Source organism: Helianthus annuus, chromosome 12 (genome assembly GCF_002127325.2).
Source record: "Helianthus annuus cultivar XRQ/B chromosome 12, HanXRQr2.0-SUNRISE, whole genome shotgun sequence".
Classification (NCBI taxonomy): domain Eukaryota; kingdom Viridiplantae; phylum Streptophyta; class Magnoliopsida; order Asterales; family Asteraceae; genus Helianthus; species Helianthus annuus.
Genome location: NC_035444.2, coordinates 76,481,675 through 76,553,763, shown reverse-complemented (window position 1 = coordinate 76,553,763; position 72,089 = coordinate 76,481,675). Strand labels below are relative to the sequence as shown.

Genomic DNA, 72,089 nt, shown 5'->3' with positions numbered 1-72,089 from the left:
CCATTCGATTGCGTAAATCCGTGTTAACAAGCTTCAATTTAGAAAAAAAATTCTTTCAACGGTTGCGGTTGCAACTGGTAAAACCAAAGCTAGCTTCACTACCCGATAAACCAAAGGACAAGAACAATGTGTTCCGGTTTCCACCATAAAACGAGCAAGATCTCTTATTCAATTATAATATTATTTGGGTCTTGGGCTAACTTTATTAATTATATTTAGGGCCTTCTTTCTATTTTATTATTGTTAATTCGGGCTTATTTTATCATTCGGGCTTAATTATTATACAAGTTTTCGGGTTGTAAAATGTTTGGGCTCATAAAAAATGAGATTTTAGTAATATCAAGTATCCTATTTTTTTTGTTAGGAGTATCCTCGCATTTTTAGGGGTATCCTTTGTATAAAACCCGAAAAAACACTACGTATACGGAGTTGAGCCGTAGAACGTGCTACGGCTCCTAACATTGTGGTTTCATCCCTGGCTACAACACACCTTTTACAACAGCAAATATCGACTCCTTGTAATTAGGTCTTATCGGAAATTCTTCCAAAAAACTTGTAACGCCCTGCGTTTTCATACTTTCTGTATTTGGAAACCCTTGCTTGAAATCCTATTTTTGGAAACTTTGTACTCTCGTATGCCGTCTTTCATTGCAATCGATGTATTATCCAACACTCTTGGCTCATTATTACACAATGAAACTCAGTGCTCGTTAAACTAATTAAAACTCTTAAAACAATGAAAGTCAAATCCTAATTCTTGAAACTTGGAAGTTTTGCGAATTGGTTAATTGTAGAAAAATCTTTATTCTTTAATGTTAATCCATTATAAATAAGATTATTTAGTTAATTAAATTAATTAATTTTACGATTTAAAAGTTTTATTTTTATAATAATTTAGTTAGTTTCGTTAGATTTTAAAGTTAGTAAATATAAACTAACTTAGTTAGTTTAAACTAAAAAGTTAGTTCCTTTAAAAAAGGTAAGAAATCTATAAATGGTCAATAATTTACATCGAGATAGTTGGTAAACGGGCAACAAGCTGCGCCGCTACCCCTTTTTGGATAGCAAAACTAAGCCTTTTAAAAACTACGTCCATAGATCTCGGGGTCATAACATTACTATGCATGACCCTTTGAACTCGACTAAGTAGGTCCACAGCCTCTGGCGCCAGAAAACCAAAAGTATCAAAAGCAAATGGGATAAACACGTGCTGGTTGTCAAGGCACGCTTTCTCATGCTTGATCACTTTACCCGAAGCAGCTTTTAAAGCAGCCTGACCCACTGTGAAAGCACTACTCCCTAAGCCCACTAGCGGGGAAACCCCTGTTAGATCCACACAGGCGTGTTTTCCTCCTACCCATCCAAAGACAAGAATGTCGGCTGGTCGAAGGGTAGATCTCCCTTCCAACGGGTCTGTTAAGAAATTAAGGGGTGCCTCTTTCTTAGTAGAAATACCAGCGCACCTGAATATGTCAAAAAGGACATCCCTAACCAAATCATGTCGGTATTTGAACCCCGGGAGCTCTCTACAATGAATTGCATGCTCACCAAAAGAATCCAAACACGCCTTATGACAAACTGGGCATACCTCGTCAACTGGGAATAAAGGAATCATGAGGCGATACTTGAGGATAGTACGGTACTCCACCGGCGACATATGCTGGCCTAACCCATCTATAGGTATAGCAAGAAGAAAATCTTGTGCATGTGGTGCTCGGAGACACTCAAAAACGGCTTTTTGTCTAACGGTCAAGTCAAACTGCACTTCGATTTCGTGGACAATTTTACTAAAAAGAGCACTCGCCAATGCATGTTGAGCTTTAGGGGGGGCGGTGTCCTTATTAGTGAAACCGCTGAAGTCAAAGCTTGGAATCGTATCACGAAGACAAGCCAAAGCACAAACATAATCAGAATCCATACCGCATATACCACTGTCTCTTAAGATGTGGTCCTGTAGCACCCACGATTGGGCCCTCGAGGCCACAAAAGCATAGGATGAAGCCTCTACAGCCGAATACAACCCCAAACCTCCAAACCTAATAGGTAAAGAAGCAAGTCGCCACTAGAGGTCTCCAAAGAAAGGACCTCCGCAAACCACCAATTCCTCAATCGCCTCACGCAAACCTTTGTCAAAGAACAACGCTGCATCTTCCATGTGTACAGGTTGGCATGTCCTCAAGCCAAAGAAAAGTTTGGCAATGCCCATACAGGATCGAAGCAAGAGTAGTTCACTCTGCGGGTCACCTAATTTCGGTAGAAGACGCATCAAATCTACTGCCTTAGCAGCTCTTAAAAAATAACATAACATGAGTTTTAATTAGAGTTTATATTAATTGCTGAAAGTTTAAGGTTATAAAAGAAACAAAAAATAAATAAATAAATAAATAAACAAAAACTGCTGACCACGGGACTCAAACCCGGGTCACTAGTTTCAGCAAATGCGCGCACAACCAGCTGAGCTGGTACTCCTCATTGAACAAAACCAGCCCCGTAAAACATATATCACCTCTTTAAAACGGCCTGATCTTCAACCAGCGCGACCAGACTCGTTTTGGGCGGGTTTTTTTGTGAGTTTTTGAGTTTTTAAACATGTTTTAACATTAAATACTCACCTAACAACTAACCCAACTCTTCCCTATATAAACCCATCATTCTCCAAGCATTATACACTTTTCTAACACCTCAGAATCACCCTCAAATCATCAAAAACGCAGCTGCAAATTGGTGTTCGAGCAGATTCATCATACTTCACGAAAATGAGCATAACTTCTTCATTTCTTGTCCGTTTTAGCTCATTCTTTTTCCTATGTGCTTGGATTGACCTTAGCTTCGATTCCATGGGTATTACACATAGAATAAGTCCTTGGAACTCCGGCAAATAGGCTCCAAAGTTCACTGTTTTCATTTATCTTTACTAATCCTTGTTCAAACTTGAGTTTAACTCACTCAAACTCACGTCCTTATGCTTATAACCACTTCTATGGTTAGTTAAGCTTAAAAACGAGGCTGAGACATACAAAATCAGAGGTTAATCCTCAAATACTTTCTGTTTTATTTAGGGTTTTTAACCCACAAGTCATGTTCAAGCTTCAAGCTTCAAGCTTGATGAAGGTGTGATTATGGAACAACTTCGGTTGTCCAACATAAAATCCCCACATAACTTGATGATTTCTCATAGTTTAGATTATTTACATTCTTGTATTACTTATAGTTCATGACCCTCCTTGAATGTTCTTACATCAAGTGTAGTGGTGAACACTTAGAGGTACCTAAATTGAAGCTTGTTCTTCCTACCTCCTACATGATTTCCATGATACTTAGAGGTGCCTAAATGAAGATCTTAATCTTCTACCTCATGCTTGAAATATTGAACTTAATAATATGTATATGATATATGTAATATATATAAACACATAATCCAAGTAATCGAATCTTAGATGATGAACTAGTGTTCATATGTCCAAGTACTAGATTATATCATCCTATAGTATGATAACTTGTTACGATTCTAATGGAACCTTGTTCCATGAAACCATACAAACTCCTTGGAGTACATAATGTCAAGAACAAGTATCATATGTATTAGATGATTATTTTCACATGTTATTCTCATTTGTTATTATCATGTTGTTTTAAATTCCGAATCTCGACTCTAAACATACTTGAACTTTAACCCTTACACATTCAACCTTCTAAACTCATCAACTTCGTCACATTGGATAATCGGAAAGCATATGCAAATTTTGTGAGTATACTCGACCCATTTACATTTTTAAACCACTTTTGGGTTGTAACATGTTACCATACAAAAACTACACTTACATACACTCAAACTTACTTTGTGAACTCAATCCGATATACATGCTACTTGTTATGCTAGATAATACATGCTTTATGCCATTACTATGTTATACCCTCGCTTAACAATTATAGCGCTATAGGAGTAGCACACCACCCGACGGGGGTTTGTTAAGTCAATATACTATACGGTCTCGTCACTTTTGTGGCGAGGGATGCTAAATACTAGTGGACACTTTGGGTTTAGACGTAATGATATGCATGCTAGTTACCTTGTATATAAATTTCCATGTGGATTCGAGTAAAATGCTTTATACTTATGCTATACTATTTCAACTTTGTGTACTCGCCTTTGCTTTTTCATTGAACTTTATTTTTAACATGTTATAGGTTAATGATGATGATGCTATGAAATGAAGTAGCATTGATGCCTAGATACACATATAGACGTTTAGGTTTAAATGTTGTATCAATTTTGATTATGTTGTTATGTATTTCTTTTGAACTTGTTGTTATTTGAATTCCTTGTATTGTAGACAATTTAGTTAATTAAATGAAATCGGTTTATTAAAGATTGACACAAATTGTGTTATGAAGTCTCTAGCAATCTTCACACTTCGTCTCATCCCGATGTTTCCGCCATTGGTTGGGGTGTGACAGATTGGTATCAGAGCCATAACAATATGGAATTAGGAAAATTGCCATGCTTTGACCTAGTCTATAGTGAAGCACCAAAATTCGACCATACTTGCTTCACATGCTACTTTTATGAAATACCTTTACATGTTATTCTTGAAATGTCTCTTACGTGTTATTTTCTTAAAATGATTTATGTGCTTATACTTGTTATTATTATTTTGATCATATGTCTTTTACTCGTTTATACTAAGAATCGAAACCACTCATAATACACAAACGAGATGACTTCACCAAAATAGGCGTGAAACCCACAATTTGGTGAATGACTCTCAATCCTTCTACTTTCTTTTCTTACACGAAATTCACCATCAAGTTAGGAGTGAAATTCTCACCTTGATGGAGAAATTCAAATTTTAAATTCTAGTAGACCCTCGTCAAGTGTTGAAATTAAATTTTGACCCGACGAGTACCAACCACATTTAGGATACTAAATCGCCAAGTTAGGGGTGAAACCCGCACCTTGTCGACTAGTTCCACTCCTTGATTTTCATAAATCCCGCCAAGTCTCGAAATTTCAATTGATTTGGGACATGTAGTAACCGGAAGGGTAAATACCGTTAACCGACTTGTCGGCGAGAGTATTCCACCTATTAGGCCAAAGCATGCTCCTTAAATTCAAAAGACTTTTCGACTACTTTGGTTAGTCAAAGTTCCATTTTGGAACCACCCCAACTTTGATCAAACATATGTTATATTGTTTATTTTATACAATGCAATCTTTCAAATTCGAATATACTTTCGATAATTCCTTTTCACACCCACAACGTATTGGATCTTTTCATATATTTATACATATGCATGACCTCATAAAAAATTTAAATTCATATCCCCTGTAACGACAAGTGGAGACATATCATCGAGATAGGAGTGATTTCCTTACCTTGACGATTAACTTCACTCCCCTTTTCTTAAAACGACCTCACCAACGAGCTAGGGGTGATTCCCTAACCTAGGTGATCGTTACCAAAACGTTCCTTCAAAATATCTTATTATGCAAACTCGATCATCTTTTATACCTAAATTGTTTATCATTATTCAAATTATCTACTTATACCGATTCCAAAATACATTATTTTTCAATCCTACAATCTATTATCACCTAACTCCTATACACGAAACTCTTAGTCATTGTCTTAAACGTTTTACTACACGAATTTCCAAAACTTACGAAATGCTATCTATCAATCCAATCGGTCCAATGAATCTCTTGCCCATGAACTTCATATTCGACGTAATCACTAAAACGCACTCATGTTATATCACGAAACTAAAGACTTTCATTCTCAATCGGAGATCAAACCAACCTTTCTCTTACACTTATAGAATCTAATGGATGTTAGATGATCATGTTACCAAATACTCTTTTCAACATCAACAAATCATTTGTTAAACTTTTAACGATCACTAAGTCCTTTTGTTAAAAATCTTTTCTAAGGATCCTCGTTTTCACAAAATTCATAATTTCTTATTTAAATGAAACGAACTTACTTTTTATCGAAAACCCTTTTTTTCTACACCAACTTACAAAACACGTGGGCAAGAAGACTCCATGGGGACCAACAATCTTCAACTTACGTAAACTATTTTAAAAGCGAAAGTAGCATTTCCATCCATCACTAAATACATTACACTTAACCAATGAGTACCGATATCCTTTTACATGTACAAACTATATTTTACCCTCCAACTAAACTCAATCTATCTGGATTCAATAAAATTTAACGTTGCTCAAACAACTATACATGCACATCATTTCACGTGTTCTAGTTTATACCTCACGACTACTTCACATGTACTACTCAGTTTTGTTTCTTTTTTTTACTCAAAACCTCTTGATCTTATACGTATTTAAATCCATATCATATATAAAATCATTAACTCATACACTAATACTCACGGTTTATACATTTTACATTCAAATTTATATTCATATTCTTAGAATTATACTTACACTCACGTTTACACTAATATTCACATTCATGCGTACAATCATACATCCTACTTATACTCATGTTTGTGCTCACACATATACCCATTTTTCATACACGTTATGCTTATACTCTTACTCATAACCATGACAATACATTTATGCTTATACTCATGTTCATATCATACTCATACGTCGCATGTTTATACATACATTCGCATGCGTATTCATAACTTACACTCATACTTATCTTTCATACATATTCATGATTCATACATTCGTACCCGTACGCGAAAGGAATCCGAGGGATTCGCTTACGTGGGTCCCATACTTAAGTATGTACTTGCTTATATACTATATTCTTATACGTACACATTCTTATTTTTTATGTATACCCTGATTCATACATAACTGGTACAAGCTATGCGGATCATGCGACTATCAAAATAATCACGGGTGCACACGGGATTATAGTGATAAGCGCATGAGAACCCTAGAGTGTACTACTGTGTATGGTAAGACACGGAATGTAACAAGACACCGAATACGAAACGGACATAATGTGGTCAAAACGTGGTGGATACACCTCTGGTACTTCCTATATATAAGTGTTTTCACCATGTTACCAAAATTTTGTAAAACGTGCCATGGGAAATTCAGTGCTTTGCAGACCTTTGGACCAAATTCAAACTTTAAACTACTCACAAACGCATTATATCCGATTATCCACGACGAGACTTCATTCTTAACACACTACTTCGTCTAACCAATACCTATGTCATTCTTATACTTGCATTCATTTATTTAAGGTCAAACGATCACTTTGATACTCCTATTATTCTCCATTATTCTCTTTCTTTTATACGAACCTCGTACACGATCAAGTCTGTTTAAACGTCTGAATCTTAACTTATCTCTTTACCTTTAAAACTATCTTTCTATTCTTTATTCTTGTGTAAACACACTTAGTAGACCGTTATCACTTTATTTACCAAACCCTCTCGTTCCTCTTAATAAACAACTTTTACAAATGTGCGATTTTATACCACCCTTAAAAAAACTTCCTATGCAAGCTACCCCATTTTCACCAAAATACAAACCGTTTCACACAAGTTTCCCCTTCCTAATACGACGCATTTTAAGGCATATCCAATTGAAATTTTCAAACTTGTTTGAAATCGCTTTAACCATATACGCACCCTTACGTTTTCAATTATGTTTGGTACCTCAAATCAATTTAGACAAACGAACTCCTTTACAAATTTATCTTGTCGTTCTTCGAAATTTCTTACTTTTTACGTTTCGAAATTTTCAAGCCTCTGTTTTGAATAATCACCTTTTTGCCAAAACTCTCCAAGTCTTCCTCTTGAATAAATTTCGGGACGAAATTTCCTAAATGAGGGGAGACTGTAACGCCCTGCGTTTTCATACTTTCTGTATTTGGAAACCCTTGCTTGAAATCCTATTTTTGGAAACTTTGTACTCTCGTATGCCGTCTTTCGTTGCAATCGATGTATTATCCAAGACTCTTGGCTCGTTATTACACAATGAAACTCAGTGCTCGTTGAACTAATTAAAACTCTTAAAACAATGAAAGTCAAATCCTAATTCTTGAAACTTGGAAGTTTCGCGAATTGGTTAATCGTAGAAAAAATCTTTATTCTTTAATGTTAATCCGTTGTAAATACGATTATTTAGTTAATTAAATTAATTAATTTTACGATTTAAAAGTTTTATTTTTATAATAATTTAGTTAGTTTCGTTAGATTTTAAGTTAGTAAATATAAACTAACTTAGTTAGTTTAAACTATAAAGTTAGTTCCTTTAAAAAATAACGTAACATGAGTTTCAATTAGAGTCAAGGGGTGTTTTAGTAATGTGCTGAAACTTTAAACTTACAGGGACTGTTTGTATTAATTGCTGAAAGTTTAAGGTTATAAAAGAAACAAAAAAAAATAAATAAACAAAAACTGCTGACCACGAGACTCGAACCCGGGTCACCAGCTTTAGCAAATGCGCGCACAACCAGCTGAGCTGGGACTCCTCATTGAACAAAACCAGCCCCGTAAAACATATATCATCTCTTTAAAACGGCCTGATCCGCAACCAGCGCGACCAGACTCGTTTTGGGCGGGTTTTTTGTGAGTTTTTGAGTTTTTAAACATGTTTTAACATTAAATACTCACCTAACAACTAACCCAACTCTTCCCTATATAAATCCATCATTCTCCAAGCATTATACACTTTTCTAACACCTCAAAATCACCCTCAAATCATCAAAAACGCAGCTGCAAATTGGCGTTCTAGCAGATTCATCATACTTCACGAAAATGAGCATACCTTCTTCATTTCTTGTCCGTTTTAGCTCATTCTTTTTCCTATGTGCTTGGATTGACCTTAGATTCGATTCCATGGGTATTTCACATAGAATAAGTCCCTGGAACTCTGGAAAATAGGCTCCAAAGTTCACTATTTTCATTTATCTTTACTAATCCTTGTTCAAACTTGAGTTTAACTCACTCAAACCCATGCCCTTATGCTTATAACCACTTCTGTGGTTAGTTAAGCTTAAAAACGAGGCTGAGACATACAAAATCAGAGGTTAATCCTCAAATACTTTCTGTTTTATTTAGGGTTTTTAACCCACAAGTCATGTTCAAGCTTCAAGCTTCAAGCTTGATGAAGGTGTGATTATGGAACAACTTCGGTTGTCCAACATAAAATCCCCACATGACTTGATGATTTCTCATAGATTAGATTATTTACATTCTTGTATTACTTATAGTTCATGACCCTCCTTGAATGTTCTTACATCAAGTGTAGTGGTGAACACTTAGAGGTACCTAAATTGAAGCTTGTTCTTCCTACCTCCTACATGATTTCCATGATACTTAGAGGTACCTAAATGAAGATCTTAATCTTCTACCTCATGCTTGAAATATTGAACTTAATAATATGTATATAATATATGTAATATATATAAACACATAATCCAAGTAATCGAATCTTAGATGATAAACTAGTGTTCATATGTCCAAGTACTAGATTATATCATCCTATAGTATGATAACTTGTTACGATTCTAATGGAACCTTGTTCCACGAAACCATACAAACTCCTTGGAGTACATAGTGTCAAGAACAAGTATCATATGTATTAGATGATTATTTTCACATGTTATTCTCATTTGTTATTATCATGTTGTTTTAAATTCCGAATCTCGACTCTAAACATACTTGAACTTTAACCCTTACACATTCAACCTTCTAAACTCATCAACTTCGTCACATTGGATAATTGGAAAGCATATGCAAAGTTTGTGAGTACACTCGACCCATTTACATTTTTAAACCACTTTTGGGTTGTAACATGTTACCATACAAAAATTACACTTACACACACTTAAACATACTTTGTGAACTCAATCCGATATACATGCTACTTGTTATGCTAGATAATACATGCTTTATGCCATTACTATGTTATACCCTCGCTTAACAATTATAGCGCTATAGGAGTAGCACACCACCCGACGGGGGTTTTTTAAGTCAATATACTATACGGTCTCGTCACTTTTGTGGCGAGGGATGCTAAATACTAGTGGAAACTTTGGGTTTAGACGTAATGATATGCATGCTAGTTACCTTGTATACAAATTGCTATGTGAATTCGAGTAAAATGCTTTATACTTATGCTATACTATTTAAACCTTGTGTACTCGCCTTTGCTTTTGTATTGAACTTTATTTTTAACATGTTACAGGTTGATGATGATGATGATGCTATGAAATGAAGTAGCATTGATGCCTAGATACACATATAGACGTTTAGGTTTAAATGTTGTATCAATTTTGATTATGTTGTTATGTATTTCTTTTGAACTTGTTGTTATTTGAATTCCTTGTATTGTAGACAATTTAGTTTATGAAATGAAATCGGTTTATTAAATATTGACACAAATAGTGTTATGAAGTCTCTAGCAATCTTCACACTTCGTCTCATCCCGATGTTTCCGCCATTGGTTGGGGTGTGACAAAACTGTTATTGATGAACAAAATTATATAATAATACTTAGGAATGACTGAAATAATTAAAATGAAGATGCGACAACAAAGATTAATAGTATTAAAATTTATTCATTTAGTCAACAATGGTAAATCAACAGTCGTTAGCATACACAATTGTTTCATAAGAAGGTTCGAATATATGACAACGGCATCATGCTTATACAAAGGTCTACAATTACAATTTCACATACTGTGCAACATCTAATCTAATGGACTAACAAACTCCCAACATCTGCTATTAGCCTAACCACTGTAACTATAAAAACCTTTTGTCGGCTCAACATATTTTAAATATCATCTATTGTTCTTTAACATCTGGTCTCCCATACAGACCTTTCCTTCTTCAATCTTTCATCATCAGCAGATGTTCTCTTTTACCACATTTTAACTACAACAGACCTTTTACAACTCCAAATATTGAATCTCTGTAATTTGTAGGAGCACAGATTCTTTAAAAAACTGCTATCAATGATTAAATTCTGAAAATTTGTTTTATCTTTGCACTCATCTGTTCACCATCAAACCAACCCTTGATACTATTAAACCTCTGTTGACTTACCAAACAGATGTTCAGAAACAATTCAACATCAACATAATCTAAATCAAACTCAAACACTAAATAAGTAAAACTAAAACGCAACATAGATTCATAAGATTAAAATTTATTCATGACAATAAAAGTCCAATAATTACATAACATACTGAACAACTAAACTTTCAAATCTAACAATAACAACAAGAATTAAGAAACTTTAGCTTCAACTCCATCGATTGCTGAACCTCTCGACGTATGTCCTTCAGCATCGCCATGAACTCCACGTCTCTATCACCGCACTCTATATTACTGACAACACAAAGCTCACGAACGGAAGTTGAAGACATCCGCATAAGATTTCTGGAAACCTGCTCTCTCGTGAACACGCCAACTTGCAATCCATCAAAACATCTCTTCAGCTCTTGAAGAGTAGCCTTATCTTCATACACCTGTTCCTCAATTTGCCTGACAAAACGCTGCTTTAAATCATCTGATTTTACAGAAGTGAATGACGCCATTTCAATAAACTATATTACTCGACTTTCCTGAAAGTATGATATCTTCGTAGGAAAACGTGATGAAATACTGAAATATACTGAAATATCTAACAGTGAAAGAAACCACACTTAAAGTGATTGTACATTCAATAATCTAATCAATCAAAACGTGTAGATTTAATATAAACATAGATGTATAATCCAAAACAGCAGTCTTTTAATGCAAAAACCTTTTCAAACCCCAACTTTTATGGGAAAACTGTAAAATTAAATACCAAGAAACCCAAGGGATAAATTTTCGAAGTTCAAAGAACAAAAGCAGATTATCATAATTACAATTAACCTCTTCATTTACCATGTAGACACGTTTTTAAACTCTATAAAAGACCGATGATTACTTTTGATTCAAAACTTCAACAAATTGTGCTACAAATCATTGTCTGTCAAAAATTGTTCCAAATCAGAAAAACCAACAAAAAATCTACATGGCAAACTTCAGCTTCTACCACTGGTCAGACACCAGCGATGTTAAAACGCAATTCTCGATGTGGTTACTCAAAGAAAAAAGAACAGACGAAGAACTAAACAGGAAAGTCAACATAATCAATGACACTAATTACAAGAAAACCTGGAACAGCATAGCATTGCTCGATGAAGTCCTCCACTCTCCTCCATTAGATTTCCAAAAGAATGCAGAAGAGTTTCTGACACAACTTCTAAAACATGATCAGAAAATATGCAACATGCTAACTGACCTGAAATTCAAAAGAGAGCATGAAATCACATGGAGAAAGGCCAGAGTCTACGAAATCCTAGCAAGTGTTAACTCTAGCGTGTAATAATTAATAAATATTTCATTAATTTTCTATTTTTCTATGTAGTAGTTCATTTTAATAATCTCAACATGCATCTTAACATATTCTAAAATGTCAGTGTCAATAAAAACTCTTAACATCATCAACACAGTTAATCAAAATAAGAAACAAACCTAAAATGCAAAGGTCTCCTCTCAATTGTTGTAGCACATCTAACTTTTCACGATATTGCACGAATCTATACTTTGTATAAAAGAAGAATATCTCACTGACATAAGAAAAGCTGACTTTCGATTTCACGAAAATCGAACAATGCAACTCTCCCATCAAAGAAGGTAGCACATGCAACTTTTCACGATGTTGCAACAATGATACTGCAACATCGATATTGAAAGGTTGATGTGTGAAGGGAAGCTTCATTGAAACGACGATGTTGGAACAATGATACTGGAACGATAACATGTAAACAGAATCAACAAACATTCGAACAAAGAAGTATAATCGGAGATTCGCCGGCTGAATCACGAGAAATATGCATTTGAGAGAGAGAGATACGCTCGCAGATATGAGCGAGAGAGATTTGAATGTGGAGCCAGATTCATATATCTTATTTATAGGAATAGAATATATGGTTTGAATTTTGAATTTTGAATCTGCAGCCAGAATTTTGAATTTGGACAGAGGTGTACTTTGGGAACAGAGGTTTGATTATAAGGTGAAGGGCAGAGGTTTGAATAGGATTTTAAATGATTTTATATATTAGGCTTTATGATGTAATAATGACATAAGAAAAGCTTTGTTGGAAAACCTCTCTAGCTGACACATCAGCTTTTCTTATGTCATTGTGATTTCTCCTTTTATAGAAAGTATAGATGTGTTCTACTGGTTTTATATAACGACTAACTCACAAATCCTTGAAATCCACTCTTAAAATCTATACTAATTTATATAATCTTAAACATGAATGTCGGTGACTTTTACATAAGTCACCTCCATTTTTTTTAGCTTTTACACAACTGATCCTTTACACAAGTTATTTCCTTTTTTTCAAGTTTTTACACAAATAGTCCTTTCTTTTTCCTACCAATCATACAAACCCTCAACTTTTGGTGACTTTTACACAAGTCACCCCTTCTTTTCAGCTTTTACACAAGTGTTCCTTTACACAAGGCACCTCCTTTTTCCAGCTTTTACACAAGTGGTCCTTTCTTTTTCACACCACCCGTGCAAACCCTCAACTTTTGACAAAAACAATTTTAAGCCCTACATTATAACTCCATTTTGCAATCCCTTCAACTTTTGAAAATTACAATTTTTACCATCTCTCAACTTTTAAAAGTTGCACTTTAACCCCTATACTATTACTCCATTTTACAACTTCATCAAATTTTGGTCTACATTTCGACTTAAACTTTCTTTTGGAGTAAATTACAAGTTTTGTCCTTTATGTTTGTCCCAAATTTCAGGCGTTGTCCTTTACCTTTAAAATTGATGAGTTTTGTCCTTAACGTTTCAAAATCCTGCACGTTATGTCCTTTAGGGCAAACCCAGTTAATTTTTTTTGTTAGATCTGATCATGTGCAAGGCACATGAGGGTGCAAGGCACATGAGGGCATTTGTGTAATTTCATTTTTATGGAAATTTATATAATTAACTTAAAATAAATACCACACCATCTTCAAAAGTTGCAGACCCACCACCTGCGGCCACCACCTCCCACCCTCACCTGTCGCCGACCACCACCACCTCCCACCCTCACCTGCCGCCGACCACCCACTATCTCCACCATCGCCTGACCCACCATCACCACTCCACTGTCTCCAACATCACCATCAATTACATCGCCTGAACCAGATTCAACAAAAAATCCCCAAATCCCTGACCAAACAAAAAATCCCCAAATCATCTGAACAAAAAATCCCCAAATTCAGGGTCAGAACACTTACTGGTGAATGGCTTATTGACATTCAGTAATCAGTAACAACATCAAAGCACCTTCAGATTGCCTTCAAATCTTCTCTGTTTGTCTCTGTAACATAGACTTCATACCTGTAACAAACAACTTCAATACCTAACTTCATCTTCAACCTAATTTCACCCCCTTTTCATAACCTACAACAAACAACTTCAATACCTGTAATAATCTGTTGCAGATCAAAAATCAACAAGTTGAGAGTCGGTGTCGGAGTGGAACTCGTGTCTACTGAAAAACTAAAACCCTCAATTACTTTAGGAAAACATTATTATTAAAACACCTTAATATCGCTAGACTGAAAAAGGTCATAACTCCCTATCCATAATAGATCCTCAATAGAAAGACTGAAATATACAAACTAGTTCCTCAATGTTTTATTTTATAAATTATAAATAATAATATTTTTAAATAACCGAATAGTATGAAAATTGAAATAAAATAATAAATCCACATGCTAGTCCGTTCTCAACTTGTACATCCAAGCAACGTAATAGTTGAAATACAATTTTTATATATCTAACAAATATATATTTTAGAAAGATATAAGTCAAAAGTCAAAGCCATTAAATTAAATTAATAACATAAAAAATGATATTGTGAGTATGAAGTCCAAAAAGAGCATGTATTATTTGGGGCCGTCGAACGCCGTATACGTCGCAACAAATTATGCAAATTAGCTGTTAACCGCGTACAATGATAGCAAGTTGGCAACATCATCCACACCGTCGATTCCACCACAATTAGACGCCATTGAAGATTTGTCAAAATGGACGGACAGGATGAGTTGTCTGAGCTGTACAAAGAAAGACACATGGAATTCCCGTGTATCTCGTCCTCCCTAATCACGGGTCCTACGCGGTCGCTTTAGTTTAGGAGTTCATTGCTTGTTACGTTATATTACATAAAAAGAAGTTATAAATGCAAATCCAATTTATTATTATTATTTTTATAACAAAAGATTATAAAAATCAATTTTTCAAATCTTTTTTTAGAGTTAACTTCCGTTTTACTCCCTATGATTTGGTCACTTTAACGGTTTTGCCCTAATTATCTAAAAACAGTCATTTTCCTTCTTGATGTTTCGATATTGTCGCCAGTTTGCTCCCCGGCTCTAACTCCATCCATATTGTTTGTTAACTGGAAGGGTATTTTGGTAATTTCAAGTATAACATAAGGGTACTTGGATATTGTATGTTAACTTGAAATTACAAAAATACTCTTTCAGTTAACATACAATATGGATGGAATTAGTGCCTAGGAGCAAACAGCCAACCAGATTGAAATATTAAGAAAAAAATGGCTATTTTTAAATGATTGGGGCAAAACTGTTAAAATGACCAAACCTTAGGGAACAAAACGAAAGTTAACACTTTTTTTATTTATTTTTTTTTTATTTTTCATACATTACATGTGTATGTGTATTTGGCCCAAATAGACAAACATATAATGACTCAAACAAATCAATGGTCTACACCCAAAACTTAAAGGATTATTGGCCAGTCCTTTTTTTCTTAAATCCATAAGTTACTAGGTCCTTTTTTTCTTGAGCACAATTATGCATCATCTACTGATGGGGGAGAAACTATGGGTAATAAATTGCTGCTAGGGCTGTAAACGAACGGAACGAACACGAACGAGGCCTTGTTCGTGTTCGCTCGTTAAAGAAATAAATGTGTTCACGAACGGTTCATGAACACTTACCGAACGAGATTTTATGTTCGTGTTCGTTCATTAAGGAAATGAGCGTGTTCACGAACGGTTCACGAACACAAGCAAACACAAATAAATTTGGCGAATGCGACGAAGGATAAAGATGGATGGCCCAAAGAGTAGCACTAGAACTTGAATCCCTTATTGTGGAACGGAGGTAGACATATTCCGTCGATGTAAATAATGAGAAAAGAAAGGGAAATGGTGCATAAACAAGGTGAAAGAGAGTTTCCTAGTTTAATTGTTAGGGTAATAATATAAATAAAAGTTTAATAGTATAAAAAGTATAGATAAAATATATGAAAATATAAAAATCTTTAATTAAAATACGAATATACGAACATAAACCAACGCAAATGAACGAATGTTCACGAACACCTTACCGAACGTTCACGAACACAATTGAACGAACGAGACCTTTGTTCATGTTCGTTCATTTAATTAACCGGACGGAATTTCTTATTCATGTTCGTTCGTTTATTAAACGAACGAACATAAACGAACTTCCCGCCGAACGGTTCACGAACTATTCGCTGAACGTTCGGTTCGTTTACAGCCCTAATTGCTGCTGATGATGCGATTTGCGATTGATCAGAAACCATAAAAAACAATTTTGTGATTTGATATTCGCTATTTTACAACTTGATATTGTGATTTGATATTGTCGTTTGATATTTTTTTTACGTTCAAGTCTCATAAAACCTCCGACTTTGTACTTCGCTTAGGACCTCCAAAAACGTTGGACCGATCCTGAGTGATTCACTTTCCGACAATAAGCTAAAATTTTGTTTGATGTTGGTGAGATCAGAAATGAGAAGTTTTCGGAATTGGTTTGTTTGTGTTGGCTGGTTAAAGGATTTTAGTGTTTTATTCGTTGTTGACGGCTAAGGGGATGTTTGGGGTTGAGTTTTGAAAGAATTTTTAGATTATTGAGTTTTGAAATCGTAAATAATCAGTTTTGAGTGTTTGGGTTAAAAAAATTAAAAAATTGATTATTTGCGTTTAGAAAGTTACAAAACGCAGTTTTCCAAAAGCAGTTCCCCCCCCCCCCCCCTACTGCAACAAAACGCAGTTTTCTAAAAATTGATTATTTGCGTTTAGAAAAGGATTTTCACTTGTTTATTTTTTTAAATATATATTTGCTAAACACTCAAATAGTTGATTATCTGATTATTATGATATCAAGCAACATAATCAAATCCAAACACTATCTTTTAAAATCACATTTTGTTACAGTTAATTATCTAATTCTGATTATTCAAAACTCATAACTATTTTCAAAACTCAACCCCAAACACCCTCTAAATAAAGGATTTAGGGTTTTGAGGTGTTTGCATAAAAGACAAAAAGGAGTATTAGGTGACGGTTCTTGAAAGGAACTTTAGGGCTTTCTTTATTGTTGGGTTAAAGGTTTTAAAAAATGAAATCTGGTTTGATTTCAAGATATAAATTGAGATTTAAAAAAAAGAGTTAATTACTGTTTTCGTCCTTATAGTTTGTCAAAAATCACTATTTCAGTCCATTAGTTTAAAAATTGCGATTTCAGTCCCTGTGGTATCACTTTCGTAACCATTTCAGTCCACCTCCGTTAACCCCATCCATTTATTCTGTTAAGTACACGTGAATTGACCATAATGCCCTTATTAATAAAAAACAAAAAGATATCTAAAATGAGTTCATTACTGTTTTCGTCCCTGTGGTTTGTCAAAAATCATTATTTCAGTCCATTAGTTTAAAAATTTGTGATTTCAGTCCCTGTGGTTTCACTTTCGTAACCATTTCAGTCCAGTCTCCTAACACCGTCTATTTTACCGTTAAGTTTTTAATAAAATGCCTAAATTACCCTTGTTTTAATCAAGGTTGGAGAACTCGCTAGTCGCTAGTCGGCCGGTGAAGTGGGGACTAGCGACTACTCGGGATTACTCGGGATTAATCAGGATTAATCGGATCGGGTTTTTTATATGTAATTTTCAGTTTTATGTATAAATATATACATTTTTATAGGTAAATATTTTAAGTAGCTAGGTTTTAAATCTTACTCAACTCATTTATTTAAGTATACATGATTAATTGTTGGAATTCAAATGATTTGGTTGGAAACTGACCGGAATTTAGAGGTTTTGGCCGGAATATACAGGTTTTTTGCTGGAATCGTCGACTTTTGGCTTGCCTAGTCGGACCTAGTCGTGCCTAGTCGGACCTAGTCGGGTAATAGACCGATTTAAGAAAAATTACTCAGTAACTGGACGACTAGCGATTAATCGCCGACTAATCGTCGCCTAGTCGCGATTTTTACAACACTGGTTTTAATTAAATAAAAAACCATGGAAATTTAAAAGATTGTATTCTAGGACCCACTTATTAAAACACAACCCCACGCTACCCCACCCTCCATCCCTTCTCTCATTTCCGGCAAAAGTTTCCGGTCATCTTTGTCCGGCGACCCATTACCCCACCCCAATTAATATCTTCCTAGTAGCATCAGTTAGGAGATTGGACTGAAATGGTTACGAAAGTAAAACCACAGTGACTGAAATCACAATTTTTAAACTAATGGACTGAAATAGTGATTTTTGACAAACCACAGGGACGAAAACAGTAATTAACTCATTTTAGATATCTTTTTGTTTTTTTTATTAATAAGGGCATTATGGTCAATTCACGTGTACTTAACAAAATAAATGGATGGGGTTAACGGAGGTGGACTGAAATGGTTACGTAAGTGAAACCACAGGGACTGAAATCGCAATTTTTAAAGTAATGGACAGAAATAGTGATTTTTGACAAACCACAGGGAAGAAAACAGTAATTAACTCTAAAAAACAAAAAGGATTAAATAAGAATATTATTTATAAATAAAATGGATTTAAATAAAACATATAAAAATGTGGTTTGGGGAAAAGGGAGGAAGGGAGAGCACACCGAGGAAACGGTGATAAAAGTGGAAGTGGAGAGTGACGTGACGTTAACGTAAATGATGAGGGAGATGGGGAAAGGAAAACACATTCCTAAGCCTTATCATTTTAACATTTATAATCTAGAGTTAAATGACATTTTAGTCCCTGTGGTTTGAGCAATTTTGCAAGTTTAATCCAAATGTTTCATTTTTAATCTGTGGGTTCAAAAAGGTTTCACAGTTGCCATTTTAGTCCACTGGGTTAACTTCATCCATTTTTTCTGTTAACTAGAAGGCCAATTCGGTCATTTTATATGGCTGAATTGCCCTTTTAGTTAACTGAATTACATACAAAATGACCGAATTGGCCTTCTCGTTAATAGAAAAAATGGATGAAGTTAACCAAATGGACTAAAATGGCAGCCGTGAAACCTTTTTGGACCCACAGGTTAAAAATGAAACCTTTGAATTAAACTGGCAAAATGGTCCAAACCACAAGGACTAAAATACCATTTAACTCTATAATCTATTATCTATTCTATTTCTTAATGAAGTGGTTTTTTTTAAGTTATATACTTAATAAATAACTAATCGACTGCATCACGTCTTACAATTAAGTGAGCCTGAGGATATTTTTTCTCACGTCTCTTATTTAACCCATTTTCATCTATTCGTATTCTGTTATCTTAATTTTAAAAAGTTCAATAAAAAAATAATAGTAATAAAACATAAAATATTTCTTAAAATGCTTATACATAATTTAATCGTATGTTATCTCAAAATAACGTTATATATATAATTCCTAACTTTCATTACTAACTTATTAATATTTCATTTATTCAATTCGTGTAGCATATGACTTTCTAACCCACAATCGGCTTTTTGTGAAACCCAAACACTCGGCCCAAACTAAAAACCTAACCCCGCCCCTTACACCTTTCGGCCCAAAACTCACCCCTCCTTTTACTTTTTTAATTGTTGCGGCCCATGATGACCCAAGTCACCTTTTAGGCTCTGGGCCCAAACCCAATGCCCCAAACCACCACCATGGCTCCTATGGGTTACGTATATGCATATTTGTGTGATTGACAGAAACCTCAAAACCCAACATCACACTTGCCTCCATCCCCGTCGCTACCCCCTCCCTCTCGGCTCTCTCTTTCTCCTTCTTTTGCGATCGGCGACTACTCAAAGAGACACCAAGGGCGTGGTTGACCACTCTAACCCGCAAACACTTATATCTTACTGAGCAATACTAAGGTGAGTTCACGGACCCTATATTTAAACGTTTTGAAACATAGGGAAAGGAAATACGAGCACATTACGGTAAGGTAATGCCTAAATGTTATAGTATTATAACGCCTTTAATTTAATAGCATGTTATATCGTTATGGTCACAAAGTAGCATTTATCACGTAAAGTCCTTGTAAACCTCGGACCTTTAGTATTGGGATATAACGAGGGAATTTTGAGTAGTACTACTGGGCCCGACAAGCCCCACCCGAGCTAGTCGCGCTAGCTAGACCGGTAATGGTCATCGGGTATAGAATTAGCCTAACATACCGCCATGGTCAGTGATAGACCTGACAAACAAAGGCAACAACAGTCAGCTTCGGTTCCAAACTCTTTCGTGACGTAATATGAGTTAGCTACCTACAAATATGACAATAATATATTAGATACTAATACGTACTGTTCTGTTTGAAACAGTGGAAACTTGTTAAAAAGAAATATTTTATAACTGTAAACAACATTTGTGAATTCACTCATCATAAATGATTGACAGCTGTTTCTTACATGTTTTCCTCAGGTCGCTAAGTTACTTGTTCACGGTTAGGTGCACAACATGGGTGTCAAAAACATTTTATTTCTTGACCTTGCATTATTACATTTACCTTCCGTTGGTTTGGGGGTTTGTTTTGACGCATGCTTTTACGTTACTTTTATTAGGCTTTCGCATTACTTTTATTCCGTTGGTTTTTTGGTTTAAAACATTTTCTCATATAGAGGTTATTCGATATGACTGGTGTCTTAGATCCTCGTTTGTCACGCGCCTCACGGTAAAACCCTGCAGATGGAATTTGAGGGTGTGACACGTCAAACCATGCTCGGGCCAATGCTAGTTCTTCGTTAGGCGTCCACCTCTCAACCATTTTGGGAGTATGTTCGACATTCATCCTTCTTACGCGTCCACCTCTTGAGGAAGTGGGTCGGGTTTCGGATATGTTTTGGGTTTCGGGTATGTATTGAGTTTTGGGTATGTTTCTGAGTTTCGGCTTTGTTTTGGATTTGTTGAAATATTGTTGGTCATTGATTTGATACGGAATAGTATCCAAAAAATCCGGGAAGTGGTGGTGGTGGTGGTGATGGTGGTGACGAATGAAGGGATGTTGGCATGGAAGGGGGTATCGGATAATACCCGACCTCACCCATTAGCGGGTCTCTTCGGTACCGATTTTCTTGCTTGTTGTTTGCGAAATTATCCCAAATCGGATTGTTGGGGTCCCACGCATTTTGGTAGTTGTTGGGGAACTTGTTGTGAGAAATGGGTGGTTTGAGATTGTATAAAAATAGAAGAGAAAATATTGTATAATATGTTGTGGCTTTGGTAAAAAATTTGAAGTATTTTTTTTGAAATATTACCGTTTTTCAACGGTATGATCTATCAGGCCCATAAAATTAGTTGTTAGCGCTTGCTAACAGGGCAACGAAATGCTTTTTGCCCCCCCCCCATCTATGAAATAGGAACAGGGACGCTATGGGGCGTAGTGATGGCAATGGGTCGGGTTTCGGATGGGTTTAGGTAATCCCAACCCCAAACCCGATTAGATAAGCTTGTCCCAAACCCGTCCCAAAACCCATCGGGTTTCTAGCGGGTAAATGCCCATCGGGTATACTCGCGGGTTTCGGGTAACCCAATAATTTTAAAAAGTTTACCTGTTGGGTATACCCGACCCAAAGCCCATCGGGTAACTACTAATCAGTTACATTTAGTATTATCACTAAAGAAATATATTAAATAACTATAATGTATATGAGATAAAATACCTATGTGTATAGAAAAAAGGATGTATTATATATTTACATATCAATACTATATAATAAAAGAAACCATTTTTGGGACATTTATTATCATATTAGACCATGTCTTATGGATAATTATTATTTAAGTTTAATCTCTTCTAATTAATTATAGATAATCCTCATACTAAAAATTATTTAGTTTAATTATTACTTTTATATTTATCTATTTACGTCAAATTGAAACTTAGTTATTTAATTTGATATTAGAGTAAATTACGATTTTGGCCCTTGTAGTTATATGACTTTTACCATTTTAGCCTAAAAAGGAAATTTTTAACATCTGAGCCCTCAACGTTTTTTTTTCTAACCCTTTTGGCCCATAAAAGTAAATGGATGGGGTTAGTGTTAGGGGCCAAAAGAGTTAAAAAAAGACGTTGAGGGCTCAGATGTTAAAAGATTCATTTTTTGGCTAAAAGGGTATTATCCATTAGTATATTGAAAGATATGACTTTTTATTATTGGTATATAAAATTAGATTTATTAAACCCGTGTAATACACGTGGTTTTTTTAAAGATATACATTTTTTATTATTTACTATACAAAATTATATTTATTCAACGCGTGTAATACATGAGGTTTTTTTAAGATATAACTTTTTATTATTTGATGTATAAAATTAGATTTATTCAATTCGTACAATACACGAGGTTTTTTTAAAGATATATATTTTTTATTATTTAGTATAGAAAATTACATTTATTCAACTCGCGTAATACACATATTTTTAAAGATGTAATTTGGTATATAACCCGTGTAATAAATGAGATTTTTTAAAGATGTATTATTTTATTATTTGGTAAACAATATCACATTTATTCAACCCGTGTAATACACGTGGTTTTAAAAATATAACTTTTATATTTCGTATATAAAATTATATTTATTCAACCCGTATAATATGGTTCTTATAGCTATAACTTTTTATTATTTAATATATAAAATTACATTTATTCAACCCGTGCAATAAAGGAGGTTTTAAAAGATATATTGCTTTATTATTATTTAGTATATAAAATTCATTTATTCGATTTTTGTAATACACGGGGTTATAACTTAGTTTAAAAGTATAAAAGAAATTATAGCGGGTATACAATTGGGTAAACGGGTTTACTTTATCGGGTAATTGGGTCGGGTAAACGGGTATATCCTAGATGTGTCGAGTTTCGGGTTTACCCATCGGGTTCGGGTTCGATTGCCATCCCTAATGGGGCGTTATTAGGGGTGAGATGACAGGAGCGTGAGACCACACCGCCTAATCTTATTGAGAAGCGTTTAGCTTATATAGATAATGTCCATAACTTAAAGAGACTCGGATTTGGTGGACAACTTAAAGAGACTCAGATTTGTTGTCCACCGCAAAAATAATTAAGAGGTAGAACCATAATCTCCATTTCATTCCTAGATGATTAGTTAAACAGACTCAGATTTGTTGTTTATAAACACAAACTAATTAATAATTATCAATAACTTAAACATTACCTTTTTTTAACAAACCAGGGAGCGCATATTATTGATCACCAAAACCCTTGTAGCAAGGAATTAGAAGGGCATAAACATACAACCAATTTTCAAAACAAATTGACATAAATAGAAAGTAGTCTCCTTGATCACAGATGATCTTAGGCCATGGGGTATAGGGCTTGGGTTGGGGGAAAACGCTTAAGGCACCACCTCGGGTGGGCTTGGGTTGGGGGTGTGGCCCTTGGGGCTTGGGTTTCAAGCCGGGCCGGGAGCAAGGTGACATGGCGGTTTGTGAATGGCCCATTCAAACTAGCCGTTGGGCTAGCCGTTGGAGGCTATTTAAAAAAAAATGTTTTTTCCTTTATAAATACTTACCACATTTAACATTTTTCTCACACAATATCAAACACATAAAACACAATATTGCCATGAGTTCTTCAAGTTATAGTGAATCGTCATCATCATCTGACGATGGTGCGGAAATATTTCTACAAACGATCGCCGCGGTGGTGAAAGCTATCGTGGAAGACGAAGACGATGAGGAAGAGATTCAACAACCTAAACGGAGGAGAAGGTACATCGCTCGTGAACGGCACACCGCTAACGATTTGTTGGTAAGCGATTACTTTTCAGCGGGACCTAAGTATGATGAAAAAATGTTTAGGCATCGTTTTCGTATGAGTAGAAACTTATTTTTAAGAATATCTAGAGATCTTGAGGAGAAATATGTTTATTTCCAACAAAAACCCGATGTAACCGGGCAATTAGGATTTAGTACGTGGCAAAAGGTCACGGCCGCACTTAGGCAGTTAGCGTACGGCAATAGTTCGGACATTGTGGATGACTATTTAAAAATGTCTGCACGGGTAGCTAGAGAAACTCTTCACAACTTTTGTTCGTGTATTCTAGAACTTTATAGGAAAAGATATTTGAGAAAACCCTCCTTCAGTGACATGCAACAAATATTGGAACATCACGCAGATTATCATGGGCTACCCGAGATGCTAGGTAGTTTAGATTGTATGAAATGGCCTTGGGAACTTTGTCCTACCCAATGGCAAGGCGCTCACACTAGTGGATTTCACGGGGTGCCAGCCATCATGCTTGAAGCAGTTGCGTCCCAAGATCTTTGGATATGGCATGCGTTCTTCGGTATGCCAGGTTCACATAATGATATTACCATCATAAACCACTCGCCTCTTTTCAATGATCGGGTAAATGGTATAGGACCCAAAGGAACTTTCTTTATAAACGAGGTTGAGTACGTGTACGGGTACTACCTAGTTGATGGGATTTACCCAGAGTGGGGGGTTTTTGTAAAATCGTTCACAAGACACGGTACCTCAAATCCAAAGAGATTAAAGTTTAACAGGGTCCAGATGGCTGCACGTAAAGATGTCGAGCGAGCATTCGGTGTTTTAAAGAAAAGGTGGCGAATATTGGCAATGCCTTGTCGACTATGGGACAAGAATCAAATTGAAAACGTGATGTACACATGTATCAAATTGGGCATGATGGGCATGAGATGATGAGAGAGAGATATGTATGGAATGGTTGCTTGACATGCATTGGAAATATTGTTTTCAAGAGAAAAGCCAACACCAAACAAATAATCATGGCTGCAAACACGTTGTTTTTTTTTTTCTTTTTTCTTTTTTTTTTTCTAATTCAAAGTAAATCTTTTTATATATTATTAGTGTTATTCTTTTAATATTAATAAATGTTTCATATTTTGGGTCATTTCAATATTGGTACTATGGTAATTCTGGCCGAACAACATAACTAACAATGTTGGTTCTATCGAAACCAATACCAATATTTATTTTTGTAGTTTCAATTGATTTAAAATACATAACATACTTAAATTTAAATTTCTCAACTGATATCAACCAAATTTCTGCCCTAACACGGGTTCATTTTGCTAGTAATGAACAAAGGAGGTATTGCTTGGCAAGCCGAATTGAACACGTTCATATATAAATGGTTTCATGTTTACTTAGGGTGTAAGAAGTGGTTAAACACTTGAGAGTGACAAACTAAAAAATCAACCAATGAGAGTGCGTCACGTCAATCAGTGAAAAGTGTTTCAACTTTTCTAAAAAGTGTTGGCAATGGTTTAGACACTTGCTGAAGTGATATTTTTTTTTTAAAAAAAAAGAAAAGGGTGTGACTGGTTGAGAGATTGCATGGACCCCACCCCACCACACACACACTCTTCACTGCATCGTCAACCCACCATCTATTTGGTTAAGTTTGAGTGGTAAACTAGTGTTGGTGGTGGTATTTACCGAGTGGTAAACTCATTTGCCGAATGTTGCCGATCTCCACACCGGACACCCTTACATAAGTACACAATGGGTCCCACATTTTTTTTTGTTTACATCCAAATGCAATATTTTGGTTAAAATATATTTGGTGTAAAAAAATATGTATAATCTTTTGTTTAAGATAAATTTGGTGTAAAAAGTATGTATAATCCTTCGTTTAAAATAAATTTAGTGTAAAAAAGTATGTATAATGCAATGTTAGTGGGTAGAGGTTAATGATATTTAAAATACGACTTGCTATACAATGTGCTATTCATGAAATTACATATAAAACATTATATGATGAAAGCGAAATTGGAGTTTTTGATCCCTCCATTTACTAGAAGACAAAGCATATGTATTTAAAAAAACTATAAAAGGTTTTAAAATAGAAGAACAAAATAAATAATAAGAAAAATAATGACACGTAACTTTACATTTTCGTGGTATTCGGTTGTTACAAAATTTATAAAAGGAAGAATAAGTTTCTTTTGTTAGTAAAATGTACCAAAATTTCAATACTAAAATTAGTGCTTGTAGTTACGTGTAGAATGTGTCATTAAAGAAAAGTTTAAGGTGAAAGTTTTAACCAAAAATAATCATTAAAAATGACTTTTAAGTATTTTTCCATAGACCCCATAATTATCATTCAAATACAATAGTTGATATACATTTCTATCTCTTTATTTAAAAATTTTTGGACTATTGAAATAAAATATCAAGTATTTCTCTTTTAAGTTATTAGTAACGTATGACAAGTTTATTTTGGAACAATATCCTTTTTATCTATTTCTTGAGAAAACGGGGGACGCCTCCACTATTATCGGGCAATGGTGTGTGCCGGTTAGCATGTCCGGTAATACACGTTTTGCATCCACCTATAATTGACATTACAAAACTTCTCAATTTGTGATTACGAAAGGCATTAAAAGATTTTTTAGTTGAATATTTTTTTTAAATTAAGAAACAAAGTATACAAATGTTTGGAGAAAAAATTTACACAAAGAGTTACTTTTCATAATATAAAAAGCCCTCTCACAGAATTTTGGGAACGGATTGTGAATGCTCTAACATGGTCTATTTACTTAGAAGAACAAGCCGACTCAGTCAGTTTTAAAATTTTTTAAGTGTGATAGAGCCGGTCTGATTATCTACTAAAAAACTTGATCTTCATAAATTTTAAAAACAATTCAGTCTGTTTTACTACTATAAACATTCTCACTTTGGTTGTTGATTCGAATAATTTTCCAAATCAGTTCTCGTGATAGTTTGGTCATGTTAAAGAACTAGACCTTTTCAAAACATTGAAACCACATTATATAAATTTATATAAAAAAAGAAATTCATAAACATTTATTAAATATTCATTGTATGGTTTGGGACAAAGTTTGTGAGACACCTAAACCAAACCGATTTTAGGTTACATTATTTCCATTCCCATATTCATTTATGGTTTGATTCAAAGCTTCTTGGATTCCAATTAAATAATTAATATTATGCATCTCCTAATCATTATTATGATTGAAATACGTTTATTATCTATTTATTTAATTATTTGTACATTTGGAAATTACGTTCACATACGAGGGTCTCCTGGATGGTTCATGTTACATACACAAGTGGGCCCATTTGCGCGTTAACCCTTCACGAACATGAATCCTATATAAACACTCTTCTTCAACTAAACACTCCATGCAAAGTTAACCATCTCTCTCTCTCTCTCTCTCTCTCTCTCTCTATACGTATACATCTATATATATATATATATATCTCTCTCTCTCTCATCGTTGTTGTTCTTGAAAGAATGCCTAGACGTAACGGCGTATGTTTATGGTCACTGTATTCGTGTGCGGTTTTCTGTCTTGTCGCGATTGTTAATGCTGAAGACCCGTATCGGTTCTTTACATGGAATGTAACATTTGGAGACATATATCCAATGGGCATTCGCCAACAGGTACAATTCATACATTTATACAAATTGTTGATTTAGAGATACGAGATTTATAAGGTTTTATTAAATTTAGGATTTTTGTTTATGAATATGATGTTTTTTTTTTCACAGGGAATCTTGATCAACGGACAATTTCCGGGACCGGAAATATATTCTGTCACAAACGATAATCTGATCATCAATGTGTTCAATAATCTGCCGGAGCCTTTTCTTATTTCATGGTAATTAATCTCATACTTTTTCTAATACTGCCAGGCTACAAGTCCTTCGGTAATTAATCTGAGATGTACACGAGCAAATGCACAATGTACAAGCGTGTAGTGAATAATAAGCCAACAAAGAGTAGTTAAGTCAATTAATCAAGTGTGAACATTAAGGATGATCATGTGAACATTCTATTAATATTCCTTATTCCGCGTTAATTATGATTATTCAATATTCTTTTTTTATTTAAATAAAAAAAACACGTAAACAGAAGTACATAGTATTCGGAGAAAATTATGAAACACGCTTACCGAGGTAATAATGAGATTTTGTGTTTAAAAATAGGAATGGAGTACAACAAAGACGGAATTCGTACGAAGACGGAGTTTACGGTACGACATGCCCGATCCCACCGGGACAGAATTTTACCTACAAGTTACAAGTCAAAGATCAGATCGGAAGCTTTTACTACTTCCCGTCACTAGGGTTTCAAAAAGCCGCTGGCGGTTTCGGGGCCATCAAAATCCTCAGCAGGCCGAGGATTCCAGTCCCGTTTCCTGACCCAGCGGATGATTACTCCATTCTTATTGGAGATTGGTATACAACTAATCACACGGTATGTGAAGCTATCTTAATACGTGATACAGTCACTACTAGAAAAATGAGTCGTTTTTAATTGCAACATTACTGATTTCGTCGAAAAGTTTGCCATTCATCAATTTCCAACAAATATATTTCCGTATACATTTTTACAACATTTGCGAGTCGGTATATTGTCACTAAATAGGTTGCATTTTTTTTGTTGGAAATGTGTAGGAATTTCCGACGCTTTTATTTACGTTTGCTTTTTTATTTCTAATAGTGATTAACAAAATAACAATTCATGTTACAGAGACTAGAGAAGATTATGGATCTCGGATGGCGTCTCCCATTTCCCGACGGTGTGTTGATCAATGGTCGTGGTGATGGTGGTGTCACGTATAATGTCGAGCAAGGAAAAACTTATAGGTTAAGGATATCAAATGTAGGACTACAAAACTCTCTAAATTTCAGAATCGAAGGTCACTCGATGACGTTGGTGGAAGTCGAGGGGACTCACACTGTGCAAACACCGTTATCGTCTCTAGATGTTCATGTCGGACAATCTTACTCGGTTCTAGTCACCGCGGATCAACCATCTCAAGATTACTACATTGCGGTTTCCTCCCGGTTCACCAGTCAGAACATCAACACAACTGGCATCTTCCGGTATGCCAACTCCGTCAAGGCGGTCTCCGGTACACCTCCCCCGCCTCCCAACACCGACATCACTTGGTCGCTAAACCAGGCGAGGTCCATCAGGTAAAATATTAATATTAAGTTTTGTTAACTATTTATTGCGACGAATTAGCGACGGGGATTGATTAATTAGTTTTGTGTTCATTTCCAGGACTAATCTGACGGCCAGTGGACCAAGGCCAAACCCACAAGGGTCATATCATTACGGACAGATTAATATATCGAGAACTATAAAAATAAATGGTGCGGCTTCGATAATCGACAGAAAGCAACGATATAGCGTTAACGGTGTGTCATTCGTCGCAGCTGACACACCTCTTAAGCTGGCAGATTACTTCAACATTAGTGGTGTTTTTAAGGTCGGAAGTATTCCCGACGAACCCACCGATAAGGCCCCCTATCTTGACACTTCTGTTATGGGTGCCGATTTTCGCGATTTCGTTGAGATAGTGTTTGAAAACAGAGAAAATATCATCCAAAGCTGGCATCTAGATGGATACAACTTCTTTGTCGTTGGGTAAATTACTTTTCTCGAGCTTTATATTACAAAAAGAAAAATTTGGACCCATTTTAGGCATTTCGACGCTTCCTTTTGTCGCTAATAATGGTTTTTTGATATACAGAATGGACGGAGGGCGATGGAGTGATAAGAGTCGAAACAATTACAATCTCGTTGATGCGGTTTCACGTTGTACCATACAAGTTAGTCTTTTCATTTAAAACCTAGAAACTTGGTTACTATTGTGTGAAGTTTTGTCCATTTACTAAACCGTTTTAATACAGGTATATCCAAAATCATGGACGGCAATATACCTTGGACTTGACAATGTCGGGATGTGGAACATCCGAAATGAATTTTGGGTGCGACGGTATCTCGGGGAACAGTTCTATCTTCGTGTTTATTCTCCGGTGATGTCACCGCGAGACGAGTATCCGCTCCCTCAGAACGCCCTTCTCTGCGGTCGGGCTGTCGGGAAAAGCTCATGATTTGTCGTAAATTAACTAGCCACAATTGAATTAATTGCTATTTGCATTGTAAGATCAGAAAATGGTCATATTCTTTGTTACACCTCATTTTTTTTGTAAACATTTAAAGTTATAAATAAATACAACACCTTTATGTTTATGTTTCCTGCCATTCTCTATTTCTATGAATCAATGAATACTACACATTTATTTTTTAATAACAATGGAAAATGATACATCTCAATCCTCAATACATTGACAAATCATTCATACATTTGATGTATACAAGAACGACATTCACTGGGTCGCTTGGGGTAAGGTAACTCAACCTAAGCGGCTTGGTGGTTTGGGCCGAGTTTCTCTTAAGGACTTCAACTCTTTCAAGTCTTTTGGTTAAATGGCATTGGAGATTTTATAATGAGGGTTCTCGGGTTTGGAATAACGTGGTCCAAGCTCTTATAGTCCAAGGACAACTACACGATTGCCTCTTAAAGTGTCGTCATCCGGTGTTTGGAAATGTATTGTTCGTGTAGATTTGGATCTCACGGAAACTGGGATTTTTTTTGGATCGTCTCATTAAAGGCAGGCTTGGGGATGGCTGCCAAATCAGATTCTTGCAGGATTATCGGGTCGGCTCAGCTCCTTTATGGTCTCAGTTCCCAGCCCTTTACAACCTTGAACTCTCTAAGAATGCGCGCGTCGCTAATAGATTGTTTGAGGAAAATGGGGGAGTGGGTAAAAATTGGCAGTGGAAACAGCTGCCATCAAGTCGAGAGGAAGTTAATGATCTTATGGCTTGTTTGTCCTTACTCTATGGCGTCTCTCTCAGTGGATTTTTGGATTCATGGATTTGGAATGCAGACCTGGTTAAAGGTTTCTTTGTGAGCTCGGTCAAGAGACTTTTCATCAGTGGTAGTGTGCCACCCGAGCAGGTCGGTTTCTCTTGGAATAGGTGGCTCCCCTTAATGGTGAACGTTTTTGGATGGCCAGTGTATCTTGACCACTTGCCTACCAAAGACGCCCGCCGGATCCGTAACGATTCCCCCCTTTGTCCATTTTGTGAAGAGGCCTTGGAATCTGTGGATGACACATCATTTCAGCTTGTAGTTTCTCTTTTGAAGTTTGGTTGGCTATTGCTTCATGGTGCCGGCTTCCCCCTATCTATGCTTTTTGCGCGTGAGATATTCTAAAGCTTCATGGCTCCTTGAAGATGTCGAAGAAAGGTAAAAGGGTCATTCAATCGGTTCTCCAATTGACTTGTTGGGCGATCTGGAAAAGCACGCAATACCATCGGTTGGTGGTATCATGGGGGAAGTTGAGTCTCTCAGCTTTCTTTGGCTTAAGACTCGGGTTAAGATAAGAGGGTTTGGACTAATCTAGTTGGGGTCGGTTCGATTCCTTGTATGTTTGGCTAGCTCATTCTTTGTTTCTGTTGTAGTTGTTTTGTTCCTTTAGCTCCTTGCTAGTTGGTTCCTTTCTAATGAAGTGCTGCCTTTAAAAAATGCGAGCATTTAATGTCTTTGTTACAAAATGTGATACAGCCTAAAGTATCAACCTCGGATATAGCCTAAAATACCAACCTCATATAACTCGATTTACAAGGTCCGTTATCTAAAATAAACTTCGAACACTATTAAACTGAGTGTAGTGGGTTAACTTTCATGTATACCTCAACATGAAAGAGCGCTAAACACCGTTTTGAGGGCACCAAGAAGAGGGGCAACATGGCTTTTTTTATAAGAACAATTTTTTTAACATATTAATTTCACCTTTGGGGACTAGGGGTGGTTCACTAGTGATAGAATCTATCACTCTCAGTGTCCAATAAAATCATGCCATGTCATCAATCAAATTTCCATCACTAGTGATAGAAATGTAGGAGGGGTGGAATCACTAGTGATGGAATTCTATCACTCTCAATGTCAAATGATCCAACGTTCGAAAAAATCAAAAGTTCAACGCGTGACCGGCTTAACGCGTTGTGAATTCCACGCGTGTTCAACACACCGGCGGCGGTGTGGCGTGACCATTTCACGCGTTATACATTGCCATCACGGGACCGCCCGTGTGGCCTAAGGCGTGAGTGGAGGGCTGAGAGTCAACCTTTTTTTAATTAATCAACATGCTGCCACATCACCATAGTTAATATGAACATCTACGAAATTCATGAAGTCCGCTTGGTTTACTACCAAAACGGTTCAGTTTTGCTGGTTCAAACCAACCTTATTTTTGTATTTTTTTTTTTAAATTGCTAGTTTTTTATTACACTTTTTAAAATCATAAAAATATACGGCATGAATTATTAATTAATATATAATATACATATACAAACATTCATATCCCAAAGACAGAAAATAGAAAAATAATGAAGGTACATAGACAGTCCGGTTTACCAAAACCATGAAACCCCAAAACCAGAGTCTGCCAATCCATTAAACCAGAGGGTAGTTTCAGTTTGAGCAGCGCGGTAGGTTTTAACGGTTTATGAACCCATACCCTAAATTCCAAAGTAAAATGACCAACTTTTGGCCGTAATGTGTGAATCGTGTAATAAGGCGAAACGCTAACACCATGCCAGGTCCGAATTTGAAACCAAAACTCGAAATAATCATAAATGATGCTAAACTAAACATATTTCATCATCAATGAACCAAATAACCTCTTTCAAACATATTCAAGTTATAAAGACAAATAATGGATTCGGAAACAAACGTTCCACCGTTACAATGCACAAGGTGAAAACAAGTTGCCTTGAGAGAATTATTTTTTTATTTGAAAGAAGAGTTATGACATCAAAGTGCAAACCATACAATAGCATAACCAGGTTTAGAGGATAAAAAGGAGTCCAAAACCTACAATGGAGGTGTTACCTCATATACGATGTAAGCTATACATGAAACCACCATATCACTCTATGAATCTCTCCTGGAGCTAGCAAACATATTGCATCTTGGTTAAAGTACCATACAGCCTATTTCTCCGCCACCTGAAAGGAACGTGCAAAAGATAAGCCAATTGATCAAAGGAAACTTGGTCAGCTGTGAAATTTGATTGATATCGATAACAAGCGCGCTTCACAAAAATATATAATTTGGGTGATAAAGCTATACAATATAAGATTGCATATAAGCTGAGATGTATCTGATTAAAGAAGGAAAAATAATTAGCTTGGGATCTACATCATGGCTGAACAAAAGGAAACAAGATTGAATCATACAAAACAAAATGAAATTAGTCAACTGGAATCAAAGAAAGACGTGCTATCTACATCAATTTAACGCGAGCCAAAACTTGTAGGGTCATGTTGAGCCATTGACACTTGACCTTGCATCATATTTTATAACTTATATATAGTTACCGTATTGAATATGTTTAAAATGTTTAAAATGGTAAGGTCGATATAAGAGGTTGTGATCATTTATATACCCTCTGGTCAACTTACGACCATTCAAAACCTTTCTACCCATTTCAGTTTTAGATAAGCTTTGGAAAAAAGTACACATTTGACCCGTTGAAGAATAACGTATGCTTATTCATTTCACAGTTAATGGGTCAAAATCGTCACATCTAAGCCCTACATAAACAACCTAACCCGGTAAATCCCACCAATAGCAAAGCTATTAACAGGGTCTGGGGAGGGTGTGATGTAGGCAAACCTTACCCCTATCCCTGGGCACAGAGAGGTTGCTTCTAGAGAGACAGAGACCCACAACTCCAAAACCAACAAAACAAGTAGTATTAAATTGGAATATAGAAAACCACCAACCAAGGGAGATTGAGATGGTTCGGGCAAGTGAAGAGGAGACAAACAACGGCTCCGGTTAGAGCAGCATAAGCCATCATAGTGGAGGGGAGGAAGAGTAGAGGGAGGCCTAAATTGACTTGGGAAGAACAGATTAGGCAGGATTTGATATATAAAAGGTAAAACCAAGTAGTGGCATGATAAAGAGAAAACTCTGATTCATAAAGGGTACAGGATAAGAGAAATCAAACTCATTTCAAATGACCATCTAAAAGATGATTAGTTGAGCAGCCCAGGTGGATGCCAAATTACCTAATGGAAAAACACGCATTCTAGTATTTCACACCCCTCTTTATAAGTTAAGATAATGGTACACAAATGTAGAGACCAGCCCACTTCAATAAAAGCTTGCTTTACAGACATTGACTTGCAAAGAGGGCATTTAACCACACCGTATAGGGTATAGTTCCGGTCAGAAATATCTCAACTCACATAAGCTTACACAAATGATTGTCTTAGAGCAGAAACAACTGTTTTAAGGCGCTGCTTATTTAGAACTTCATGAGCTAAACGATCTAGACAATTTATTTGCGCAGCCATATTTGTGTGTCTATCTAAAACTTAATCGTAGGTTCATTGGTCGAATCCATAAACTATTCAATAAGTTTACAATTTAACTAAACTACGAGAGAAAGGTAAAACGGTCAAAGATGGAATTCAAAACAACTAATATGCTATCACCTGTTAATAATTCAGTAAAGGGTACTCTTGTTTATATTAGACCTACAGCAGTTGATGTTCAAAGGAATGAAAATAAGCTACAAAAGAAATATTGACTTCTACTTAATTTGCCATAAGGAAATCAAGGGGCTACACTATTTTTGTGATGAGAAGTATATGCCTAGACATAGATGCAAAGATAAAAGACCCAGTTTTATCATACTGAAGTAGAACCAAGTGATGAAGAGGCTATTAATTTTCCAGAAACTAATGTGGAATTCACTCAAAATTAGTTGATGCATTAGCAGAATGAAGTAATTTGTACCAAACAAGAAGGGTCACGACCATCACGGACCATTGTGGAAAAACTTCCCTACAGACACAATGGCTACTTTAAATCGTTATACTATTTGGTCTTACTAATGCCCCTTCCACCTTTCAATGCCTTATGATTCATGTGTTAGTCGCTCTTTTAAGGAAATTTAGGTTGGGTTTTCTTTTATGAATGTATTACAGTATTAGTACTTGGAATAAATTTAAGGTTTGTTTTAGAGCTGCATAGAAAAAAACAGCCTGGTCCGTCTAAGTGTCTAACATTCAAGCGGTGGAGACTGATGCTTCAGGTTTATGGCATTGGTGCAGTGTTAATGCAGAAGGAACATCCTGTTGCTTTTATAAGTAAGACTTTATCACCTAAAACTTAGCCCTCTCAACATATGGAAGAGAACTTTAGTTTTGACCATAATCCATCAAGTTCAGAACTGATAGCCTTACCTAACTGATCCACCTTTTATTATAATAAGAGCCGATCAACAAAGTTTGAAACATTTGTTGGAAAATCAAATAGCCACTCCTTTCTAGCACAAGTGGCTATCCAAATTGATGGGGTTCAGATATGTTATTGCTTCATGAAAAGAGAACATAAAATACATTAGCTCATGCACCGTCTAAGGAGTGTGGGAGGACATCATCATAAAATTCATAGAAGGTCTGCCCTAATAACAGGGTACGGATGTTATTTTGGTAATGGTAGCTGGGTTTTAAAAAGCGCGCCTGAGGCGCGCCTAGGCGCGAGTTGCAGCCTCTGGGGCTTTTTCGTTCAGCGCCTTGTGTAATTACAAGAAGCGCCCAAGACGCGCAAATTTTAGGGGTTTTTTGGGGGCTTTTTGGCCTGAGGCGCGCGCCTCACGTATCTGAGGCGTTTTACTGCAGAAAAAATGTTGTACCTTGGGTTTTTTGACTTGTACATGTAAGTAAAATGGTATAAAAGCCTTATTTATAGCTATATTTTGGTTAAAGGAAGCTAAAAACCTATGGGATATATAAAAAAATTATATAAACATCTTGCGCCTCGGGTACGAAAAGCCCACCGCTTTTGCGCTTTGCGCCTCAATTTTGACCTCGTCGCTTTTGTGCGCCTCTCGCTTTTTAAAACCAAGAGTGGTAGATAGGCTAAGCAAGGGTGGATACTTCATTGCCCTTAAAAATCCATTTACAGTTGCTGATGTCGCTCAAGCCTACCTGGACATTATATACAAGTTAAATGGTTTACCAAAATCGGTGGTTTCCTACAGTGATTAAAATCTTTGTTGGTACATTCTCGAAGAAACTATTAGCAATGCAAGAGGTGGAGCAACGTCTTTCTAGTTCTTATCATCCACAAACAGTGCGCACGGAGGTTTTGAACAGATGCTTAGAAAACTACTTGTGGTGTATGTGATTTCATAAACCAAATGATTGGGTAAAAAGGTTACCTTTAGCAGAAATCTTTAATCAGTTATCATTCAGCTATTAGGTCCACGCCCTTTGAAATCATTTATGACCAACCTCCACCACTTTATCTTCCTTAAACTCCAGTCTTATCAACAAAACTCATTCCAAAACTAATCAAAAGCTAGCTGCCAAGAAATATTACTACCGTTTGTATCAGTATCCCATCTTAGCTAAAGTTGGCGTTGTGGCTTACACACTATAGCTGCCAAAGATACCACTGTTTATCTACTATACATGTGCCATTGTTAAAAGCAACATTATCATCCACAGGACCACAAGTTCAACCGTCCCACGTGACATTGAAGTTCTTAAAGCGCCTGGCTAGCGTCCTAGACTAGAGTTGATTTGGTGAATTCTACTCTATCAGAGGATGCTACATGAGAGAATTCATTCTACAAGATTTCTTTCATCTGATCCTTGGGGGAGGTGATGATATGTACTAATAATCCTACTAATTAGTTGAAGAGGTTGTGTTAATTAGAGGAAGTTAGTTAGTTGAATAAGCATTGGGCAAAGCCAATAGCATAGACTATAATTACACATGTGTTGCAAAGAAAAAAGGCTAGCTAATGAAAATAACTACTTCCCTATCGTTCTACGTCTAATTTTGAAATTTCTCTTAACTAGCAAAGGTCAAGAATTATTCTTCTTTTACGACTCTTCAAGTTGTTAGTTGGTATTTCGTCATTAAAAAATTCAATCCCAAATACAATCCACATCAGAACATTTTCTTTTACTTCTTTGTTACACATTCAAACCAAAATCCAACAAACAAAAGAAACAAAACCATCATTTTACCTGGTTAAGTGGATTATCCGGAGACTTCTTCCACATCTTCCAAATCATATCCTTATACTGAGTATGAGTAAGCCCAGGCTTCTCGGCTTTCAAATTAGGCATCTCTGCTTCTTCAAAAGCCTGCAAATTAATAACTCAACAATTCATTAATTAATTAATAATCAATTGTCACCAATTAATTAAAACCATCAAAAACAAACCTTAAAAGAAGCCTTGAGCCTCTTCTCAGGATGCTTATCAACCGGCAAGCTATCGGAAACCGACATCTGCGCAATCGCCTCCTCAACCGATCTCGCCTCAATAATCGAATCATCCCGATTCGTGTTCTGCACCAGCACCATCTTCTCATACTCCTCCTCTTTAGCAATCCTACTCATCCTCCTCTTCTCCTCCTCCGCCTTCTTCAACATCTGCGCCTGCTCTTCCTCCTTCCTCCTAACCAACTCCGCCTCCGTAACCTTCGGAACCGGTATTGAAACCCTATTCGCCTTCTTATCCACCTTCTTCAGCGATTTTTCGATCTCTTTTTCCTCAATTTCCGCCAGCCGCCGTGCCTCCGCCTTCCGAGCGGCGGCTTCGGCTTTCTTTTCAGATTCTTCTTCTCGTTTCTTGGCGGCGCGTGACTTGGCTCCCTCTGCTTCGCGCCAGTACTTGTCTTCTTTCTCACGCGCCTCTTTTTCCTTGCGTTCTGATTCTGAGGCGTTTTTGCGTTCGCGTGCGGCTTCGGCTTTGCTGTTTACGCCCATCTTCTTCGGCATGGTTGGGGTGGGGTGTGGTGGTTGTGAAGTGCGATCTGCTGTGGTGATTGGGTTTGTGAAGGGCGGAGGAACGGGGAATCTTTTGATCGGTTTTGTTTGTGGGTGTTGTTGGTGTGTGGGTTGGATGGAGTTGTTTCGAGAAAGTTCAGATAAATTGTTACACACCTGGGCCTTGGTTTAGAGTTCCACCGATAACAATAGTTAGTAAATTGCAATTTGCGTCCTTGAAGAATGCTGGCGATGTCAGGTCAAGTCCTCAGAGTAAATTTTTTGTTGCCTGGTCTCAAGGCATGTAAAAGCGTTACATATCGAGTCCGTGTTACAAGCATAGTTAGATTTTTAGGTTAAATGACCAGTATACTTATTTTTTAGAGTCCCTATGATATGAATGTAAGGCATTAAAATTGAAGTTCCCGATGATTCTTATTTTTTACCCGTCAAATTCAAATATAGTGACCTCATTCTGAAACTCTAAGGTGTTCAAAAATTAGTAAAACTCGTCCCTAACGTACTGTAATTTGTATAAAACGTATTTATAAAAAGGTATTAGACTAGTATAAATGCACGATTAAACATACTAAATTTATATTACCATAGCTAAACATCAAATTATAATAATTAAATGTACCAAATATTAGATTATGTATACAACCAAAGTCAAACACTACATAAACTTAAAAGTTAACATTTCGAAAGTTAACTCACTTAAATTACATAGCAAAAGATATATTATAACATAAAATCTACTAATTAAATAATAATCGAAACATCCGTGCCTAATCTGGACGAAAGACCTAGGAGTGGCATAGCGGCGACAAGTACGCTACAAGTAGTTCTGTTGTGATCGTCACTAGACATGTCCACCCGACGATTACAGCTATCTCGGGTTCAAAACCGGGATTTCGCATCATAACCTCGACTACAAAATAATCAAGAAAAAAAAAACAAAACAACCAACCAATATTATTAACCTTTTAGCACAAAAAAACATAGAAAATAATAACGCTTATCAATCTGTATAAAAATAATTCGAAACTTACAAATCGCAATTGACAAAATTATATAAATACGTAATCTGTAATTAACATAAACTGTAATTACAAAACAACAACAGTACCCTGTAAAAATCCTCCAAATATAGCAAAGCTACTAGTAGGGTCTGGGGTGGGTGAGATATAGGCAGACCTCACATCTGCCCCTGGAGATAGAGAGAGCGCTTTCAGAGAGACCCTCAGCTCCAACGAACAACAGAAAAACAATAAATATATATATAAACACACACACACACACATATATATAGGGTGGGAATTGGCTACAAAATCCATTTTCCTACAAAGTGTACAAAATCATAAAACACCACAATTTCAGCCATAAAACACACTCAAACCCCACAAATAACAAAGTGGAGATTACTAAAACGCCATATTTGTGGGTTTTCTGTTGTGTTTTGGACGATACGGCTTTGATTTTCGAATAACTAACATTAATGTGTTTTATGTTGATTATTATGCTGTGTTTTATATTCATAGCTCTACGATGTTGTGTTTGAAGTTTTTATGGACTGTTAAGGTTTAGATATTGTGTTTTAGTGATCTTCACTCTGTTATTTGTGGGTTTTGAGTGTGTTTTATGACTGAAATTGTGGTGTTTTATGACTTTGTACACTTTGTAGGAAAAATGGACTTTGTAGCCGAACCTTACGCTATATATATACTAAAAAAACGATGTTACCAAGGAAACATAGGAAGTGATGAAAAAAGTAACATAGTAAAATAGATTGATATAAGGCATCCTAGGGCAACATATAGACCTAGATACATGAAGATTGGAAATCACTGACCCTAAAACATAGGTAAAACTCGTCTATACCACCTAAAGGTCGTTAACCTTTATCCTATGTCTCCACGAACTCCTATCCTCGACCATCTCCTGAGAGAGGTGCAAATCTAGTAAATCTTGCCTAATTTTCTCATCCCAAGTCAATTTGGGCCTACCTCTACTCCTCATTCCCTCCATATTGATGGTTTCCACTGCTCTAACTGGCGTCGTCGTTTGCCTCCTCTTCATGTGCCCAAACCACCTTAATCTCCCCTCCTTCATCTTATCCGAAATACCAGCAATTCCTAACCTTGCTCTAAAAACCTCATTTCTTATGTTGTCTAACCTTGTGTGTCCATACATCCACCTTAACATCCTCATCTCTTCTACCTCCATCTTTCGCGCTTGTTTTCTTGATGGCCCAACATTCTGTCCCATACAACAAAGTCGGTCTGATAGCAACTCTATAAAATGTTCCCTTTAATTTAGCTGGGAACCTCTTGTCGCACAATACCCCAGTGGCTGCTCGCCACCTGTTCCAACCAACCTGTAAGCAGTGGGCTATGTCACTATCTATCTCCCCATCCTTTTAGACAAAATATCCTAAATACTTGAACTTGGTGGTCTGAGGAACCATTTGACCCATAATGGTGATATGTGTTTTCTCCACATCACCTGCACCTCTAAATAAAGCGGTGTATTTTACTTTCTATACTTTTCTCTATTATAGAGATTCTAATATGATGATGTTTTTATTGTTTACTCTATTCTTTTCTCTATTATCATATAGAATGGATGCTCCAACGGGAATGCTCTAAATGAGCGGCTTATTAATCCACAAAAAAGCTTCCCTTAACAACTTCAATCATTCCAAACAACACTATGAATAAAAAAGAAAATATGGAAGCAAGATTTCTATTGGCAAACAAAAGCCCAGTCTGTAAGCCGAAACCCATTAGCAGGAGCCCAAAGCATAAGGCCATGTGTAGTCATAAAGCCCCCAAATGGGCGTTATGCGCCATGTGGCATGCCATGTCACCCCGGGGCTTTATGGGGCTTGAGGCCGTAGTCATAAAGCCCTACCTCATCATAACCAAAGTGTAAAATGCAGGGACCAAAGTGTAAAATGCAGGGACCAAAGTGTTTTAATGCAGGGACCAAATTGTAAAATGCAGGGACCAAAATGGAAAATGGAGAACAAATCTCACCTCCTCGCGCCGCGAATTATATCACGCCGGTTTTTTTTTTTTGCTCATGGCGCTGCATGGGGCGGTGTGGGGGGCTCCATATGGGCGCTATGCCCTTGTTCGCGCTCCACTACAGTAAAAAAAGAAATATGTTTGATATTTTATTTGAACCGCTAAAATTACATCAAATTTGCATTCAATGGGGTTCAAACCCTTGATCTCAAGAACACCTCATCTCAAATGGCTTTGCCAATTAGACTCAATCCCCACCCAAATATGTTTGATATTTGAATTAATATTTTTAAAACACTTTAACCTTACACGCTTATTAAAGATCGAAGATTAAAATAAAGTACTGTATTTATCATGCGACCTAGTGAACACTTGTACGATGTGTGATTTGCGCCATGTAACACATGTACTTTTAAGAATTTAGACCAAGTATTACAATGAAAGATATGATTTAAGTCTCAAATTTCTGTAAATTTTTTATTAAGTGTCAAATATCTTTCTAAGTTTTCTTCTCACAGGTACTCATATAATCATAAGGCAATTAGTCAGGATCGGGCTTGATGCTATGTATAAACAAATATCTATTTGTAGAGAGAGTACAACATAGTTACACTCATATTATAGAGACCAAGGGTCTATAATCAATGACTAATTAAATCCATGTAAGTTCTATGTTTGTGTTTCTTGGTTAATGGTTTGGTCACTTCTATACATCAACTATTAATTTCTTTTATGTAGTTCAATATATGATATTAAACGTTGACAAAATTTTGTCTCTCATTTTACATTATTCCTAACTATTCTCGTATCCCTTCCACTAAATAAGTCTATAAATCGATATGTCAATCGTAAACTCTTGGTCAATTACCGTGTTCCTAACTATTCTCGTATCCCTTCTGCTAAATAAGTCTATTAATCGATACGTTTATGTAAACTCTTGGTAAATTACTGGTTTCAAAGTCTGTGAGATCTCTAATTTACTTCTACATATTTAGTTTTTTAGTTCATTTCGAAACACTATAATTTTTAAAGTAAATTTATCTGAAAGCAATTTCCCAGGAGGTCTCTAAATACCTCAATAAGAGAGAATTAATGCTTTGTCTATTATCTATGAACAAAGAAATACAGTTAAGCTTTGTCTGTACAACCTTGCTACAATCTAGTGTGTTATACAATTTAAAACTAAAAGTTCTAACTCCTTTTAATTAGAAGCTAGATATTGGCACTTGGTGATGATTTTGCTCTACTTGGATTGAAGAACACATTTCTGAAGTGATTATAGATGTTAGAAGCTCTTTCTGGAGATGGTTACACACGCATCTTTCTATCAAAGAGATAATATACTTCATAAAAGTGGCTTCGAAAGGCAGTCGAATTGGCCCATCAGGCTGCGACCCATACTCATCCCCAGCAACCATCAACACTTTTTGAAAGATGTCATTCTTAAGATAACTTAACGGCATCACAAACCGCGTTTCGTCAGACGTGTACACTGCAAAGTGACCTTTATCAATCTTTCTACTTGTGATTCCTTTCTGCCTTAGCGTTGCGGTTCTGATGAGTTTCTTGGCGCTTATCATATTGTTGATGTGTTGTGAACTAGAGATCAAAAGGGTTTGCAAAATGCACAAGCTAAAAGCTCTGTGTTTGATTTGTTTTGATTTGATTGAAGGAGAAGGGTACTTGTTTATATAACTAACATCATTGAATTTGATGATTGTCATAACAAATGCTTTTGAGCTGTATAGAAAGAGGACAAGGGGGCAAAACAAGGTGATAGGTTCACCAACATTGTATGGCAAACCAAACATAAGTTAATTGTTGTCGGATGGTTGAGTCACATACTGGTAACTGGGTCCAAACAATATGTTCACACGTTTGGCTAGACTGGTATGAGCCACAGATTCATGATTCTGTGGATACCAATTGTAAAGGTGTATTAAATGCTGAAAATAAGTTAACTATCATTTATCAATACTGTGTATGTGAGTGTATACTGACAAGTTGTAGCTAAAAGTAAATGAAACTGTCATAATTGTAGCTTTTTTATGTTCTTATGAAGTAGACAAAAACATGTGATATGATAAGTGATAAAAATCAAGAACTTATATCTCGACATATGTAAATTGTTGTCTAGTGGTTTAGTGTCACCCATGGACCTGAGGCGCACCAACTCGATCTCTCATACGTCTAGCAAGTTAAACCACACACCACGACACAGTACTAGTGACTTCGTCAACTAAGTCACTGTTAGGATCTCAGATGTTTTCCATGGGAAGAACATGGTTCGCCTATTGTATTAATGGTGTCGGTTAATGTGTTTATAGACAATTAAAATGCTCAGTTATAACTAGGGGTGAGCAGAAAACCGAAATAACCGAGTCGCAACCGAAATAACCGAAAAATCCGGACCGAAAAAACTGAACCGAAACAAAAACCGACGGTTAGGTTTTCATATTTTTAGTAACCGAAAATTTCGGTTCGGTAGGGGTGCTTGGTTCACTTCAAAGGCATCTCTTGGCAAACCACAATTCTCTCTCACTTTGCCATCATTCCACCACCACTACAACACCAACACCCACAACCATCATCCATCTATTATCTTTAGAGTGTGTAGTAGTCTCAGGATCCAAGATTGATAGTAAGAGTTCTTGTCAATCAAAGGCCATGCTTGGCTAATCTCTTACATCACTTGGTGAAAACAAGTCTTTAATGTATTACTTTTGATTTTTAATCTTTCGGCACTTTATAATTAGGTATGTATTAATGACTTTAATAACTAGTTTCTTATGTTGAAAGTGAATTTTCCTAATCATTTCTTCATGATGTCATTGATTTGCTCGTTCGTGTCTTTACGGTCTATATAAAGCGCGTTAACTACTTGGAAGGGGGTTAGAAGGGTGGTTTGGTAAAGTTCTTGTCTCGTTCAGTGTATAGATTCTGCGAGGACTTGGTTCAACCTTACTAGGATCTCCTTCAATACCCCAAAGGTATTGGATGGCGGGGATGCAAATAGCTTGAACCCCTCATATGTAAACTACTATTAAAACATTAATCCGACTTCTTGGGATTGTATCCTTGCTGACTCAAACCACTTAGCCGAGGGTAACGTCACCTTCAAAAGAGGGGCCTACCACTTTTCGCATTAATAACTTATTTAATTATCTTTCAATATTCCGACCCTTTGGGATTGTATCCCTGCTAACTCAAACCACTGGGTTGAGGGTAACGTTACCTTCAAAAGAGGGGCCTACTACTATAACTAAGATAATCTCTTAAAAGTCCGAAAGTGCGAAAATCATCAAAGGGTACATTAAAGAGGAGTTGGAACCAAGTGATTCTATCTTGTCTATTTGTTTTATTTCATTTTATTTATCTTTTAATTTTGGGGAATTGGCCTGTAATAATCCCACCTAGACTTTATTGGCCACTAATAATCCCACCTCAGAATATTCCCCCCACCAGTCCCACCTTTCACCTAGTTTTCCTACAATGGTCCCCCGTTAAAAAAACTTAACGGAGTTAAGCATTTTTCCAAATTACAAACAGATTTTTTAGAGCTTTTGATCAGAACGATGATACGAGCCCATTTATGTAAAACTTACTTCGAAATGGTGCTCCAAGTGACTTGATTTTGGTTAATTGATAATTTAAACACCCGAATTGAAGCGCCGTTTTCATCGTTTGGAGCACCGTTTCAAGGCAAGTTTTATATCAATGGACTCGTATCGTCGTTCTAATCAAAAGCCCTAAAAAATCTGTTTGTAATTTGGAAAAAAGCATAACTCCGTTAAGTTTTTTTAACGGGGGACCATTGTAGGAAAAATAGGTGAAAGGTGGGACTGGTGGGGGGAATATTCTGAGGTGGGATTATTAATGGCCAATAAGGTTTAGGTGGGATTATTACAGATCAATTTCCCTTTAATTTTTAGATTTACTTTCATGTTTAAAAACCTTTATAATAAATTTAGATCGATTAGACGTTGACAATAAACCGGTATTAAAAGCTCTTGTGTCCTTGGACGACCTCAGTATCTTACCAACACTATACTACGCTCGCGATGGGTGCACTTGCCCTAGTGTGTGTTTAGTGTTAGTACAATATCGTGTTTTATAAATTTAAAACTTGACTAATGCGTAAAACGAACTTAAAATATTAATAAAATCATATCACGCTCGACACGCACCAGTTAGACATGATTTGTTTCTAATAATGTGGGCATCGGTACGGACGGACATTGATTGGTTTAGATAATGGTATGGTGGGAATATGGTGGTCCTGGGAACGATTTGGTGGTAATTGGGTAGGATTTTGAAAGAGATGATCATATCTTTGTAGTAATTGTTGTATGGCGGGGTCATGTTGGGGTTCATTCATCGGTGAGGGTTTTGAGTGGGTACAGTAACATGGAAGTATAAAGCGTGTAAAGATGCCACACTATTCTTGGAAATTAGGTTTTGAAGTGAGGTGGTTGATACTTGGGCTGCATGGGTCTCTCCACGTAAAGTGATGCCTCTTGGGCCCACATTAAACGTGAGTTGTGGCACCACAAAATCAGCCAACACCCGGCCCAAAGTACGAAGCCAGGCTAACCCTAAAATAATATCAACACCTTCCACTGGTAATACAAACACAGGGATGTTAAACGAGGCTTCCTGAATCATGAGATTAACTGCTGGGCAAACGACATTACACTTCAAATTATCACCATTACCAACCATCACCGCGAATTCCGGGACGTCTTGTTTGGGCAGTTTCAAAAAGGAGACTATGCGGGGTTGCACAATATTATGTGTACTGCCGGAATCTATCAACACCTGGACCGGATGGTTATTGATATATCCGGTGATTCGTAACGCTTGAGGAGACGACAAACCAAAAAGGGCTGCTGATGATAGTGAGAAAAACTGGTTAGGGTTTGACGGATCGATGAGTTCCGTGGTAAGAGATAATACCATGTTATCGGGCAGCGGTTCGATATGATCCTCCGGTTCATTATCCGCAATCAATAGAAATTGCGGCGGATTACATTTATGGCCCAGAAATTACCGCTCCGGACATCTGGAACATAAACCTTCAGAACGTCTCTTCTGTAAGGCTTCAGGCGAAAGCTTAGTGAAGGAAAGATGTGGTTTGGGGTTGGGTAGAAGTGGTGAGTTGTTGGTTTTAGAGGGAGGCGCTGGTGTGGTATTGTGTCACACCCCGATTTCCACGTGTATCACCGGTGGGCCCGGTGGGGGATTACCGTGACGTAGTTGGCAACAATATAGTCAAACCACACAATTATATGAATGCACAGCGGAAGCATAAAGATAAATATAATTCAACCTTTCGAATGTAATATCAAGTGTATTACAGAAGTCGAATTGTATCCACAGGGGATCATAAATAAAATAAAGTATTGTTCAATCAGATACAACATCAAGTTTGCGAGACTATTCGTGATGCTAGAAAGCTATTACCAGCCAAATTTCGTGTAGTACCTGCACTTAATCTTTTGGGGGAAATACGTCAGTTTACACTGGTAAATACGTTCAACTGACACATTTGAAAATGTTTATTAAAATTGATTTGAATGCACGAGGCACAAACTCTTTTATAACTTGGGAAAATTATTAAAATCTTGTGAACGAATTACATGTCCTTTTATGCGTTCAGTAGCCCGGATCCTGTCCGGGTTAAAGATTAATAGACACACCACATTGCGTAAAACCGTAGTGTAAAAACCAACGGCTACGTCTTTTAATAATAATAATGTCGACATAATATACCGGGTGTACGCCTACACCGGGATGTCGAGGTCGTGGCCATTTCGTAAAATGATGCCAAGGATATCCGGGACAACGGTCATTAACCCCCCAAAGGCTTTTAAGTAACAAGACTGTTTAAATGAGCCGACCACATTATTCAATTAACCACCTAAGCGATGGAAGATATGATGCTCAATCAAGCGGTATTAATATACCGTATCCCAAGCACGTATAAGGGAAAATAAGTTAAAAGTATTTACCTTTGCAAGTATATTCCTTAATGGATTACGTCACAGATAGCTTTTACTGGGGCTCCTATTCTGGAACGAAGGTTTTAATTAACCTATTAGAATCCTAACGGGTCTTTATATTGGCCGTAGCCTAGACCGGTTGGTTCCGAAATATAAATACGGTTTAATCGCGCGAAAAGGCGAAAACCGAGAATGGAGTGTGATTCTGACCCAACAAGTTCAGAGACTTGTTTTATATGGGTTTAAGGTTCACACTCTGGATTTCGGGGTCAAAATAATATGGTTTGACCTATATCGGCTAATTTATGAAAACTAGTTCCATAAGCCGAACCGTGCGCGCAATAGGCGAAACGGTTAACCATGAGAGTCCTACGCTTGTTTCCTAGGTCAATATGCCTTAAAGAGGTTGTGGTATCAGTAGGATACCTTCCGTGATGCCCGTAACGAGTTTTAGTTAATATATCGCCCCGTAGGGGTTTTTCGGTCATTTTAAAGACTTTTAAAGAGCTTTTCGAGTTCTCCAGGAAATCTGAGTTTCCCGAACAGTTTATAAAGTCTAAAATACTTTATTTATTATTTAAAATCAGTAGCAACTAGAATCGGGTCAAAAGGCCTTGTAGAACTCGAGTTTTGGCCGAAAAGGGCATATTCGGTATTTACCGAACCGTAGCCATAACCGCAGGTTATGAGCAAGGTAAAAATTATTAAAAATCTTTAAAATTCCAAAAATATTATTTTACAACAGTGGGTAAAAGTTTTGGTGACGAAATCTTGGTTTAGATAGGCGTTATGCTAATTGCGCCGTTTATTACTAAAGTTTACTTTAATTGCGCTTTTTAGCATAACTCTCATTCTAAACCTCGGATTGACGTGAAACTTTAAGGACATGCTTATAATTTAGTAAGCAGGGTTATGGTCTGTTCATGCGTCCGAAATACTCGTTTTATTTTAAAAAGGCCGTTACGGTCAACTTTTAGGCGATTAACGGAAATGCGTAAAAGACTCGGACAAACAATGAACCGGTCACAGAGGGTTATACCATCATGTAACCTGGTCCTAAGAGAGTCCTAAGGCATATCTATACCTCACTAAAACGGGTCAGAACTGAAGTCAAAGCAAAAGTCAAACTTTTGCGACATTCGGCTCCGAACCGGGTCAATATAGCAAATGGCCGATTCAAACGAGCTTAGACAAGTTTTATATGCTTAATATCATGTTTTATAAGTGTCAAAACAGGTTTCATATCATCTGCATTACAATTTATACAAGAATCATTAAAATAGCTTTCTGTTGACTTTTTAAGCATTCGTTTGACTCGACATTTGAACTAGTTAGAGTGGTGATCAGAGGGAACCCTTTTTGGGGGTTTATTACCCACATAAATACCAACTCATAACTACTTTTGATTCGACAATTCACTGGACCATTCGTGAACTATTGCTATGACAACCGTTAGTTACGACGGTTGGATTTATGAGCTAAACTAAGCAAAAACAGAACTATGGAAGGTATGATATACTTACAGAAGCTTAAGGCAAGACTTAAGAACAGAGAAGGAAGCTTGAGAGCTCTTAGAATGATCAGTAGTTGAGTGTTTGAGGTGTGTGTTGGTTATGAACCAAACATGCCTATTTATAGTGTTCAAATTGCCATGAGATCATTACAACTCACACTACAGAGGAGTATGGATGATGGGCAGGTGTCCTAGAGTGTTATGGGTCGTGTAGGGGGCGCCCATGCCTCATTTATTAATGGTTTGATCGTTCACTAGCTCAAAAGGCATAAAAATCCAAGGTTTCTGCATCTGGGCGTCCCACACGGCCCGCATGGAGGATCCATGCATTTTGTACGCGGGCCGCCTGATGTTTAAAAATCAGGCGCGTATCTTAGGGGGCTCGCGGCCCGCCTTCACTTACCCCAGAACCTAACGCGGGTCGCGAGAGGTTAGTTTTTCAGGTTTTTTTTTTAAATCTTTTGTAATGATGACGAGAATCTGGTAATTAATAACGAAATCTTTCGTAATTATTAACGTGACCTTTCGGGTTTGAAGGGGTAACTTTGCGGTTTGGCCATCGATTATTTACAACTAAGGGCCTCGTGTTATTTACCCGCATTATTAAGTCCCCGGTTAGTTTATTAATTTATTCGGAAAGCCTTCACTTTCATTGTTGACGCTTTTAACCCTTCTCATACGAATTTGATCATGATTTTCTTGTTTTAAAACGGAACTTCGCGGAATTTATACAGTATATTCTAGTGAGCGTATAACACTGTTACAAAGCCTCGGGAGCGTTAAAGGGTCACTCAGAGGTATAATTAAACATGTTGACACAGTTAACCCCTGTAGCTTGTAATCTCTTACTTTCTTCCGCGTTTCGCTTTCGTACGATCCATGATTTATTTGTTTGAAGGTACAAGCATCACTTAGGGTTACTATACAGTATATTTACCCTTGTTTGACATTTATAAACCTCGAATTTATATACTTTCAAGAGTTGTCAAGATTAGTCCTTTATTTAATATCAATGCCACGTGTAAACTAATGACACGTGTTAACACATTATTGGACACAAAAATTCGAGGTGTTACATCCTCACCCCCTTAAAATAAATCTCGACCCGAGATTTACTCAAATAAATAAGGGTATTTTTCTTTCATTGTGGCTTCGACTTCCCACGTATATTCGGGACCTCTACGAGCATCCCATTTGACCTTTACAATCGGTACGTGTTTTCTTCGAAGCTTTTTCACCTGTCGATCTTCAATCGACAAAGGCTTCTCTACAAACTTTAAGCTCTCATCTATACGCACATCTGTGTGTGGGATCACCAATGATTCATCGGCGAAGCACTTCTTGAGATTGCAGATGTGGAACACATTGTGAATTCCATTGAGCTCTTCAGGCAAGTTCAACTTATAGGCAACTGACCCGACACGTTCAATGACCTCAAAAGGTCCTATGTACCTCGGACTCAGCTTACCCTTCTTGCCGAAACGCATCACCCCCTTCCAGGGTGACACTTTAAGCAATACTTTTTCACCCACTTCGAAGTGAAAATCCTTATGCTTCGGATCAGCGTAACTTTTCTGCCTATCTCTGGCAGCCTTGAGACGTTCCCGAATCTGGACAATCTTGTCCGTTGTCTGAAAAACTATCTCCGGTCCTGATAATTGGACCTCTCCCACTTCTGCCCAACAAACAGGCGATCTACATTTCCTACCGTATAATGCCTCGAAAGGCGCAACCTTTATGCTGGTATGGTAGCTGTTATTGTAGGAGAATTCGATTAGGGGTAGGTTCTTATCCCAGTTACCACCTAAATCGATCGCACATGTTTGGATAGTACGCTCACTCTGACCGTCCGTCTGTGGGTGGTAAGCCGTACTGAAGTTCAAACGCGTGCCCAAAGATTGCTGGAAACTCTTCCAGAAATGAGATGTGTACCTAGTATCCCTGTCGGAGATAATAGACACAGGTATGCCGTGTAAGGCTACAATCTTATCAACATAAAGTTGGGCTAACATATCGGAGCTATACGTCTCCTTGATGGGTAAGAAATGAGCTGATTTAGTCAGCCTATCGACTATAACCCATATTGTGTCGTTTCCTTTCCTTGTTTTGGGTAACTTGGTTATGAAGTCCATAGTTACGCATTCCCACTTCCACTCGGGTAGTTCAGGCTGTTGTAGCAAGCCAGACGGCTTTTGGTGCTCGGCTTTGACTTGAGCACAAGTCAAGCACTTTGCTACATGGGCGGCTACAGACTTTTTCAAGCCTATCCACCAATAGTTTGCCTTTAAGTCTTGATACATTTTATCTGCTCCCGGATGGACCGAATATTTGGAACTATGGGCTTCCTGGAGGATAACATCTCATAGTCCTCCATAAATCGGAACCCATATTCGCCCGTTTAATCTAAGGATTCCATCCTTGCTAAGAGTCAACTGTTCTTCAGTTACTCCTAACTTTTCCTTAGGATAATTAGCTTCCAACACAGCCTCTCGCTGTGCAGCTACTATCCTCTCAATCAAATTGTTCTTGACTTCAATGCTCTTGGCATTGATTCGAATAGGTTTTACCCTTTCTTTCCTGCTCAGGGCATCAGCGACTACATTCGCTTTGCCGGGATGGTACCTGATCTCACAATCATAATCATTCAATGTTTCCATCCAACGGCGTTGCCTCATGTTCAACTCTTTCTGGTTGAACAGATGTTGAAGACTTTTGTGATCAGAATAAATCACAAATTTAATACCATAGAGGTAATGCCTCCACAATTTTAGTGCAAATACAACGGCACCCAGTTCCAAATCATGGGTGGTGTAATTCTTTTCGTGCACCTTTAATTGCCTTGAAGCATAGGCAATCACCTTGCCTTTCTGCATAAGCACACACCCCATGCCTGTGTGTGATGCATCGCAGTAAACTACGAATTCATCTGTACCTTCCGGTAGTGTCAACACAGGTGCGTTGCTTAGCTTCTGCTTCAGAATTTCGAAGGACTCTTGCTGCTTTGGGCCCCAAATGAACTTTTCTTTCTTCTTGGTTAGGGAAGTCAAGGGCGCAGCAATCCTTGAAAAATTCTCAATGAGTCTCCGGTAGTATCCTGCCAATCCCAGGAAACTACGGATCTTTGTGGGCGTCTTTGGCTCTTGCCAATTCATGACCGCCTCTACCTTAGCGGGATCCACTTGGATACCACGCTCGCTTACGACGTGACCCAAAAATTGAACCTCTTATAGCCAGAATTCGCATTTAGAGAATTTGGCGTAGAGTTTCTCACGTTGTAGCAACTCGAGAATACAACGGAGGTGATTCTCGTGGTCAGCTTGGCTTTTGGAATATATAAGGATATCGTCGATGAAGACGATGACAAATTTGTCCAAGTACGGCTTGCAGACGCGATTCATGAGATCCATGAATGCAGCCGGTGCATTTGTGAGCCCAAAAGGCATCACTAGGAACTCGTAATGACCGTAACGAGTCCTAAATGCTGTCTTATGCACATCTTCATCTCTGACCTTTAGTTGCTGATAGCCCGACCTTAAGTCGATCTTCGAGAAGTAGCTTGCTCCTTGTAGTTGATCGAATAGATCGTCGATCCTTGGCAAAGGATATCTATTCTTTATGGTAACTTTATTCAGCTCACGATAATCGATGCACAAACGCATCGATCCGTCCTTCTTCTTCACAAATAGGACCGGTGCTCCCCAGGGAGACGAACTAGGTCTGATAAAACCTTTTGCCAACAGTTCATCCAACTGGGTCCTTAATTCCTTCATTTCCGTCGGAGCTAGCCTGTAAGGCGCTCTAGCAATGGGAGCTGCTCCAGGAATGATATCTATTCTGAATTCTACTTGTCTATCTGGGGGTAATCCAGGTAGTTCTTCGGGGAAAACCTCGGGATATTCAGAAATAATAGGAAGATCCTCTATCTTCGGCTTGGGCTCTTCAATTATCACCTGAGCCATGTAAATGACACAGCCTCTGTTCAAGCATCTAGAAGCCTTGAGCATAGATACGTCCTCTGGTAATCCATACTGCGTGTCGCCTCGAATGGTAAGCGATTCACCACTCGGAGTCTTTAGTACTATATGCCTTTTGTTGCAAATTATTTGGGCCTGATTGCGGGACAACCAGTCCATGCCCAGAACTACGTCAAAACCTGCTAATTTGAAGGGAAGTAGAGATAGAGGAAAAGAGTGGTTCTTAATGGACATTTCACATCCCTCTAGAACAGTGGAGACGGTTTCTATCGTGCCGTCTGCTAACTCTACCTCGTATTTCACATCTAGGGTTTTGATAGGCATATTCAGTAGTTTGCAAAATTTTTGGTCTACTAAGGATTTATCAGCGCCTGAATCGAAAAGTACTCTTGCAAATACATTATTTACGAGAAAAGTACCTGTAAGTACATTGTCGTTCAGCACAGCCTCCTTTGCATCCATATGGAAGGCTCTCGCATTCGTCTTCTTGTTCTCTTCCGGTTTCCTGGCATTCTTGGGACAGTTACTCTTGATATGCCCCTTTTCGTTGCAACCATAGCATGTTGCATCCTTGATTTTCTTGCAATCCACTGTCTTATGGTCCTTGGACTTGCATAGTCCACAGGCAGAAGACTTTGGCTGGGACTGTGAATTTGACCCAAACCTATATTTCCCAGAGTGGGGTTTCTGGCAGATTTTGCACTTGGGCCTTTCTCCAGCTTGGCCGTCTTTCTTTGCTTCAGTCCCCCTCTTGCCCTCACCGTTTCCACGGTGTTTCTTTCCTGACCTACGTGAGGTGTCGTCCTCACGTTTCCTCTTTTCCGCCTCCTTGCTCCTTAGCGTCCTCAGACGGACAGCGTCTAAAGTGAGAGACAAGGAGAGGTCAGTCACTGATATGAAGGTCGTCGGCCGAGAGGCCTTTACACTCGCCTTTATAGCAGGCTCTAAGCCCCCAATGAAACGGGCGATTCTCCTGGACTCTGGTGTCACAAGGTACGGGACCAGGCGAGACATCGTATTGAAGCTCGTCAAATAGGCCTGGCAGTCCAGGTTTGTCATCACCAGTGACACAAAATCAGACTCGATCTTTTCTACCTCATGCTGAGGACAGTAGTTTTCCTTGATGAGAGCAATAAATTCCTCCCATGTCATCTTGTATAGAGCAGACTTACCCGATGCTTGTACCAACGCTCTCCACCATGCTAGGGCCTCGCCCTTAAATGATTGTGACACAAACTTCACTACATCCTTCTCCGCACACCCACTGATGTCTACAATAGTGTCCATCTCATCCAGCCAGGTGATACAATCAACAGCACCCTTTTCCCCTGTGAATTCCCGGGGCGTACAAGACACGAAGTACTTGTAGGTGCAGCCCTTGGCACCGGATGCATCAGTATATTCTCGTTCGCGACGAATACTATTCTCAGCGGACGAGTGATTATCGTCATCTTTCTTGGGTTTGGAGAGTGGTTTGGATTGTGACTTTGGTTTGGAGGGTGGTTTTGATACGGTTCTGCTGTGAGACTCAGTGTATTGACGATCAAGAGCTGCCTGAACAGCGTTGTCAATCAGAGCCTTTAGCTGTGCGCCTGTCAAATGCACCTGCGCATTATCATAGTCATCTTCGTTTGTATGGCTGTTTTCTCCGTTGGGGTCCGCCATTGTAACTTGTATCTGTTACAGAAAATAACAAAATTTTATTTAGGAGTTTATTATAGGATTGTCTTTTATGTCAATTTGTTAATCATGGTAACAGAGACCATTTCTGATTAACTTATTACTCACTTAGTTTTAGGATCTGAATATATCCTATTTTAGCTATAACAATAATATCGGCGGCATAAAGCCTAATCACGAGGATGTTTTATAATATTAGCCGAGATTTCAGAGATCAAAGGCATAGGGGGTTGAGCCGTAGTTGTTTTACCCCTTTCTGACAGGGAGTCATAAACTACCACTGTCTTTTGTCCTTTATAAGACAATTATTACGGCCCATAGGCACTACACCACTAACGGATGTTTTAATAAGGTTGACCCGTAGACACTACATCACAAATGGATGTTTTAATAAGTTTGGCCCGTAGGCACTACATCTCTAATGGATGTTTGATAATTTGATCACCTTTATTGGTGATTTAACCCATGATTTATAATTCATTTAGTTGGGTCTTTGAAATCCTTTAAAGGATTATTGTATAAGAATGACGTGTGTGATTTTAACGAATCACATCTGCCATGATTGTCAACATGCTTGCAGAGGTTAACTGGGAATCTGAATCTTTTATTTAGGTCATACCGTCTTGGCCGGATCTTAAAAGACACCTGGCTAGGTTTCACACTAAGATTCTTTATATTGGCAGATCAATTTAAAAGGAATGGTTTTGATTTATTTCATATATATATTAAAGCAAAACTCATATCATACATTCCAAAATCTCAATTACTATTACATATTGCCCTGAACGGGACTTTGAACAAGTACATACCTACTTAGAGGTTTTAAATTAAGTGACAAGTCCACGCAGGGACTGATACAAGATAAGTGTCCATACAAGGACTAAAAGATAAGTCCACGTAGGGACTGCAATACGATAAATGTCCTCGCAGGGACTTATTTCAAAGTAGAAATTACATTAGTACAGCTATTAAGGGCTAGTGGTCACGTTTCTTCTTTTTTCCCTTCAGTAGGTTCGCCAAGCCTTTGAGAAATCCTCGGTGGCTCTTTTTCTCTTCCTCGAACTCTCTCTCCACACGATCCAATCGTTGGAGTATCTCTTCCTGCTCAGGAGGAGAGAAACGTGGTTGTGGCGCTTGTTGCGGAACTGGAGGTCTGGGAGGTATTGGATACCCATGAGCTGAGTAGTCCGGTGCTCCCATGTTCCCATGAGCTCCGTCAGGATAGCGTGCATTATATCTAGCCGACACCACATATGGGTCGCGCTCATAATTGTAGTTGTAATGCGCTTGCGACGGTTCGAACGGGTTGTAAGCCGTTGGACCCGTGTAAGCAGGTATGGGTTGGTCATACCCAAATGGTGGCGAATTTGGTGCAGCTGGTGCGGAGTTCGCCTCCTGTATAGGACTGGAAGGTCCTTCTTCTTGTAGTGGCGGATAGTGGCTACTACTAGAGTGTCGAGGGGTGCTGAAGTGGAAATCCCCTCCTCCTCGTGTGGACATACGAGCATTTGTCCTCCTACGCCTAGGCGGATCAGGCATTACTGGCTGTACCGGTGGCGGAGGTGGTGGCGTAACTGCCACGAAGCGTGAATCCTCAGAGGGATCCTGTGGATGCGGTTGTTGTGATGTCTGTTGAGGTGGCGTGTAGTACCACTCATGTCGGTCAAACAACGCTTGAAAGCTATCAGGTCCCTGATAGGGTGTGCCATGGAAGGATGACCCATCAGAGACTTCTATTGGATGCGTGGGCGTACCACGAGCAGGTTCTGTCGGATCAGTATCTTCGTCCATATGATCTTCGGAGAAGTGATCTTGTGGCCCTAGTGGAACAAAACCTGAGGGTTCCTGGATGTAGTCAGCTGGATTAAACTGACCTCTGAAGTATGGAGTAGGGTCGTCAAAATTTCGGTGCGATACCGAACGCTGTAGAGGGATGAAGGAGGGTTGCGGGTTGTTGGGATCATTCTCTGAATTTGGCCCGAATGAGTGCCGGTATGATGGCGTCGAGCTGTGCGAGGTGGAATGCCTCGCAGGTTCGTAAAGGTCTCTTCGCCTCTGCGGTTCTTCACTCCTTGTAGTCGAAGGAGCTCGCGTACCTGAAGGCCCGGCTTCGTAATCGTGATGAGTAACGATCTCTCCTCTGCCTCTTCTTCCCCTTCCTCTTCCTCGGAATATCACTGGCGGCATATTTCCTGCTTTATAAAACTTTAAATACCAATAGTAAAAGAAAAGACCAAATTGGAATAACAATTCGAATTTGTCCTAAGTTCTTGTCTAGACTCAAGTATGTGCAATTGTGTCACTGAGATTAAACACGTTAGGATAGTGTTTAATTCACTCAATGTTGGCTCTGATACCAACCTGTCACACCCCGATTTCCACGTGTATCACCGGTGGGCCCGGTGGGGGATTACCGTGACGTAGTTGGCAACAATATAGTCAAACCACACAATTATATGAATGCACAGTGGAAGCATAAAGATAAATATAATTCAACCTTTCGAATGTAATATCAAGTGTATTACAGAAGTCGAATTGTATCCACAGGGGATGATAAATAAAATAAAGTATTGTTCAATCAGATACAGCATCAAGTTTGCGAGACTATTCGTGATGCTAGAAAGCTATTACCAGCCAAATTTCGTGTAGTACCTGCACTTAATCTTTTGGGGAAAATACGTCAGTTTACACTGGTAAATACGTTCAACTGACACATTTGAAAATGTTTATTAAAATTGATTTGAATGCACGAGGCACAAACTCTTTTATAACTTGGGAAAATTATTAAAATCTTGTGAACGAATTACATGTCCTTTTATGCGTTCAGTAGCCCGGATCCTGTCCGGGTTAAAGATTAATAGACACACCACATTGCGTAAAACCGTAGTGTAAAAACCAACGGCTACGTCTTTTAATAATAATAATGTGTACATAATATACCGGGTGTACGCCTACACCGGGATGTCGAGGTCGTGGCCATTTCGTAAAATGATGCCAAGGATATCCGGGATAACGGTCATTAACCCCCCAAAGGCTTTTAAGTAACAAGACTGTTTAAATGAGCCGATCACATTATTCAATTAACCACCTAAGCGATGGAAGATATGATGCTCAATCAAGCGGTGTTAATATACCGTATCCCAAGCCCGTATAAGGGAACATAAGTTAAAAGTATTTACCTTTGCAAGTATATTCCTTAATGGATTACGTCACAGATAGCTTTTACTGGGGCTTCTATTCTGGAACGAAGGTTTTAATTAACCTATTAGAATCCTAACGGGTCTTTATATTGGCCGTAGCCTAGACCGGTTGGTTCCGAAATATAAATACGGTTTAATCGCACGAAAAGGCGAAAACCGAGAATGGAGTGTGATTCTGACCCAACAAGTTCAGAGACTTGTTTTATATGGGTTTAAGGTTCACACTCTGGATTTCGGGGTCAAAATAATATGGTTTGACCTATATCGGCTAATTTATGAAAACTAGTTCCATAAGCTGAACCGTGCGCGCAATAGGCGAAACGGTTAACCATGAGAGTCCTACGCTTGTTTCCTAGGTCAATATGCCTTAAAGAGGTTGTGGTATCAGTAGGATACCTTCCGTGATGCCCGTAACGAGTTTTAGTTAATATATCGCCCCGTAGGGGTTTTTCGGTCATTTTAAAGACTTTTAAAGAGCTTTTCGAGTTCTCCAGGAAATCTGAGTTTCCCGAACAGTTTATAAAGTCTAAAATACTTTATTTATTATTTAAAATCAGTAGCAACTGGAATCGGGTCAAAAGGCCTTGTAGAACTCGAGTTTTGGCCGAAAAGGGCATATTCGGTATTTACCGAACCGTAGCCATAACCGCAGGTTATGAGCAAGGTAAAATTTATTAAAAATCTTTAAAATTCCAAAAATATTATTTTACAACAGTGGGTAAAAGTTTTGGTGACGAAATCTTGGTTTAGATAGGCGTTATGCTAATTGCGCCGTTTATTACTAAAGTTTACTTTAATTGCGCTTTTTAGCATAACTCTCATTCTAAACCTCGGATTGACATGAAACTTTAAGGACATGCTTATAATTTAGTAAGCAGGGTTATGGTCCGTTCACGCGTCCGAAATACTCGTTTTATTTTAAAAAGGCCGTTACGATCAACTTTTAGGCGATTAACGGAAATGCGTAAAAGACTCGGACAACCTGGTCCTAAGAGAGTCCTAAGGCATATCTATACCTCACTAAAACGGGTCAGAACTGAAGTCAAAGCAAAAGTCAAACTTTTGCGACATTCGGCTCCGAACCGGGTCAATATAGCAAATGGCCGATTCAAACGAGCTTAGACAAGTTTATATGCTTAATATCATGTTTTATAAGTGTCAAAACAGGTTTCATATCATCTGCATTACAATTTATACAAGAATCGTTAAAATAGCTTTCTGTTGACTTTTTAAGCATTCGTTTGACTCGACATTTGAACTAGTTAGAGTGGTGATCAGAGGGAACCCTTTTTGGGGGTTTATTACCCACATAAATACCAACTCATAACTACTTTTGATTCGACAATTCACTGGACCATTCGTGAACTATTGATATGACAACCGTTAGTTACGACGGTTGGATTTATGAGCTAAACTAAGCAAAAACAGAACTATGGAAGGTATGATATACTTACAGAAGCTTAAGGCAATACTTAAGAACAGAGAAGGAAGCTTGAGAGCTCTTAGAATGATCAGTAGTTGAGTGTTTGAGGTGTGTGTTGGTTATGAACCAAACATGCCTATTTATAGTGTTCAAATTGCCATGAGATCATTACAACTCACACTACAGAGGAGTATGGATGATGGGCAGGTGTCCTAGAGTGTTATGGGTCGTGTAGGGGGCGCCCATGCCTCATTTATTGATGGTTTGATCGTTCACTAGCTCAAAAGGCATAAAAATCCAAGGTTTCTGCATCTGGGCGTTCCACGCGGCCCGCATGGAGGATCCATGCATTTTGTACGCGGGCCGCCTGATGTTTAAAAATCAGGCGCGTATCTTAGGGGGCTTGCGGCCCGCCTTCACTTACCCCAGAACCTAACGCGGGTCGCGAGAGGTTAGTTTTTCAGGTTTTTTTTTTTTTAAATCTTTTGTAATGATGACGAGAATCTGGTAATTAATAACGAAATCTTTCGTAATTATTAACCTGACCTTTCGGGTTTGAAGGGGTAACTTTGCGGTTTGGCCCTCGATTATTTACAACTAAGGGCCTCGTGTTATTTACCCGCATTATTAAGTCCCCGGTTAGTTTATTAGTTTATTCGGAAAGCCTTCACTTTCATTGTTGACGCTTTTAACCCTTCTCATACGAATTTGATCATGATTTTCTTGTTTTAAAACGGAACTTCGCGGAATTTATACAGTATATTCTAGTGAGCGTATAACACTGTTACAAAGCCTCGGGAGCGTTAAAGGGTCACTCAGAGGTATAATTAAACATGTTGACACAGTTAACCCCTGTAGCTTGTAATCTCTCACTTTCTTCCGCGTTTCGCTTTCGTACGATCCATGATTTATTCGTTTAAAGGTACAAGCATCACTTAGGGTTACTATACAGTATATTTACCCTTGTTTGACATTTATAACCCTCGAATTTATATACTTTCAAGAGTTGTCAAGATTAGTCCTTTATTTAATATCAATGCCACGTGTAAACTAATGACACGTGTTAACACATTATTGGACACAAAAATTCGAGGTGTTACATATTGGAGGGGGCAGTTAAGGTGTTAGAGCTTGTGGAACATGTGAAAGAGGATGAGGTATAGGTTAGAGGTTGGAACGACTTGGGTTTATTGAGGTTTAGTTTATCTTCAACACGTTCAGATAAACCATATGCTTGGTGAAGGGTAGTAGGCTTAATGATGGCGAGTTCGGCTTGAATGTCGGTTTTGAGACCGGACAAGTAACAATTCAGCAGCGCTTCACTCGAAAGCCCAATAATACAGTTACAAAGCTTTTCAAATTCTGATTGATAAGCCGTAACCGTGGTTGTCTATTTGAGCTTAAAAAGCGTCGCTTGATGGTTCTCATAATCCGAGGGACCAAAACGAAGCTCAAGAGCACGGGAAAACTCCTGCCAAGTACCTAACAACGAATTGTCATGAAGATACCTGTACCAACTTAAAGCTTCCCCGGTGACATAAAAACGGACAACGAGAGTCGACGATTCTCGGGAATGTTGTAGTAAGTAAAGTAGTTTCCGGCTTGGAAAATCCAGTTTAACAGATTGGATCCGTCAAACATGGGAAGGTTGATTTTTGGTGGTCGAGGATTGGGTGGATCGGGTGGGTCGTCTTGGGTGTTCAGTTTGAGTGTAATTTTAGGATGGCTAGGGTCGTTCATGAGGGAGGCAAGGAGACGGTTGGTGGTATCGTTTTGATGCTGGATTGAAGGTTAAATAGCTTCAAACTGAGCTAACGAGCGGGATTCGGCTTGTGCGGAGGTGGTGGTGTAGTGGGTAAAAAAGTGTGTGAATTGATCACACAAGTTTTGGATAGGAACGTCGGAATGGGTTTGGCCTTTGCGAGGAGGCATGGTAAGGGGATGAAAGCACCAATGATAAGGCATGTGAGTAGGCTACACTCCAAGAATACTAAAAGAATGAGAAGAGATTACTTGGGACAATTTTCTATGTATTTCGAAATGCAAAACAAGAACAAATATTTAAACATGCATGGGAATACATGTCCACCATGCCATGAAAGCATGTTCCCCATGTAACTTCCCTTATTTCATGCCATTGCCATGATCTACCACTACTTCTAAATGCACGTGTGACTTAAAAGAACAATTCAAAACTTGCAAAACAATTTAAAACATGCATAAATAAATTATGGAATTAGTCCAGGAGCCTTGCGGGTTTCTTGGCATCTCTTTTGGGCCTTGTGATTGGGCCTGTGGCTACTTGACTTGGACCGGTGGTGTTTTGGGCTGTAACAGGGTGTCTAGCAGTTTTTTGTTGTAATTTATGTATTTATTACTGAACTTGAAGATAGCTCGGTCTTATAAGGTGACATAAGGCCATAAGGGTAGCAGCTTCAAATCTGTTAATACTTTTTACTTAAATAGTTAATTCGGGTTGTATTTTGGTACTGGGTCATTATCTTCTTGGGCTCTCACCACAAGTTTCTATAAATTGTATTTTTTAATTACCAAAATACCTTGTGACTTGGATTTAACAAGAAGGTAGATGGAGTTGGTGTGGTGGATCAAAACTGCAATAAAATAGAAACCTTGGTACGTAAATTGCAAGACACGATTAGATGTTGTAAAATATAGCAATAAGTACTAAAACACAGGGACTAAGACCACAATTTACTCTTATAAATACTTTTTGAGACTCCAAAGCTGAAGATACAACAAAAAAGCTTGAGGTTCAGGAAACAAGATCGTACGCACATACACAAAGGTATATTTATGATTTATTGAGTCATATTTTTTAAACCTTTACCTTATTGTTCAGCTATTTTCATACGTTTGTCAAAATATCATGTGGTGATGGATGAGGATTTGCATCTAATAGAAATGTGCATTGACAAGAGATCTTTGGCTAATTAATTTACACTATCATGTGCCGATGGATAAGGATTTGCATCTAATAGAAATGTGCATTGGCAAGAGATCTTTGGCTGTATCTTTTTCGTCTAAGGAAAATGGTTACATCATCGTGTCATGGGCTGTGATGCTCCGTCGAGAGGGGCGGGCAAAGGAGGTTTTTACTGCCAAATCATGGGAAGCAGGTCCAGAAGATGCTTTTGTGGAGCTACTGCACTTGGGCTTGCTTTGTACTGCGGCATCTGTCACTGGAAGATCTACCATGAGGCAAGTGGTTCGAAAATTAAAGCAAATTCTACCTGCTTCCGATTGTTGAGTTTACTGGTTCGTCATGTATGTTAGTTTTTATGTGCATATCTGATGAATTGTTATCAATTTTGGCATGTAATTAAGTCTATTGATATGAGATGATACATTGATTTAATGGAGATTTTCAATAAATGGTTAAGTTAATGTGAAGGTATGTTGGTAATTTCTAAATAGGCAGTTTTTGGAATCAAAAGAGGTAAAAATAGTTGACAATATTTGCTTACATGGTTATTAGTCTTTACGACCATAATTATTTCAGCCTTTAATCTATATATTAGTTTTGATGATATTACTATAAGCAGACCATATGTTGTGATGATAATTTGATGACCACTAATCAGTTAGGAAGTATATATATGTGTAAATCATAAATAGCTTTTAATATTAATAATTTCTCAAGCCCGGGAAGCAATTTTAAATGATAGCCTAGTGTATTCATATTAATCAAGTCTATACAATCTGTTTTATCACCTATCATACTATGTTTATCACATTCTCTTTTCATCTCTTGTTCACTCCAAATCCATACATGTGCAAGCAGCTTTTTCATTACCGACAAAATAGACTTCAAGCATCAGGGATAGCCTTAACCTTCTATTGTTCTAAAAAAACTTTAATGACTCCTTGTTTCTGTTTGCATATAGATGAGTTATTCTGTATGTTTTAGTATATGTTGATAATATAATCATCACCAAATTGTTTGGATAAAAATGAATTGCTAATATCTACACATAGTGCCAACTTGTTTTTGCAAAACATAGGATCGTTGCATCACTTTCTTTGTATATAGTCCATTCCTCATGTCTCAGATATTATCTTATATCTCAATAATAGTATCTTCTTGATTTTTTGTACCTAACAAACTTGTTTGAAGCTAAATTTACTACCTCTCCAATTTCATCATCTTTGTAACTAAGCTGTGGGGTTATTTACAAAGTAATCCAATCAAATACCAACAAATTGTGGGGGTATTTTAGGGGATGTTTGGTTTGCATGAATTCAATGGAATTTAAGGGAATTGGAATTTGAATTTCATCTCTTAAGATGTTTGGTTCATAGAACTTGATGGAATTGGAATCCCAATTTCAATCTTCATGTGTTTGGTTGACAATGGAATTGGAATTGGAAGCATGCATGAATTCATTCAAATTCCTTTAACTAAAGGAATTCAAAATATTTCCTATATGTGAATGAATTAAAGTAAATTAATTGGAATCTTCAACCGTTTCGACCCGCACCGTTTCGACTCATATCATTTTGACGCGAACGCTTTCGACCAGCAACGTTTCGACGCGAACGGTTTCGACCCGTAACGTTTCGAAGCGAACCGTTTCGACTCGAACCGTTTCGAATTGAACCGTTTCGACGCGAACCGTTTCGACGCGAACCGTTTCGACCCGTACCGGTTCGACGCGAACAGTTTCGACCCATACCGGTTTGACCTGTACCGCTTTGACCCGTACCGTTTCGACCCGTACCGTTTCGATCCGTACCGTTTCGATCCGAACCGTTTCGACCCGTACCGTTTCGACCCGTACCGTTTCGACCAATACATTTTCGAACCGAACCGTTTCGACCCGTACCGTTTCGACAAGTACCGTTTTGACCCGTACCGTTTCGACCCAAACCGTTTCGAATCGAACCGTTTCGACGCGAACCGTTTCGAAACGAACCGCTTTGACCCGAACCGTTTCGACGCCAACTAGTGGTTGTGGGTGCCTGGCTGATGGGTTCCAATTCATTTGACAGCCAAACACAACAAAAATGGAATTGAGATTCCAATTCCAACAATTTCAAATTCCAATTGGAATGTATAAATTCCAAATCCAATTCCTTAAAATTCAAATTCCTATACAAATTCCAATTTTAATTCCAAATGATTCCGCAAACCAAACGCCCCCTTAGTTTGTAATACCCTCTTCAAATAATATGCCATACACTCCCAAAAAAGTATGCGTTTCCTATACATGCTTTGGGTTATTGTTTTTAAAAGGACATCCTCTTTGCGGGTAACCATTGAGTATGCTCTCCCCATTCATAACATGTTTGGCTAAGATTTTCAAAACAACTTATTGGCTTATTGACTTATCAAAAAACCAATAAGTTGTTTTTGTGTTTGGCTAAGCCAAAAGTCTTTTTAGAAATGGCTTTTTACAAAGAAGAAAAAGGAGGTTTCAAGAAGTCACAATATTGTGACTTTTTGGCCAGCTTTTAACTTTTCAAACTACAAATTATCAATATACCCCTTCTTTACCCCCTTATATCTAAAAGAATGCTCATTTTAGTCATTGTACATCAATAAGCTAATCCAAACATTTTTTTTTAAAAACTCCTTTTCAAAAAGTCCTTTTCTCAAAAGTACTTTTCCAAACGTCCTTTTTAACTATAATAAGCTTAGCCAAACATGTCCTATATTGTTCAAGTCTAGTTTCATAGTCAATCGCTGGTCTTCTAAGACCGCCCGTAGTTGGACGTTTTTTTTAAAAATTTTTGCATTATAACGCCCTATAACGCCCCGCCTACCATTACGGTAGGCGTTATAGGGCGTGATTTTCGAAAAAAAAATTCCCCCGGCGTTTAAATTAAAACGCTCGTTCAATGTTCAACCAACCAATCAACGGCTAGTTTCTAACGGCTAGTTGATTTAATTTTTTTAAACCTATTATATATATATATATATAAACAACCAAAACTCATTCATTTTCAACAAAAACAATCTCAAAACCTCTCTAAAAAATCCAACCATTTTTAAAAAGACTTGATGGATTCTCCTAGTTCTTCATCCATGATAAATTTTTACTACAACGAGTATTTTGCGGATGGCGATGGTTCGACCGATGAGGAGCTTGAGCAAGAGGCGGTTACGAGTGCTTGTCAACTAGCGGTGAGATATGTCAACCATTCTCGTCGGCCCCAAGCAGAAAAAAATAAAAGAGGCTATGTTGAACGAGACCGACGCGCGGCACACGATCGTTTGATGAAAGACTATTTTGACGAGGCGCCGACATTTTCAAACGAATTTTTTAGGTGTCGTTTCCGAATGAGTAAGCGGTTGTTTCTACGCATAGTCGACGACTTGGAAGCCAACTATGATTATTTTAAACAAAAACCGGATGCGAGAGGGGCACTTGGAGTTACCGGTATCCAAAAGTGTACGTCGGCATTACGAATCCTTGCTTATGGTAACACTACCGACATCAACGACGAGTATCTAAAAATGGCGAAGAAAACAACACGAGACAGCTTGGAACATTTTTGTCGCGGTACAATTCTTATACTTTACTTTTATTTTTTTTAAACGACGAGTATGCTTAGAATATTTTTTTTTGAATCTTATGTTTGTCTATATTTTTTTATAAAGGTATAATTTATGTGTACGGTGCGCGATATCTTAGAACGCCTACATGGGAGGACCTTCAAAAGATCTACGAGGTACATAATGCCGAGCATGGTTTGCCTGGTATGATCGGGAGCATAGATTGCATGCATTGGCGTTGGGATAACTGCCCAACTGCATGGCGAGGCCAACACACATGTGGTGACCAAAAAGGACCCACTATTATTCTTCAGGCGGTTGCTTCACAGGACCTTTGGGTTTGGTCGGCCTACTTTGGCGTGGTCGGGTCATGCAATGATATCAATGTTTTTGAACAATCGTCGTTGTTAGAGGAGTGGATTTCTGGCAAAGCTCCAAAAGCGTCGTTTTACGCAAATGGAAACTACTACCCTCATGGATATTATTTGAGCGACGGAATTTATCCTAGGTATTCGATTTTCATGAAGACGTATAGTGATCCTATTGATGAAAAAAGAGCATACTTTAAAAAGGTTCAAGAGTCTTCACGAAAAGACATTGAGAGATGCTTTGGGGTTCTTAAACAACGCTGGCAATACTTGAGAAATCCTTGTCGTGCATGGAGCAATCAAAAAATGAGAGATGCTATGTACGCTTGTATAATCATGCACAACATGATTTTGGAAGACGAAGGAAAGGCGATATGCCAGAATTATGTGCTAGAAGCCGTTCAAGAGGAGCATCCACAGGCGTCAATGGAAGAAAGAGTGAATAATGCGCGAGAGTTGCGTTACGAACCGTACCATTCCCAGTTAATGGTTGATTTGGTACACCACGCATGGTCGGTTCGGTATGTACCACCTGAGGGAGAGGAAGAAACGGAGGACGAGAAAGACGAAGTTGGCGAGGGTGAAGAAAGCGAAGACGAAAACTAGTGTTTTTTTTTTAATTTAATCGGATGTTTTTTTTTTTATTTCTAGTATTGTATTTTTTTTTTAATTTAATGAAGTATTTAAGTTTAAAAAAAATGAGAAATGCTTGAATGGGGTTATTGGCATAATGCCCCACTACGCCACTTTTGCTATAATGCCTCATTGCTGACTAGGACGTCACGTGTCGGATAATGCTCCATGGTAGGGGCATTATAACCCACTACCACTACACATGGTCTAAGCAGGTCCCCTACCCACTCCTACTGCAAAATGCAAAGACCGTATTCTTATTTCTCAATTTTAAGCTTAAGGTTGTTTCACCCGCTCTTTAGTTGGAGGGGCATATTAAGTAAAATATTATTGTCATAACTCATAACCTGCCAATATATTGAACGATGATGTATTAGGTAAAGGTTGATTTTGGTAGAGACTAATTGCTGGATGGAATGTTAGAAAAGACAACTCCTCTATGGCCTCTAAGTTAATATGCATTTTTTTAATTACATTTGTCATTGAATATCAATAAAATACTCTTATTTTAACCTATGAGAACAAGTAGTAGATGTTCTATTTCCCTAACCAAATTGGTTCTCTTTTATAAAGACAATGCTTTTTGCCGATGGTAACTATGCTATTTCCCGATGGAACCATATCATATAAAGACAATTTAATGTGTTTTTGCAAAACCCTACCATTACATCTTGTTAATTAAATTGCTCCTTTACTTTTAAATAATACTAGTTTTTTTATATCGCGCGTTGCAGCGAAACCAAGCAAATGATAATGTAAAACAAACGTGATTTGAAAATAAAGAATGTTGTTTAGAAAGTCAAATCATTAGAACGATTTAGTTTATCATCGTACCGTTTTCCGTTTTATGATACAAAATAAATATTTTATTTTGTGTAGAACTTCGTTTTTAACAAAACTTATAACGGAATGTCAGGGAAAGAAATCAAGCACAACTACATACTTAAATTTTTAGAAAAAAAAATTATAAACGTAAATTATCAAAAAAAAGTATCAAATTAATGGATAAATTAATATATGTTAAAAAAAGATAAAAACAATTATTAAAAAATTAAAGGAAATATATGTTTTAAAAAAGAAAAATATGTTATTAAAAGTAAATATAATAATAAACTATTATAATATATTAAATAATAAAATAATAAAAAACTATATATTATTATAAAAATAAAGTTACTATTCATCAGCCCTCATTAACAATATATGTATATATAATTGTTAAATAACTTTTTACTTTTTTTAATAGAACTATTTTCGTACCAATGATAGTTTTATAACACTAGGCGGGAGGGTTCAATGGGAAACACTAAAAAAGTGGAGAACAGAAAAATCATGTATTTAATATGTTAAAAATTCAACTTAACATATTAAAAATTAATTTTTTCAATTTTTTCGGAATTTTTGCATATAAATACATGTAGAAGCCGTTTTAATAAAAGAAATTCAAAAACTAAAAGAATAAAAAAAAGTTTAGAAAAGGTTAAAAAAGGTAAAAAAAATTTACAAAATGATTTTTTATTAAAATAGCCTTTACACATTTTTAAACAAAAGCTCCGAAATATTTTTGAAAAAAAAACAAATTTTAGCATTTTAAATTAAAATTTTAAGATATATTTAAATATCAAATGGACTTTTCTTCGTCTACATTTTTTGTGTTCTCCATTAACTCACACTATATCACCAAAACTCTCTCTCTCTATATATACAGGACTAAAGAATTTTCTCTAGCTTCCCTTTACCTTAATTTATCACAGTTTTAATATTTAATCAGCTTCTGTTATAAAATATTCCTTCCATTATATTTTCATTTTGTCTTTTCGGGAAATTTATTCAATTCAATTTCCTTAGTTTTGTGGCGTCAAGAGGCCGGGTCGACGTGTTGTTTTCTTCGTTTATAATCCCTGTACGACAGTGCACATGGTTCTGTACCAAAGATACATTAATAGGGGATCATTCCCAATCACACAAAATAGTTGGGTACGAAAAAAAAAGAAAGAAAATCCATTTCTGTCCATCTCATGGTTGTGAATCAACTGGCCAACTAGACACATGCTTTTGCTCCATATCTACCTCACATTGAAGGCCTTCCATAGGCATATATATAGAAACATCATGATCTCCTATCAAGCATAACACAACACAGCCATCAGTTTCCTTACATCTTAAACCAATCAACTCTACTTATCTCTCCCCTCAAACAAAAGATGATGAACACCAAGAAGTTGATCAAGATTGCAAGAAAGTCCCAAGAAATGGCAACCATTCGGCGCAAGAGTATTACAGCGCCAGGAGCATTAAGAGACGATAACACTAATTCAACAGCGAAAGTTGAGAAAGGTCATTTTGTTGTGTATACATTCGATGGACATCGCTTTGTTTTTCCTTTAGGACACCTCAAGACTTACATATTTAGAGAGCTTTTAACCATGTCCGAAGAAGAGTTTGGACTACCAAGCAGTGGACCAATCACATTCCCATGTGATGCATCATTTATGAAGGATGTAGCTAACTTATTCCAAGAACGCGCAACACTAGCAAAGGAGAGAGCTTTGCTGCAATCTTTGATTACTAAAAGTTGTCATCCATCTTTTTGTGTTAGTCAAGAAACTACCAGACAACTAGTTGCCCATGCTTGTTAAAGAAAAATAGAATTTGTACATTTTGTAGTTAATTAAGAAGCAACTTAGTTTATTCTTTTAAGTCTTGTATTATTCTTATTCTTTTATCAAAATAATACAGCTAGAGATGATAATAAGTGTCAATTTATAGTGTATGGTTATTCCATTGATTTATATATATTTTAGTGAAAATCACCAAACTAGACACTTTGACCAATAAAATTAACAAAATGGACGAGCTTGTGCCAAAATAGACGTATCCAAAGAAGGACCAACATGGATACAACAATTAGGACCGCTTGCTGCAATGGGTAGCATCAGCTGGCACCGAAACTCATGGCGAAGTACACTAGGGTCCACCTAACAGCCACACAGCCATTAACATGCAGCACTAGTGTCTAAGAATCAGCCGGCAAATCCTAAGATTAGTCGACGAAAAACAAAGTCGTTAGATGTGCGCCACGTGTGTCCGTCGGCTGAGTACTAGCCGACCTAACCTCCAATGGCTAAATACCAGCCCATCATTCCCTCGTGCTTCCTTTTTTTGCCATGTATCGGAGCCATGAACCCAACCGTATATCAGCTTACAGCTACCTATCTTCAATTCAGATCGTCTATCTGTAAGCCGCTACCCACGGACTATACACTAGTTGCCTGGTACTGACTACACCCCTTGAGCTACCCCTAGGTGTTCTGGTCGACTAGTCAGTAGCCGACACACTTACTTTAAATAAAAAATTACAAATCAATCGAATTACAGTTTAACTTGACCGTTAGACAAAAAGCCGTTTTTGAGTGTCTACGAGCACCACATGCACAAGATTCTTCTTGCTATACCTATAGATGGGTTAGGCCACCATATGTTGCCGGTGGAATACCGTATTATCCTTAAGTATCGGCTTATGATTCCTTTATTTCCAGTTGATGATATATGCCTGTTTGTCATAAGGAGTGTTTGGATTCTTTTGGGGAGCATGCAATTCATGGTAGAGAGATCCCGAGGTTCAAATACCGACATCATTTGGTTAGAGATGTTCTTTTTGACATAGTCAGGTGTATTGGTAATTCTGCTAAGAAAGAGGTACCCGTTACTTTCTTAACTGACCCATTGGAAGGGAGATCTACCCTTCGACCAGCCGACATGTTGGTCTTTGGATGGGTACGAGGAAAACATACATGTGTGGATCTAACAGGGGTTTCCCCACTTGTGGGCTTATGGGGTAGTCCTTTCACGGTGGGTCAAGCTGCTCTAAAGGCTGCTTCGGGTAAAGTGACCGAACACGAGAAAACGTACCTTGACAACCAGCACGTGTTTATCCCATTTGCTTTTGATACTTTTAGGGGTGAGCAAAAGGAAAAACCCGACCCGACCCGAGAACCGATCAAACAAAAAATACAGAACCGATTCACTACCTTAAATATAGGGTCGGTTTCGGTCCATAGGTCCAAGTCGGGTTTCACCATGAAAAGAACTGAGAACCGAACTGACCCGACCCTATTTTATATGAAAAATTGGAACCGATCTAAATACCTAGGTACTTGGGTTCGGGTCGGGTTGGGTATATTTTCGGTTCGGTTCTCGGTTATTTTCGGTCCGGACCTAAACTTGCTCACCCCTAGATACTTTTGGTTTCCTGACGCAAGAGGCTGTGGACCTACTTAGTCGAGTTCAAAGGGTCATGCATAATAATGTTATGACCCTGAGATCTATGGACATAGTTTTTAGGGACTTAGTTTTGCTATTAAAAAAGGGTAGCGACGCAACTTGTTGTCTGTTTACCATTTATCTGATGACTGCCGTAAGGGTCATGCAAAAACCTAATTAAACAGAGTAGATAGCGTAAGTAGGGTATCGTATCCATGGGGAATTTGTGGCTAATGTTCGGTTTTAACTATGATCTAATCTATTCTAAATTCGAGGGTTTTAATAATTGTTTGAAAGAAAACGGAAATTAATGAGAAAAGTGTTATCAATAAGAGAAAAAGTAACATCCACCCGGAATCCCAATTACCCGTTTTTAACACAAACACCTGTTTACTGATTCAAAACACCACATAGACATGGCCTTGGATTAATGATTTTGATTAATTGTTAGGGATAGTTTTTAAGATTCACAGTACAACCTAACAACCCGCTTGATTATACCAGTTACCCACCAATTTATTAACCCGCTAACGATGCAAGTATATCGCCAATACACTTAATAAACGACATAATTCAAATATAATAACTGTTGCACAAAATCAACACAAGTAGTCAAGCTTTACCAGTTTAAAAGAATAAAAAACAAGTATTCGTATCAAAACAGCCAATTGTTCATCCGGCGGAAGTCACAACGTGTTTAGCCGCTCATGGTTGTCATCACAGCTTCAATCTTGACCGGGGATGGATTAATCATGAGAACAACTTAAACGGATGAAAGTTATGGTCAAAAGTGCAAGAAATCGCCTCTCAATTCGTCTGAAATGGCTGGAATGTGATCCCTAAAACGCGAATTAGGGCAACATTTATAACATTCCCGTAATTGACCTTAGTCTTCTTCTGCGTGTCGCCTGGACTACCTAGGTGGACTTTTTCCGCTACAGCTCTCGTGTTGACCCGTCAAACCCGTTTTTAAGCTCAGTTGACCCTTTTTAGCACCTGTTAAGCCAAAAACACCAACACGTGATAAGTATACAAACCAATAGGAATTAACGTGTTAACACACTAAAAATCGATGCGAACTACTACAAAATACAACGTGTTTTGACCCAACATCACTATCTCGATGTAAATTCATAACAAGTATATTATACAACTGTTTTGTAGTTATGGAATATAAAATTATCTTAAAAAAATCAATCAATAAGAGAGTTCTTTACGGGTCGAACATTTAATATTGTGATCTGATTTTACCGAAATAAAGCTTAAACACCAACAATACAAAACTCATCGCCAATATTGTATCGCAAATGGAACACATTAAACGTGAAAAGATCGAAGAATGTGATCGCTTATTCGAGCTTTTCACATTTAAGGTTCCATTCATAACACAACGACGTCGGTGATTTCTATATTTTGGGGATTAAGTTTTTGATGAACAAATGGGATTCAAATATTAAACTTTCCAATCCCCGTTTATCAACACTGTTGCATGTGATTGGAAAAAAATATGATAAACACGAGTCACCATTGGATATGTGT

General features: G+C 37.5%; 3 protein-coding genes across 3 annotated transcripts; 2 read left to right on the top strand and 1 right to left on the bottom strand.

Moving 5' to 3' along the window:
- The first annotated feature begins 27,492 nt into the window (after positions 1-27,492).
- On the top strand, positions 27,493-30,333 carry LOC110920384 (L-ascorbate oxidase homolog). The gene is made up of 7 exons (XM_022164595.2): positions 27,493-27,724; positions 27,833-27,942; positions 28,271-28,541; positions 28,818-29,266; positions 29,355-29,720; positions 29,827-29,905; positions 29,987-30,333. Exons 1-7 carry the CDS (start codon positions 27,575-27,577, stop codon positions 30,188-30,190), a joined length of 1,629 nt encoding a protein of 542 aa, XP_022020287.1. The 5' UTR covers positions 27,493-27,574; the 3' UTR covers positions 30,191-30,333.
- Positions 30,334-32,905: 2,572 nt separating this feature from the next.
- On the bottom strand, positions 32,906-38,129 carry LOC110920427 (coiled-coil domain-containing protein 124). Its single transcript, XM_022164640.2, has 3 exons — positions 37,403-38,129; positions 37,203-37,322; positions 32,906-33,155 (listed from the first exon to the last, which is right to left on the bottom strand). Exons 1-3 carry the CDS (start codon positions 37,958-37,960, stop codon positions 33,141-33,143), a joined length of 693 nt encoding a protein of 230 aa, XP_022020332.1. The 5' UTR covers positions 37,961-38,129; the 3' UTR covers positions 32,906-33,140.
- A 30,362-nt stretch (positions 38,130-68,491) lies between these two features.
- LOC110893094 (auxin-responsive protein SAUR68) lies at positions 68,492-68,926 on the top strand. The gene has a single exon (XM_022140215.1). It carries the CDS (start codon positions 68,492-68,494, stop codon positions 68,924-68,926), a length of 435 nt encoding a protein of 144 aa, XP_021995907.1.
- Positions 68,927-72,089: the final 3,163 nt, after the last annotated feature.

Excerpts from the sequence above, each read along its gene's own strand:
- LOC110920384 (XM_022164595.2), top strand. The coding sequence starts at position 27,575 with ATGCCTAGACGTAACGGCGTATGTTTATGGTCACTGTATTCGTGTGCG. Across the intron at positions 27,943-28,270 it reads GAGCCTTTTCTTATTTCATG|GAATGGAGTACAACAAAGAC; the intron begins GTAATTAATCTC and ends GTTTAAAAATAG. Across the intron at positions 29,267-29,354 it reads AACCAGGCGAGGTCCATCAG|GACTAATCTGACGGCCAGTG; the intron begins GTAAAATATTAA and ends GTTCATTTCCAG.
- LOC110920427 (XM_022164640.2), bottom strand. The coding sequence starts at position 37,960 with ATGCCGAAGAAGATGGGCGTAAACAGCAAAGCCGAAGCCGCACGCGAA. Across the intron at positions 37,323-37,402 it reads GGCTCAAGGCTTCTTTTAAG|GCTTTTGAAGAAGCAGAGAT; the intron begins GTTTGTTTTTGA and ends ATTAATTTGCAG.
- LOC110893094 (XM_022140215.1), top strand. The coding sequence starts at position 68,492 with ATGATGAACACCAAGAAGTTGATCAAGATTGCAAGAAAGTCCCAAGAA.